Below are 72,089 nucleotides of genomic sequence, written 5' to 3'. Positions count from 1 at the left end.
ATTCATAGTGTGTACAAATGACTTTTCATGTGATTTGAACCTTCACCTGCACCTCTTGTTCCTTCACATTCTCATCCTTTTGAATTCAATATTTCTCGCTATGTTGTTTTGTCAAAATCCCTAAAATAGGAGTTATTTCTCCAACATACTACCACGCATAATCCTCAATTTTTCTATTTAAATTTTGTTATTGTAAATATGAAAGGTTTGTAATTCATATGCTGGCACAATTTCTTATAAATCTCAATCTCAATCTGGGCATAAATCCTACATAAGATATATTAACAAATGAAGATATATTGAAAAATGAAGCTTCTAATATGTTCTCTCTGTGACCAAAGGCACTCACCCTTATAAAACCTTCACCTTAAATTTAATCTATCTATTGATGAAAGGTATGTAATTCATATGCTGACACAATTGCTTATAAATCTCAATATCAATCTGGGCATAAATCCTACATAAGATATATTGACAAATGAAGATATATTGACAAATGAAGCTTCTAATATGTTCTCTCTATGACCAAAGGCACTCACCCTTATAAAACCTTCACCTGTGGGTCCAAACCCACTTCCTAGAGTTGTAACTATATGTGCTTTCTCAAGGATCTCAGTAAAAATATCCCATGAATTTTGACCAAGAAATTGAACCCATACATATGGCGCATTTTTTCCTCCAAAGACATCAAACCCAAGTGAAGTAAATGTTTCCACAATGATTCTAGTATTCTCTTTATATCATCTAACATATTTCAAACTTTTCATAGGTTGCAGGACACATCAAAGGCAACAAAGGCGAGGCTAGAAAAGGTTGGGCAGCACAAACTTGGCTCTGGGGGATATTCAAAAATCAAAGCACGTGTTGTAAGTAGCAATAAATGAATTGCAAAGAAAAATTATTTATAAATTCAAATAATTTTGTTAATTAATAAAAAAATGCAGGGCGTTGATTTTAATCTGGAGGCCACAGAAGAACACAAAAAAATTGCCTTCAAGCGAGGCTATGCAGCGGTGGTTGAATGCCTACGGCAAGCTTCCATTGCCCCAACCAAACAGTCTCCTACATCATGTGCACAGGTAAATATGCCAAAAAATATATTATAAATTGAATACTTGAGCAACAATTTATTTGATAATAATGTGCATGACATTGCAATGCATCCTGTTAATCCTGACACAGATCATACGCAGCATCATGAAGCCCCTGATGTGCATCGTATCATCGATGGAGGTGCTCATTTGTTATTTAAAACTAATTATGTCATTATTAATACAATTTAACATCTTTAATTGAACTTGGTGTAACCTTTTTGTGTTGAGGATATAGAATCATGTCATGTTGAACGAGTGCCAGAGGATGTTCAGACTGATCAGCAGGTAGATCATGTGGCACATTCAGGTAAAGAAAATCTATGTTTTGTTCTTTTAAATTAATTTTTTGATTTATAGTTCTTTTACTTAAATAAAAACTCGTAATTCACTAATATAAAATGGTGGGAATTTAACCTCATGAAGTACTTGTTATTGCAGCGGACCCCCCTTTGGTGCAGCGGCCTCATGGTGTTCCTGAACGGATGAGGAGGAGACATGTGTTAGAACCAGTAGAGGAGGGGGATCCTGTCGAGGACATTGATATTCCTCGTAGAAATTTTATGAAAAAAAGAAACGGCAAGAAAGCAAAAAAGACATGATTATTCATGAATGACTTACTCTTGAATATTGTTAATGAATATTGTGTTAATGAATTATTCATGAATGACTTACTCTTGAATGTTGTGTGTTAATGAATTTTGTGTTAATGAATTATTCGTAAATGTTGTGTGTTTATGAATTTTATGTGTTAATGAATGTTATCATGTGATTATAATGATTGAATGTTATTTCAAAAATGGATGAATTTGAATGTTATTAAATGTTAATGGGGATGACAAGGACATTGATATTCCTCTTAGAAATTTTATGGAAAAAAGAAACAGAAAGAAAGCAAAAAAGATATGATTATTCATGAATGACTTACTCTTGAATATTGTTAATGAATATTATGTTAATGAATATTGTGTTAATGAATTATTCATGAATGACTTACTTTTGAATGTTGCGTGTTAATGAATTATTCATGAATGTTGTGTGTTTATGAATTTTATGTGTTAATGAATGTTATCATGTGATTATAATGTTGAATGTCCTATTTCAAAAATGGATGAATTGAATGTTATTAAATGTTAATGGGGAATTTAGAGTTGTGTGTTTATGAATTTTATGTGTTAATGAATGTTATCATGTGATTATAATGATTGAATGTTATTTCAAAAATGGATGAATTGAATGTTATTAAATGTTAATGGGGATGACAAGGACATTGATATTCCTCTTAGAAATTTTATGGAAAAAAGAAACGGAAAGAAAGCAAAAAAGATATGATTATTCATGAATGACTTACTCTTGAATATTGTTAATGAATATTATGTTAATGAATATTGTGTTAATGAATTATTCATGAATGACTTACTTTTGAATGTTGTGTGTTAATGAATTATTCATGAATGTTGTGTGTTTATGAATTTTATGTGTTAATGAATGTTATCATGTGATTATAATGTTGAATGTTCTATTTCAAAAATGGATGAATTGAATGTTATTAAATGTTAATGGGGAATTTAGAGTGATGTCAGGGGGGAGGGGAGGGGCCAAATGAGCTTCCACCTTCACGTGGTTGGCCCTTTTAAGTAGAGAATATTTAACTATTCTCGAAACCAAGTGAAGCTCAAACTTTAAAGATAAGCTTATAGTTAATAGTGACAACCAATTAGCAAGTCGAAATGAAGTTCTTCGTTATAGGTACCTTTTTAGTTTTTAAAGCATGATATCATGTTTTAATATTGTATAGTTTTTTTCTCTTAAGTTAAAGTATTCTTTTACTATAACAACATAATTTATGACCATTTTAGTAACTATTCTAACATCGCTTTATGACAAATCCTGTTTCTCAAATGTTGAGCATGGTTGCAGTTGTGCAATTGGTGTTTCAGAGTATTGGTGTGGTTTATGGGGACATAGGAACATCACCACTTTATGTGTATGCGAGTACTTTTCCTGATGGCATCAAACATCTTGATGACGTTCTTGGGGCTTTGTCTTTGATCATATATTCTCTCACTCTTTTGCCCCTCATCAAATATGTCTTCATTGTATTGTGGGCCAATGATAATGGAGATGGTAAGATTATAATAGCTCTAGTTTCACTTTTTTTTTAGGTCAAAGTTTGATCTTTTTGATGTGAAAACATGGGTTCTAAGTTTAAAGGGACGGTTTCTTTTGCAGGTGGAATGTTTGCTCTTTATTCTTTGATTTTCCGCCATGCAAATGTCAGCATGATACCCAATCACTAGGAAGAAGACAGGAAACTCTCCTCATATACACTTGAAGTTGCAGGTAGACAGCCCAATAGAGCCATTAGGATAAAGGAAGCTCTTGAAAAAAGTAACTTTGCCAAGAGATTTTTGTTAATACTAGCCCTTGTGGGGACTTGTATGGTTATAGGAGATGGCGTCCTCACCCCTTGCATCTCTGGTACATATTATTGTTTTTACAATATGTAATGCTTTTTATTGTTATTTTTCAATATATTGTATGCTTGTTATATCAATGTTTCAATAGTGTGATCTATTATCATATGTTAGAAATCAAATGATCTCAAAGTCTACTTAATTCACAATAAATCTCTTAGATTGTACAAAATTTGTTAACTTTTCCCTTTCATTTGTTCAAGTAGTTTCACTAACACTTAATTTGTTGATATATTTTAGTTCTTTCAACAGTGGAGGGAATCAAAAGGGTGGACAAGTCGCTCAACCAAGGTGAGTTTTCGGCATTTGCTCACATTATAATATTTGAGATGGGTAGGAAGAGTGGGTCATTTATTGAAATAGGAAGCACCCAACGTATAAATTTGGTGTATAAAAGTTAATTGTATATTGGTGCATCCTAGACATTAGACAAATTGGATAACAATTGCTCATACCTTCCAAAAGTATCTGACTTTATTATGAGATAATTATCTCTTATTATGAAGTCTTGCAGCCCTTGAGTTACTCATGCAGTTGAGACTTATCTTTTCATCCACACATACATCCCTAACTGCTAGTTAACCTTTTCCACAAGATTTGTATAAGACTCCTCTAGCATTATTCTTTATATCAATAATCTTTTGGTATACGTTAAGGTATGCGACATTCAGAAGTGGGTGTCATTTTGAGATTTGATTCTAGGAATCCTCCATAAAACTATTATTGAGACTTAAACTCATTTCTTTGGCAATGATTTATTGCATTTAATTAAAGATTATTCAATTGCATTCGATAACTGCTCATGTCTAGTGTAAGATAAGATGGCCTGATTAACTGGTTGATCGGCTGTCATTTGGAGGATTAACCCTATCTCAAATTCGACTTAATCAAATATGAAGGGATCCCTATTTTTTTTTCTTTCCTCCACTTTTCTTGGAAGAGATTTCTTATTCTGTCTTAACTATTAGCGACGAGCAATTTGGAAGGGATGACCTCTAACAGGTCCTATAAACACGATTTTATATCCCTAATCATGGGATTTTTTATTCTTATGATTCTCAATTTATTCCTGGTCATTGGGAAATTTAGGTATTTGTAAAGCATTCAAAAATTGCATTTGGAGTCTTCTTTATCTGGTTTACACAGCTTGTGAGATTTGCATGCCCTACTTAAGGGGATGTCGTTTGTGCTTAAGTTTCAGCAGTTTTCTCTAATAAATCTTTGGGTGGGAAATATATGTTTTATCTGCATTAGTTGTCGTGATGGTCTAAAAGCTTAACATTTCATAAAGCTTGAGTGATTAACATTTCATAAATGATTTACGATTTAAGGCTTCTTGTCAACAAACAGGTGTTTAAAAGTCTTGTTTGTTTTCAAGCATGGTGCTTGTTTTGGGGATACCACTAAGTACTTGTTACCATTTTGGGAAGGTTATGGTGAGCAGAAAACATGAACACGAAATTAGATTGATAAACTAATGACATTTCATTCTTTGTCCTATTCCTCAATTTCATGCTTGGGTTTTATAACCCCAATTGATCTTCCTTAAAACATTATTCCATTTCTTTTATGAATTTTGAAGTCAGGAATCTCTGAAATTGTAATGACTTTGCAAGGTATCCCACCAAATCTCAAATTCACATTCTTTTTTTTCTATCTTAAATTCTTGCCTGTAGGAAATTACGATCTTGTGTTGAATACACATGTTAACCTGCGAATTTATCTTTCTCTTTGGACCTGCTTTTGGTGTAATCTTAGAACCCATATTCTTGTACTTGAATTTGGAAGGTGCGCTGGAGATGGAATAGCTGTGAAATGCCTGTGTTTGGAAAGTTGTTTGGTTTTTATCTTGATTGATGAATAGTTTGTTTTCATTATGTGGATAATGGCTTCAGTTACGGGCATCTTATCTTTCCAAAATTTGTCATACCTAATGACCTGAGAACATCCTAAAATTTTGATGTGTTATATCTGATTTGGAGGAGGAAGAAGTACAAACGATTCAAAAGGTTGTCTAGAATGAGAGAGTAGTGTGCTTCCATAGTTTTCATCTATCTTATTTTTGTATATTGGAATGACTTGAATATTTTTAAATGCAGGAGGAACTGCACCAAAAAGAACATAAAAATCGAGATGAATTTCAAAGATTGCTAGAGGATCATAAAGCAACTGGCCTGCTTACAGCAAAGACACACTTCATTTGAAGCAGGCTCTTTGCTTTATGATCCTCCAGTTCTTTGATAAAGCAAAGAACTAGAGAATCATAAAGCAAAGAGCCTGCTTCAAATACATCCGGTTCACCACCCAAGTATTTGTTTGAAGATGTTGCAGAAGGGATGAAAAAGCAGGGAAGAAAGTTGCATATATTTTAATGATTTGACTGTAGGATTTAATTACGCTTTCATAATCAGGCTTGCAATCATTATTACTCAAGGCAATGTATGTTTGATTCCTTTGATGTAACCATTTTTTGAATATGTATCTTTGGCAGTACCAGGAGGACAAATCAAACATAAAAGATGCTATGGAGTCAGGAAAGGTGTGCCTTTTGTGCTTTAAGATTTTCCATTGGACGTAAAATATATTGTAATCTTTTTGATGTAATGATTGTAGCTTGCAATAACATCAGCATGGACTCTTGACAAGTTCAAAGCCTCCATTGGGGAACTATATAATTTGGCTGCTGCATCTGAAACAAATCTTAAGGTTTGTTCTAGTTACATTTCTAGATTTTTTGTCTCAGCTACAAAAGACTTCACAATAAAAGTATTTGGTATTTTCCTTTGAACAATGTTGTCACATATTGTTATGTTCCTAGTAACTACTATTTATACAAACAAGGATCTTATCCTTATGTTCCATATGACTCTGGTTCCTAACTGATTCGATCATTGCATCAGCTATATTATGTTTTGACTCATTTGCACTGGTAAGTAGTTGCTGGAAGTGAATCGCTATCACAAATGCATTAGTCTATTCTCATTAGTGGATAATGGATTTTTATTAGGTTAAACTGGAACAATTGCAAAAGTTGAAAGTAATGCAAGTTGTTTTGGGATATATGATTTTGTTAGGTCTTACTAACATCATGTGTATTGCTTGCAGCTTGTGTTTGAAGAAGTGATTGAACAAGTAAAGGAAAAAGAAGAGAAAGAAGCAAAAAGGAGGGAAAGGCTGGCAGATGATTTCACGGCTTTGCTTTATTCTCTGAAGGTTTACATTATTCATTTTGGAAAAAATCCTTCTAATGCAGTCTCTTTTTCCTCTACTACTTTTACACCTGGAGTAAAATTTCACAAAGTTTTGTACATTAAAAATCCTGAATATGAATGATTTTTTATTCTTATCATAAACGAATTTCTATCTATGTAACGATAAATTAGTTATATATTGTTTTTCCATTTTAGGAAATTGTTGCTTCCTCAGAATGGGAGGATTGCATACCTTTTCTCAAAGATGTGGAAGCATACAAGTAAAAGAGCCACTATCAGGAATTAATCTTATTGTGAGTAATTAAAGGTAGTTATCAAGTACCTTACACTAGTAGTAGCTATAAATATATTGGATATGAATATTCAGGGCAATTAGTGATGAAAGCTTCTATCGAGAGATATTTGATAAGTACATTGCAAATCTTCACGAAAAGTTTAAGGAAAACAAGCGCAAACGAGATGAAGAAGAGGTACATGACCTGATTATCATTTCCAATTTCATATCTAATTTTGTCAAGATCTAATTGTTGTTTAAATACCTTTTGAAAGCATATTTGGGTGAGTGTTGTACTGAGAATGCAAATTAGACCTCCTTATGAAGATAATTGTATTACTAACAAGTTATTTTAACTACTTTTACAAACTAGCTATTAGAAGTTAAATTGTTGCAATCTAGCCTTTATCAAGATATGATATGACCTAGATGAGATGAGTTAGGGTTAGTAGACTAACCAACATGAAAGGTCATTCCATGTTGAACTAGAAAAAAAAAAAATTAAAATTTAATATGAGAGGCACCCACCAGATAGGATTTGGATGTTGTCTACAAGCACAACTCTTAACTATGAAATTGTTATAATATAGTGTGTTAAGATTTGGATGCCTTAGTTCAATTTCCTCTACCTCAAGGATTTGTCAGCATTCCTCAACCACCAGCATAGGACATGGCTATAATAATGGACAAAGGGTCAGTAGCCCCACCTCCTCCAACAATCTAAGTAGAAAGGGAAAGACAAAATACAAAGGAAGGAGAATATGAACAGTTGCATGTCGATGAAGTATCCAAAGAAGGACAAATAGAAGAAGAAAGGAACAAGCTCCTCCAAATGCAAAGGCTGGCTCCTTAGCACAACATGACACAGAAGCTCTCTCTGAAGATCTTTGCCATGAGAAGACTTTGGAGAGGAGTGATAAGGGAAAGGGGCCTATTTCAAGACCAACTTCTTTAGCACAATACATATCACCAATGGGACTACACCATCATGGTTGAAGAAGGAGGTCATGTTCCAACAAAAGAAGCAAATGGAACTCACTGAAGAGGAGGGAATGATGTAATTGATAAAAGCAATTAAGAAGCTTGAGCCACCTAAGGGTGATTCTAAAATACTTGCCTTCATAATGAAGAATCAAGATCAGGATCTTCTAGCACATATATTCATTCTGCCTCCTCATGCCAACCTCGAAGAACTAACTCTAATATATTATCAGATAAAGGAGGTCATATTGGGAAAGCCCACAATGGATACATCAAAGGTCTTGATTACTATAGGCCTCAAACACATTGATAGAGATGAGTCGGAGCTAATAATGTTGTGAAAGTAGAATGGACTATTGAGAGGTTACCTAAATGAAGTGTTGGGACCTATAGACCTAGATAATCCTAAGATCGCTCTTGGAGCCACACTAGAAAGGAAGAAAGCAATACCACATATGGATTCATTTTTGGATGCTTGTTAGCAATGGCATCATAGTTTTGAGAAGAGAGGAGTACAAATAATATAGGGCAATTTGAACCTGTTGCACAACATCTAGACTAACATTGACAAATTGATTTCCATTATAAACCAATATTTTGGGCTAATGGATGAAGTGTGTACCTGGGCTAATGACTTGCAGGTACTTAGATCTATCAAAGGGCAAAGGTAGTGGATGTTGATGGAGATGTACTCAGCAAAGGAGCTGGATAAATTAGATGATTGGACAGAAAAGATATCATCGAGGAATAAGGTTATGGAGGGATTACATGAAGGTTCCTGTCACCAAGGTGCACAGGTGCACTTTTCTCATAGGTGCACCAACAATTTTGAAGAGAAGTAGTGCGCCGATTGTTAACTGTCACTTGCTATTTTAGAGCATTCCATACATCTGAAACACATTTTGACGACAATTCAACTCTTAGAGACACCTAGAGAAGGTCGAGTTTCCATTTTTAGAGCTCCCAAAGACTCCCAGATGATCTCATGGCTTCTATCTTCTTATCTTCTCATTCTTTTATTCTTTAAAGTCATGTAAAGAATCACACACCCATTATTTGATATAAACAAAAGTGGAGACCTACTTAGTCCCATTTAGAGAGTCGGTTTGTATATAATTAGCTTTGTTTTATTAGTTTTTTTGCATGATTTTGCATTAAAAGAGCTCTCACTCCTAACACAAAGGGAGGAGACCCACTTAGCCCCATTTAGAGAGTCAATTTGTATATAATTAGCTTTGTTTTATTAGTTTTTAGCATGAGTTTGCATTAAAAAAGCTCTCACTCCTAATACAAAGGAAGGAGATGATTTATTTCAAATACATGGATGTAATATGTACTTTGGGTCGTTATTTTGATGCAATAATATATGTTATTAGTGCTCTCATTCTAAGTGTAGTAAATCTTGCTAGAGTGTGTTATTTTTGTGAATGCATGTTCATGAATAATAATGGAGTCAATGGTTTTATTGTGTTGTTATGATTGTGCGATCTTTTAGTTTTGGTGTTTGGCTTGTGTTAACGAATTTTGTTGTTATGACGAATTCGAGAAAGGATCATCTTTGTTCTTGCATAGTGTCTTGTCTTGTGTGAACGCACTTTTTGTGGCCTTGTGATTTGATAAAACGTGAAACATCTTTTGGTTATTATTGAAGTTCCCATCGATGATTGCATTAGTGGAGATGAGGAAGCATTGCTCCAAATTTCATTGGTTTCCTACCAAATCCTTTTGATAATTTAATTCACAGACGTCTTGTTACTTTGGCTTATGTCTATTAAGGATTTCCTTTTCAGTAATTTGCTTAAAATCTCTTGTTACTCTATCTTTGTTATTTATTTTTCAAACACTTGGTTAAAATAAGAATTCATATAGTTGCATTGATGAATTGCAGTCATTATAAAATAGAAAATACAAAAATATATCTTCCTTTGTGGTTACATTTTCAGGAGAGTTGTTCAAATTGGATAATACCAGCAAAGGCCTCCTTGTGAACATACACATTTATCTTCAATTGAGTTACCTAGTAGGTTGAAAAATAGCCATCTGGAACCTTGGAGTTGGTCATTGATCAACGTTTCAAGAGAGAGATCCGAAAGGATTTATTTCATTAAGCATTGTGCAAAATAATAGCTCAACACCAACCCAAAAAACTATTGACCCCAATGCCTAGTTATTGCTCATGAATTACATGCTAGGAGACCAAAGAAAGAAACGAAGAAAAGAGGAGTGGAAGAAACTATAAAGGAACCCCTAGTGAGGTCGATCAATGGCCCCAAAGATGCAAAGAAGAAAGGGAAAAGTTAAGTTCCATGTTGCCATTTTCTATCATGGCAATTTTGTTTTGGAATGTATAGTTCGTGATATATATAGATAGCTAACAATTGCATAGACTTTAAGATAGTAATATATGGGCATAGATATTATGTATAGGCAATAGTCAAGGATAGAAGAGGCTACAATTTTGCAATTGCACAGCTATGTAGGTGACTCTTTGTCATTTTAAGCATGACACTCTACGTAATTAGCAAAACAATGTAGGCTTTTTCATATTATGATTTATTTTTTAAAAATATATGCATATATGAAAATACATCATTATTATTATGTATTCATTAATCTTATTTATAATTAATTCTTAAATGTTAGTATAGAAAGTGGATGTGATATACAAATTGAGTTCCATTTAGATTATTTATTATCAAGAATATTTTCACCCTTTGGGACCTTCTATTTAAAGGGTCGTTGAGGTAAATATCAATCAATAACCAATGTATGCGTGGGGGTGGTAATGGTGGTAAAGTGTATAATTTTGTCTTAAATCCTATTTAGCCACTGATACATGCATATTACATCAAGATGACTAAATTAATTCCCCAAAGAACCTAGACATATCCTATTTTTGAATTCCAAAAGCTTTAAATATAATTTACTACAATTATAGTGGACAATGCTAACTACCACTATGATCTTTTCCTACTAGCTTCATTAAAGTAGTATTAAAATCTCCCTTCAAATAAAATTTGACATCATTATCTCAATTTCTAATCCTTTATGAGCATTCTATCATCGATTTGATTCCTATCAAATATTATCATGTTGAGGATGCTACTTGTGTATCACCCCCTCCTAAAGAACTAAATAAATCAATTGCAACCGACTCTTTTTCCAAACCATGTCAAAGTTATCGAATTGGGAAAGAAAGTATAGATTTATTGTACTTTAAAATATATTGAAAAAGGTAGGGCTTTCAAACTGCTTGCATTTCGTCCTCAAGTTTCACAGAGTCTCACATTGCCATCTCCAAGATCACTTGTATTTCATGTATACTTGAGAGCATAGTTCTCTTAGTGTAGTATTTTACTCCTTATTTGATGTTTCTTCCTCAATGTCATCTTTATCATGATTTTATATACAAGGAGCTTTTGACTCCAATGATGGATCTTCAATGTTTTTTGTATTGATCAACATTCTTGAGCCGACTTGAGTTATGTGCACTAACCCCCGATGTTTTTTCCCAAGAAAGAAAAAAAATACCTTTTTGACAAACCCTTAGGTCGATGGAGACTGTAAGTTAGCAAAGAGAAATTTGAGAATAAATAAACAAAACAAAAAAGAGTACGAGAAACTACTAAAAGGGAAAAAGGAATCCTATGTGAGAAACAGAAGGATGGAATTGATTGACCTAGGTAAACCCAAGAAGCTCAAGAAAGAGTTGCAGCAAAAGAGAATGCAAACAAAGAACAACATTACACGATCTCAATGGTTGGAGTATGCAAGGATGTTAGACGAGCGCAAGAAGGATAGATATAGACCTCTAGTAATTAAGACCACAAAATAACTTGTCACCATTAAAGACGTCTCCCAAGGCATAAAGAGATTGGCAGGGTGAAAGGCACAATATATAGATGGGTTGCAAGCAAATCATCTAAAATGGGGTTGTGACATGTTGGCACCTCATATATGTCGCATATTTAATGATGTCAACAAAGAGGGTTTTTCCTAAAAATTGGACAACTAACATGGAGCAAAGACAAGACATAAATAACCCATCAAACTATCTGACCATCATGATTAACCCCCTCTTCGGGAAACTCTTTGGCAACATAGTTGAACGCAAAATCAATAAATGGGCAAAATTAGAAGGTAAAACAGCTAATGGACTAGTGGGTTTCAAACCAAAGCACTCCATGGTTGATCGTGGTACTACACTCAAATTCTTAGTTGAAACAATAAGGGACAATGTGAAGGCCTATTGTTGCTTTGTTAACTTTAAAAAAGTCTTCGACACAATGCCACAAGACAAACTTTGGCTTAAAATGGAAGAGCTGAAAATTTCTAGTGACCTTAGAGTTGCAACACAAACTTTATGAGCAAGTCCTGGCCAAAATCAAAACTATAGAGGGGGTGTTAGATAGCTTAGGTAGCGATATAGGAGTTTAACAAGGATGCACTCTCTCACTTATCTTGTTTGTGTTATTTATTGATAAGTCAAAAGAATGACTAGACAAGAATAATGGTGATGGGGTTCAACTCGCTAACTATGTGATAAAGCTACTCCTATATGCAAATGATCTCATTTTGATTGTTAAAACTGCTAATAGCTTGAAAGACCACTTTAAGGCGCTTGATGCCTTCTGTCATAAGGTTGAGATGCAAGTGAACACTGTCAAAACAATAGTGATATTTTTTTCTTTAAAAAGAAACAAGCAGTTGCAAAACACCATTTTTTATTGTGGTCCTTTAGAGATCATTGATGAGTACAAGTATCTTGGAATCGACTTTCACAATAAGCTCAATTGGGAAACATGTAGAGCAAAAAGAACTCAAGGAAGTTGGAAAGCATTATATTCTTTACAAGATAGATGCAAGTATACATAATTATGAGACTGGAAAACCAAAAGATGTTCTTCGATTTGTTGGTCACTACAGTGACCCTTTATCGATGTGAGATTTGGGACATGTCAAATTAGAAATGGAGAAGGTAGAAGAATCCAAAAGCACCTAATCATTAGCAGTCTCAAAATTAAAACAATGATTCCCTATTCCCTATGAGATCTTATGGGCAGAAACAAGCATGCTCCCTCTAGAGGCTTGAGCTATGGTCTAGTTGTTATGCTATTTAAATAAAACTCAAAGTATGGACAAACATCATTGGCCTAAATTGATCATAGAGGAAAACCTTGAGAGTAGAAAGAACACGCAAATGAAACAAAATTTCAAATGGATGGAAAAATAGAATGTTAGTATGCATGAATGCCTAAATAACATTGATGGAATAAAAGTTTGTTAAAGAAAAATTCAAGAGTCTCCTATGGCGAAAGGAAAATGTACACAAAAGAGACTCTTGTTCAACAAGAGAACATGAAGAGAAAGCAAACATAGGTGCAAATATCAGCTAGAAAGCCAAGATTATCATAGCGCATCTAAGAACGAGTTCACCTCAATTGAGATGTGAAATTGGCAAATGGATGATACCAAAAGAAGACTGGGAAGAGAGAATATGTTTATTTTGTAATATAGGGGTGGTGAAGACATGGCAACATTTTATAATGGAATGCCCAACATACAATAACATCCACTTCAACTATGTGAATGTACTAGAAACAGACAACTTTGGTACTCTTTTTGAGGAAACACAGCTGGACAGATCAACATATTTAGTGGTCAGCATTCACTATCAAGGAGCAAACTTTAAGAAGCAATTTCAAAAGGCCTAATGTTTTGCCCCTTTTCCTAGGGATTGTGCTTTTCGAGGGGGTCATGTAGGCTAGTTTGGCCTCATGGATGTTATTAAAATATTCCATTCATTCATTCTCTCATTCTTTCAATTACTTGCAATGTAACACAAGGACTCATCCCCTCCACCGCCCTAAACCTCCACACAAACAAGCGAAGGACTTGGGAGCCGCCTTCATGCCACCATCTCCTCATTGGGGGTTTCTACAAGCAAAGCTTGCAACTACAACACTTGTGATAGAAAGGGGGTTTATTAGCAACCGTATAGGTCAGTGTTACACACACACAAACTACGTATGAATACTTATGAATGTGTACATGATTTTGTACTCCATTTGATATTGTGCTACTCATTGTCATTATCTTTATGATATTTTTGACATTCATGTTGTAATTTTGCTATGTTCAAACATTTGGTATTATAATTTATTAGCTCTTATACAAATATACATCATTTCATGACTAGCATTCAAGTACAAGCAAGAACATGGATGAGACAAATGACGTTAAATTAAATGTCAAAAAGAAAAATTAAAATAATATCAAATAACGTTAAATTAAATGTCAAAAGAAAAAATTAAAATAATATCAAATAACTCTAGTTGACTCTAAGGCCAACTTATAAATTCTAAAAGAAAGTGGTAAATACATGAAATTAATATCAAACAACTCTAGTCGACTCTAAGGCCAACTTATAAATTCTAAAAGAAAGTGGTAAATACATGAAATTAAGATGCTCAATGCATAATAGACATCTAATCACATTACTCCAGATCTTAAACCAAATCAGCTCTGATTTGAGAGGCTGATGAGTCCATATGTTCTACTCCACATATCCCTAATAAAGGAAATTAAATAAAGTGAACCACTTGTTAGATAAAAAGCTATATCAATTATCCCATTCAAATACCACCCTTATGAGTATCTATATCAAGGAATCATATAAAAGAAATGTACGCCAGACGCCTATCTGATGATGCATATATGTATCAAATGTTTTTGGATAAACAGACATAACAAGTGATATTACTTGCAAATTGAAATGCACGAACTCTCATATGCTGCTAAGTTAAAATATAAATAGGATATAGATTTAGGGGAGCTAGAGAGTTTCCCTTTAGATAAGATGATCAATAAATTTTGGGACCAGGGCCAAAGTTAAATAATTGTACCATCAAAAACATCACAACGATACCTGAGCTGTGAACAAGGAGATATATCACTCGGACCAAAATTTCCAAGTTAAATCGAGAAAAAGAAAGTGAATATCCTTCGACCCAACTTCGTTAAATATAAACAGCGATTATCACAATATAAAAAATGATACTAGAATTCGGTTTTCTTCCTCTACAAAACCTATCTGAATTCTAAAAGTTTGACAGTAAAGTCAAACTGTCTATTCTATGTTTCTCGAAATGGTAAAACTTTCGCTATTTTGCCAACTGTTAACAGCCTTTCAACTCTTAAAAAGAAACACACCAATATTTTAATCAAAATACAGAAGTGTGAAAGATTTTAAAAAATGTCCGAATTGCCAAAGCAAGCAGGCAGTAAGAAGATGCATCAATTCAAACAGTGTATGCCTGCTGAATTGTATCTATATCCAGGCCCTTAAGCCTTACAACAGACTCTACATGTCCTTTCAAAGTATGTAACTCTCTCAGCCTGCAAGAAATTATGCAAATATGTGAAGCGGCATTTAATGGTCTCTAGAAAAGTGAATTTGAAATTACTAAACAAAACCTAGCATATCATAAATCATCAAACATGAACCCTGGTGAAAATGTTTGTGAGAGAAACCTTGCAATCTCAGCACGTCTTTTAGCCTCTTCAGCCATTTGATTAAGATCGGTGAAGTTGCTTCTCTCGTTGAACATTTTTGTATCCGGAGGATGCAAACCATGCAATGTCCTCTGAGCATGTGCCCATTTAAGCTCTCGTGCCTCTTTTCCAAAGTCCTTTTGCCTCGTAAATGCAGTCTGAAATAAAAAAGAGTTGTATATGAACTCATTTTGCTTCCCTGAAAATGTCCTTATCCTACCCTTAATATCATACAGAAAATTATCCACGTGACGGTTATTCACAGCAAATTTAACATTTTTTCACAGACTAGCATTTCTCTTATCTATAATTTATCACATAATATTTCCAACAAGATGCATCAAATCAAGAGCAGTCTCAAGCAATCACAGGATTTGAATACATACCCTTTGCTCAATAACAAGATCCCAGGCCTTCCCACTCAATGCATATCGTATAAAGAATTTAATAATATCGAGGGGAAAGTAAAAGATTATATTGTAAAGCCAGACAACACCAGCCCAACCCCAGCCCATGCCTTTTATAGCAGCAAATCCCCAGTTTGCATAAACTGCAATTATGGTTGCAATCTGTAAAAAGCATTGCAATATAAAAATATTAGATTACCAGATTACCTACAACTCGATCCTCCAATCCAAGTAAATTGCACAAAAAGAAAGATTAAAAGGAATACCAATTGGGCAACACAAAATGCAAATACAAGTAAGAGACCAGGCCGCTCTACAAAAGACCAGCTTCGGGAACGAGTCACAAATATAAGTGCCTGACTGATCGTACTAACTTGTAGGTAAACTGCTGCACTTAGTTTTCTTGTGTCTTCTTGATCTCTAGCATGAAGGCTTTCAACACCAAACGTTCGCTGCAAAATGACAAACTTTTAATGCTCTGCCTCTATTACTATGCAAATAAACTTGCCATTGGAAACCATTGCATTAGTTATGAAACGAATTTGTAAACATATAACATGTTGTGACATTGCTATGATATTGTTGTGATATTGAAACAAATTATATAACATATAATTTGTAAATTATCTCCTACTTATCAATATAACATGTTACCAACCCTTTTAAGAAAATCCAAAAATAAAAGTCACTCAGAAAACCTATACCGGGAAGAAATCTGTCTTGTAAGCAGCCCAGAAAAATATTACAGTCATCAATGCAAGGTAAGTGCCAATGATGACCCCAGTTGCAAAAATCTCTGCAAGCTTCCAGCTGTCTGGTAGAGGTGATGGTTTGACCCTATCTTTGGAAATTGTCATTATAGTACCTGCAAAAATTAGCTCAATCCATTACCCATTTGAAAAATTAAAAATCACTGTATATGTACAAGAAGATTTGGACTTAAGACTTACCATCATTTAATATAGCAATTATAAGTACCATAAATGGTGGGAAGTCAAACCTCCAGATTAAAGCCAAAAGCATAAAGCCCAACTGCACACACATTCATCGAGGTAACAATAACATCAGTGCATCTATTAAGAATACGTATCTCCCAAGTCAACCTTATCTTATGACCAACACCATTATGTATTAGCAGAAATACACAAGCCAAAACAGAAATTATAGTATCAGACAGATAGTTACCAAAATGCCAACACCAAGAAATTTTTCTACAACTGAGATACTAATGTTGGCAGGTCAAACGCATGGTCAGCATGATCGAATGAAAAATCAGCAAACAGGCTGAATGGGAAGGTGAAAGGGCCAAGGGACAAGCAAGTTTCAGACCAAAGCATTCTGTTGGTGTCAATAAGTATTTACTATTTACACTTTACTTAAGTTTACTTAGGTTAATGCATTTTCAAATTAGTTGTCATGTAGACACCTAGGAGTTTACATATTCACATGAGTTGTCATGTAGACAACGCAATAGTTTGCAGTCCAATTGAGCACATGTTGTCTGCTACATCTCTTTATGAGATACAACTTTGTATTTTTATCCTCTCATTGTTGTGCGTACTTTCATGCACAATGGAGGATAATCCACCTTTGGTGAACATGTGCTTAGTTGTTATACCTATCTCTTTGCATGACTCCTAGTCATCTTGATTGTCTTTATATTCAGGCACTTCTACATGTATTGTATATGAATATCTAATAGTAATTACCCATTATCATTTGATTAATATTGAATCATTCATTTCATCATTTCATTTTCTCTCATGTGCTATCAATTGAGCTTCTAGATCTTGGCATTTTCATTTTTTGCCTCAAGCAAATTCTCACATGCTATCAAAGCTTGAGGAAGATTCTTACACATTCCACTATTGATCATGGGGTTACACTTCGATTCTTGGCTAACAAAATATGGAATACGGAGGGTGCAAAAGCTTTTTGCTGCTTTGTTGACTTTTAAAAAGCCTTTGATATGGTACCGCACAACAAACACCGACTTAGAATGAACGAACTGAAAATTCCTACTGAATTTAGAGCTGTGACACAGACTACAGAGCAGGTCATGGCAAAAACCAGAACTATGGATGGGATGTCAAAATGCTTTTAGGTGTCAAATAGAGATGTAACCTTTCCCCAACCTTGTTTTGGTTATATATCAATAAGTTAGAAGAATGTTCAGACAAGAACAATGGACATGGGATTCAACTAGCTAATTATGTGATAAAGCTACTCCTATATTCAGATGACCTCATTTTAATTGCTAAAACTGCTGAGGGTTTGAAGGAACACTTGAAGGCGCTTGATACCTTTTATCATTTGGCTGGGATGCAAGTGAACACTAGCAAAACCAAAGCGATGATTTTCTCTTTGAAAAGAAATAAGAAGCAACAAAACAATGTCTTTTCTTATGGCAGCCTATTGGAGATTGTGGAGTACAAGTATCTTGAAATTGACTTCCATAACAAACTCAACTGAGAAACATGTGGACCAAAAAGAGTTCAAGGGGGGTGGAAAGCACTTTATTCAATAAAAATGCAAGAATGAAGAATTATGGGATTGGAAAACCAAAAAGATGCTCTTCAGTTTGTTGATTACCCCGGTGAACCTTCATGGATGTGACATCTGGGGCAGCAGCATGTCAGATAAGAAATGGAGACAAATAGAAAGATTTCAAAAGCATTTAATCATCTACAATCTCAAAGTCAAAAGCATGGTTCCTTATGAGATCTTATTGGCAGAAACAGACATATTTCCTTCAGAGGCCGCATCATGGTCCAATTATTATGTTATTTAAAGAAAACTCAAAGAATGGAGAATCAGCATTGGTCTAAATTGATTATAGAGGAAAGGCTTGACAGAAGAAGGAAAATGTGGATGAAACAAAATGTCAAATGGATGGAAAAATGGAATATTAATATGCATGAATACTCAGATAATAATGAGGAAATAAAAAAGTTCATGAATGAAAATTCAGGAGTATCATATGGTTAAAACGAAAAGGGTACAAAAAAAATATTATATCAAAGAATTTAACTGAACGAGTGATCATGTGGAGAAAGCTTACATAGGAGCAAATACCAATTGGAAAGCTAAAAATGCTCATAGCGCAGCTTAGACCGGGTTCTCATCACTTAAGGTGTGAAACAGGTAGATGGACAATACCAAAGGAAGAATGGGGAGAGAGAATATGTTTATTTTGCAACATCGAAGTGGTGGAAACAGAGTGACATTTTATCATGGAATGCTCAACGTACATTGACATCCACTCCAGCTACACGGATATCCTAGCAACCGGCAATTTAAATACTCTTTTTGAGGAAGCAAAACTAGACGAGACAGTAAATTTAATGATTAACATCCATTGTTGAAGAGTGGAACTAAAGAAACAGTTTCAAAAGGCTTAGTGTGCTCTTGCCCTTTTCGAGGGGTATGCTTTTCTAAGTGGTCCCATAGACTGCTTTGGCCTCGTGGTCATTATTAAAATCTTTCATTCATTCAAGGGTTGACTTGTATGTTAGCCTCACCTTTGGCTTGAGTACTGAGGAGTGCTTGCAAGTGAAGTTGAGGCATACAGTTGAAACCCAGACAGGTCACATATAAGGTAGAGGACCTGACATACACTGGCATAGAATCACGATGAATCAATGTTCATCATTCAGAGGTGCTGTTATGGAATTATCTGTTTCTTGTCTACCTTGGTTAGACATTCCTTCCATTCAGACTTCCAAGGCAGATGCATGCGTGCAGAGCACATCAATTGATCACTTATTTCGGAACTGGCAAATGGTGTCCTATAAGTAGGGCTTCAAACTTATAAGTTTTCAACCCATTTTGAGAAATAGCCGGTTGATGATGTCAAATGGGAAGAACAAAAACATACATCATTGATCTGAGATGATGATATATATGACTCGAAAAACAAGAAGATCTTGTATACCATGGCTAATGATATACATGACAGAGAAAAAAAATTAGAATATCATTAAATTGGGCTGGTGACATTCAAGTTTTCAACAGACAAGAGGCTAACAATGGAGGGAAGGATGGATGGCACAGTGGACTGCTGGAATAAATGGGTGAACAAGGAGGTAAAATATGGGCATACTGGTACAATGACCATTAAAACAATTTGCAGCCATTTCTTGTTCGATTCCGAAAACAGTTCATCCCCATCCCAAATTAGGAGGCACCTACAGTCTTAAAAAAAATGTATTGAGTCATTATTTGGTGTATGTGCCCATTCATTCTTTTTGTGATTACTTTCCCAAAATCTTATTAATTTTATCTCAAGGCATCAAAAAATTTGGCATCCTTCTTCTGTTGTGATTGATGCTAGGAATTATTATTCCATTGTTTTCCAAAATTGTTTTTGCTGTGTCCCCTTATTGAAATGGTATTAATTAATAAACAATAATAATTAAATTAAAAAATAATTAAATATTAGTTTAGTTAAACAAAAAGTCAAAATGCATGAATGGAAAAGTTGTGGCTCCCTCATGAGTGAATAAAAGGGAGAGATGAAAACATCACTTGGAGAAAAAGGAAAAGAGAAAGATAAAGGGGAGCATGATAATTAAGGAGGTATTAATGGAAAGGCAAGGAAAGAAATTAAGTGACTTTCAAAGGGTGAAGGATTGTGACCATTTGTATGGGTTGACTCTTCAACAGGAATGTGTCTCTTTGAAAGGGTTGTACTAGTGGAGTTTGTAACTAATGATTTTTTGTTTCTGGATTTGATTGTGTATGTTTTTTTGACATCAACGTTTCGGATCACACTCTGTGACCCATCATCAGGGTGATGATGGGTCACAGAATGTGATCTGACTGTCAAAAAAAATACACGATGATGATGGATCACAGAGTGTGATCTGAAACGTTGATGTCAAAAAAACATACACAATCCAATCCAGAACAAAAAATCATTAGAAATGGATTGTGGAAATCTGATATTGTTAAGTCTGTAACTCTTCGAAAGGGTTGTGACACACTTGTTAAAAGGCATACATGATGAAAAGGTGTGACCTCTCCCTCACATAGGAAGATATAAAGGAGAAGGATCAAATTAGATGGGAGAAAAGGGGGTACAGAGGATCTAGTGAAGATTTAGAGCAGAAGTATAAGGATGGATCTAAAATAAGACTTGAGAAGGAAGATTAAAGTAAGATGGGGATATGCAGATCTTAAATGGGACATGCGCATAGTAGACAAGAAAGTGACTGGAACGGCAACTGCTAGAGACCGTCATCAGAGAGTAAATAGTCTCCAAAGATAATAAGGATAAAATCAGACCCAGTGGCATGTATTATTGTATCATGGGTTTATATGGTAGTAAACAGAATCTCATTCTACTTGCTGACTAGCATAATTATATAAAAATATATGGGGTGGCATATTCTGAGAACCGGATATAATAGTTATTATATATATAATAAATATTTTATTGTTCCCCAAATGCAGAATACTTCTTGTGCAATGTTTACATGCATACATACATACATCATATGTATATGTATATGGAAATGTAAATGTACATGTACATGTGTATGTACATGTATGTGTATATCTGCAAATGGTATATGGCTTGTTGATCATACTAACTGCGCAATAACTGTCATCAGTTTCAATTGTAAAAATATCCTTGTAGGATTAGGCATATTAATATGTCTGCCATAATTACTTTATACGAATGAATGATATAAATAAGATATTATATCTATTTGTACCCCAACTGTATTAAGATCGTCAACTCACACGATAAGGTAAGACCTGCGGTGGAATGGACTGTGCTACATCATACAAGGGCACTAGGTAAGGCTTGTGGTGGAATGGGCATGGGCTACATTCAGAGGCACTAGCTAAGGCCTACGGTGGAATAGTCTTTTTAGAGTTACATCGTACAAAGACACTATCTTGCAAGATATGATCCATGTGGGCAGATGAAATTACAATGAGGCGGAATTGTGAGGCCCACTAGGTACACCAACCCCACAAAGTGTAGGGCCAAGGAGGACAAGGTTCTGCCCTTGGGCCAAGGATTGGGCTAGGACCACCCCTTTGTAATATTTCCATTCACCTTTAAGAAAGCCAAATACTACACAGTGCATGCTTCAAATTGGAATCCTCCATGTAAATGTACAAGCTAAATTGTATCATGTTAACAATATATTTAATCTATGAATGTATATTTATGCTATTGCTTCCTTTTTGGTGTTGCAGGAATCAGGAATTATCCTGTAAAAAGGTATTTTAATTAGCAAGTTTTACTTTAACCATCTTATAATTCTTATTTGATTAAATTTGTGATTCTAGGGCAAAAATTAGGGAAATGCAAAAAGGGGACATTATAGATTTCCTCTTAATGCATTCTTCTATTGTGTTTGTTTCCTATAAGCTTACAATATACCAAGATATGTGGATAATTCATTCTTGATATCTATCTAGAATGAGGATTTCTCATAAATCTTTTTTCTTTCTTCACATATAGCATTTTATTTTTCTCTTTATTATAGAATGACAGGCATATTTTTTGGCATTTCATTATGCTACTTGGTACTCTTTTATTCTATGTTCCATGGTCTTCACCAAGAAATTTGGACAAAATTTTACAATTTTTTGCCTTGTTTTAGAAGAACAATTGTGGATTCTATTTGTTTTAATTAAGAGCGATTTTTTCTTTAAAATCGAGGGTAGTTTTTCCAAAACATGGCCATATAGTGAGAATTATAATCTATTTCAATTGAGGTGAGGGATTTTGAGAATCATCGAGTCAATAGATCTTTGCACGATGCATGGTCTTTTTTTACAGAAGTGTTTTGAGTTTTCCTACTCATGCAACCTACTGTGCAACTTAATTCAAGGTTTTTAATTGGTGCATTTTTCACTGTGTGCCACACTAGGATTTTTTGACATGTTTTTTTTTTGGCTAGAGTTTCACCATTTTGGAAGCATGACCAAGGTCTTTGTTCTACTAGCAAATTCTAGCAACCCACACAACTTCGGTCAAGGTTGTTTTCTCTACTTTGTGCCACATGTTCTACTTCTTTCAGGCTGCAAAATCTCTACAAACAACCCATGTCCTCTACTCATGAGAGGATTTCTTGACAACTTGTTCACCAAAAATCAAACCTTTGACCTATTTATTCCTTGGTTTTGGCAATTTAAAAAAACAAATCGTGGTTTTTTCTTGACTATTGAGGAACCTAAGTTTTTGTGCTTGTAGAGTTTCCAAGGCACACATGGTGTTCTTTTGTGGAAGATTTTGACATTTCTTACCAAAATCAAGGTTCTTTCTATGTGCCTAGCATTTTTCAAAGTCGGGCCTTGAGTTTCCAGGGCAACTAGTGTTTGCAAATTTTATGATTTTTTTATCAAACTTGGGTTTGCTTCCACAAGTTTTGTTTGCACAATTTTTAAAAAAACCAATATCAAGGTTTAGTTTTATTTCCAATTTTTATCAATACAAATATATTTTTTTAGAAGCTATTTTTTTCTCATTTTCAAAGTCTCCAAACGACGGGAAGGATGGCTTCATTACCTAGCATCATGTTGGAAGGCATTCAAATGTACCATGACAAGAATTACAATAGCTAGAAACAAAGGATGCTCATTAATTGTGGCGCCAATATCTTGATCAGCTTGTTCTTGGTAAATTTACTAGTATCACAACTACAAGTAAAGACCAAAACAAGTTTGACAAGCATAATCATGAAGTGGTTATACTGCCCAACATATTTGTCACTAATGAGATACTTTGAAAAGTATTGCCTAGGAAGACTGTGATAGAAGTCTATTAAAGGAAATGCACGAAACATCAAATAAAGGCAAAGCTTTCTTCCTTATGATGAATGACAAGATGTCTTTGCAAGATCAACTAATGAAGATTAGAGACATTACCAATCAATTGGAGGCCATTGGTCACAAAATGGGAAGAGGGGGCATGGGGGTTATCGCACTAAAAAGCTTACCACAATCCTATGAGCACTTCATTAAAACTCTCAACATCACCTGTACCAATGTTGATTTGAAATTTGATGATTTGTGCAACAAGCTCTTACAATAGGACTAGTGGAAACAGCGGTTTGGTCGCAAAAACGAGACAGCTAGTGTGTAATAGCCTTTTATAAACAAGGACAATGTCAAAGCTAAGTCCACTCGGCCAAAAGGATGAAGAAAAACTAATGATTCTTCACATTGTCCAAAATCTATCACATGTCACTATTTTGGTAAACTTGATCATGTGAGGTTCATATGAAGAACTTCATCTATAGAGGTTCATGTCGCAAAGAATTCAGAAGAGACAACCTTCTATACATTCATGTCCAAAAGACCAACTAATCATGTCAAGTCTTTTGCATGGCAATGTTGATGGGCATTTTATGACCACGCCAACATAGAATAAAGCACAGTTACACCATCCTGGGGGACGGGGGGACAATGGCACATGGCGACAAGTTTCCGGGATGGGGGGACAGAGGGGCCTTAATTTGGGGATGGTGGGGGGATGGCAGGGGGACAGTGGTGGGGATGGGGGGTGTGCATATATATACATAAGGTACTTTAAATGCTAGTTATGAAAAGAGGTATTGCAATATAAGATATAAAGATGTAAAATAGTAAATACTTGAACATTGGATTGAATTGGAACATCGAACATTGAACATAAATAGTCAAATCAGCAAATAGTCAACATCGGGACGTCCCCCATCCTCGACGGAGGTGGCAGACTCTGGTTGCACCATTGGGGACGAGGGGACAGAGTCCCCAAGTCCCCGATGCATCCAAGACTCCGAGACGTGGGACAAAAAGGGGGGGAACATGTCCCCGCGTTACTATGGAATAAAGTACCAACGGACACCCTATCCTCTCTAGACCAAAGACCCCTCTAATACTAAGATGCAAAGATTATAGAGATGACTCCAAGGTTCATCTGAGGACAATAATACCTACAAAACCAATGTTACAATTTATACAATAATAAATATATTTTTCTATTCTACCCTCTATCCCAACCCAACCTTAAAGACGTCTCTAGATCAAGTTTCCTAGCCCTTAGTTATTCAACCGTCTTTTCTAGAGTGCACCCCTTAAGGCTCACATATGCATATGTTGACACCATCAGAATATTCTTACCATTATATTTCCTCAGGCATGTTGGTCAAATGTACATAAAATTTCTCGCATACAAACATTATAGAGGTCATATCGTTTTAGGTAGTGTTTGGCCAAATGGGCATTTCACCCATCTCTGATACCAACACTATATGTCCATCTCTATTGTGTCAGCCAAATGGGTAGTTATACCCATCTTTGATAGTGACACTAAGACTTTGTGATCTAATTCATCATGTCAGCCAAATGGGAGGTTATGCCCATCTCTGATACTGCCACTATAGAAATTATGATCAAATCTTCTACCCATAAGAGATTTCATTGATCAAGTAACCTCTAATGAACATTAAGATTACTTATTAATCTAGAAAGGGACTATCTTGATCTTAAACCATTAACCATTAAGTCATGTGTGTTATCCATTTCGAATTCCACCTTTAAATATACAAATGTATATGTATAAATTATCCACAAGTATGATTCATTAATATAAATAAATTCATAAACATAATTAAACAAATATAATCCACAAACATACCTTTCTTACCTTCCTCTTTGCTTGGTCCATGTGGCTCTATCCTTAGTTGGCCCACCAATGAATTATTCCTTCTAGATTATCTCAACTCCATATTTACTTTCTAAAATTCTTCCTTTTCTAATTATAAGGAAACGATAAAATGTACTTTTTTTTGTTTCTTCTTTTCCAAGAGTCACAACCTTTCATAATACAAATCCTTTGAAAAGTCACAACATAACTAAAATCATTTGGAAAAGTCCCAATACTTTAAAATTACAATATTTTTAAAGAGTCGCAACTATTCATAATTATGATCCTTTCAAAGGTTCACATCCTTTCGATATCATCGATACCTTTTTAGAAAGTCAATTCCCTATTTTCTTCATATTACTTTCCTCTTCCAATTTTCCTTTTTGGACTCCTACTTCTCTTCTTTTTCCCCTCCAAAATGAACTCCCCTCCCTTTTATAACTTAATTTTAAGCAGTTATGTCTATTTGTTAAATATTTCTTGACTTTTCATTAGATTTAGTTAATTTATATTATTCTATGTTATATTATTTATTTACTTACATATTTGTGTTTATTATTATTTATTATTAAATTCTATTTAGAAAGTTAACTTACTTTCTACAGTATTATCTCTTGTATTTAATTTTATTTGTTTATTTATTCATTGCAATATTATTATTTTTTATTTTAAATACTAAATATTATTTCATTGATAATGTAGATTTCTAAATTATTTCTTATTTTGATATTTTAGTATTAGTTTTAATTTTATTTTATTATCATTATTTATTTAATAACATTGTATTATCAAATTATCATTAAAATTCTATCTTAAAATGGGGATATGACATCATCCTTCGAATATGCAACTTCTTGATGGATTTGAGCTCGTTTGGCTTGATGTATGCTCGTAATCCAAGGGGACTTATGTGATTTTCATACAAGGTGACTTGGACAATACTAGTTTTGGGAGATATTCAAATGATTTAGCAATGAAGAGATTTCAAGATGTTTTCATGAGATTGTTGAAAGTAAATGGCATAAGATTGAGATGTCTTATTCTATTCCTTAGGATTTTAAGGACATTGCCTGCTTAAGTGAAATCTATCATGCTTTACTTCCTCGAATCAACAATGCATGGAGATGCAATCTTCAAAAGTTGTGCAAACAATTTTCATATCACCAATGAACACCATCATAAGAACAATGCACATTCAGTGATCTAAGTTAAGCACCCACATAAAAGGCTAGGACCAACCTTACATTGGACATAGAAAAAGTATCTAATAGAAAAATTGTTTGAGCAAACAATGTCATCGTAACAATACTCTCAATCTTATTCGTTTAACAACTTGAAAAGCAAATCTAATATGAGGAGCAAGAAACCATACAAACTCCCAAAACAATACAAGTAACCACCAAACTTCAATGAGTACTCTTTTATTCTAGTAGCTTATAGCAACAATCTCCACGATTCCATCTAGTACAAATGAGGAGTGAGCCCCTTTTATAGGTCTCAAATTACAATGAACAACCCAAATCAAAACAAAAACCAAGAACCCAGATTTTGCCACCTTGGCACTAATTAGGGTTAGGCCATGTAGAGATTCTTTGTCATAAATGGTGTTAGGTCCACATGAGCCAATGAAAAGAGAGGTCACCCACTTTATAGAGTGGGTCAAATCAACCCATGGTGAGGCAAGATACCCACCAAGCCATTAATGGTTTGTCATCCAAAATAAAATATGCTTGATTCCTTCCCTTTTATGTGGAGAATTTGGACACGACTATTTCCAAGGCAATATGGTCTACGATAGAGCAATCATCAAAGAAAACCAAATACAATATATGTCCAAATCTCCATCAAATGATGTAATCCTCATAATATATGTGCACAATGAAAGGAAGCAGCACATATGAAGAGTTGCCCTCTAATTCTAAATGGTTATCCTAATAATCATACAATGATTATTATGGTATTCAAATATTATTAATTACCATATTAATCATGCCTCAATGTTTAGTTATGTTGTGTAAAGATAATCTCAAGTATTATGTGATCAATGAGAGTATGGCAAATATAGTAACAATGCAATACTAATATGATGTGATGAAATTCTGATGCAATACTAGTATGTTGCAATGTGATTTTGATGCCAAACTAATATGACGTTATGTGATTATGATGCAATATTAGTATGATGTGGTCATATGCAAGGTCTTCTTAGTATGTATGCGGTGGCATAATTGTATGACAAAGTATGGTATTTGGTCGAATGATGAATGCAATTAAATTAGCTTGGATGCATGCATGCATGATATCATTATACTATTGTTGTATATATAGGCATGACAATGATGAGTGAGGTGCATATGTATATGCCAAAATGTTGAAGGTTGACAAATCATGGATGGATGTATGCAGGGTGATGGCATTTGCATATGCAACTTGATTACTAATTAAGTGAAATGCATAATAAGATGGTGATTACACAATAATGGTTGCTACAACCGATCATCAAGTCACCAGTCCATCATATAGCCAATGTGCTATAGCGAGATTTAGAAACGATTGTTTATGGTCACTTATAATCACATCATATGCATATTGTCTACATGGTGGATGGATGTCATGGTGATTGCCAAGCTCCATCAATCATCACAAGTTCATTTCTTTGTTACAAAAATATAGATTATGTCATTGCAAGAGCTATAGGGAACAAATGCTTGATCTTCTAGTCTAATAGGATTTGTCAAACACTAATACATATATAGAGCCTTGTTCTCAAATTTCCATTTCCTGTATTTCTCCTCCATCTTCATTTGCCCCTTTAGTGCCTGCACAGAATAATCAAATTCCTCCATCACATGTGCCTTGGTAGCATATCATATGTCAATTGTTGTTACATTGTACTCTTGTAGCATAATCTTATCTTTCGCACTGCTATATGTAGGGTTATGGATCCTAACTCATCCCTATTGACTTTGGAGAACTTCTTTGCCTTGCAATTCTTTATTGGTTTGTTGATTCAACTAAAAAATTCTTGCAATTCAAGTGCAAGATCAGTCTCTTCCTTATTATCCTTCAGCATCCTTTCCTTCAACCATCCTGGAGTAGCTAAATGATCAAACAATTGTATATGTTCCTATTCTTGCATTGTCTCTTTATGGAACTCCTCTAGGATGAGAATCTTTGGCTCTACTACTCCAACTAACATTGTCTTGAGAGATTCTCTAAAAGTGGAGATATGTTCCTGCAAGAGGCCCTTGCTCTTCATTGCTCTAGTGGTTAGCCTCTTGAACGCATTAACACTTTACCTATCATGCACAACTATAGTTATTTGGTCATGTGAACATCATCTTTTGCTAGTTTCAATCCTTTCACCTGTAAGAATGTCAAATGCATGTATACTTGAGTAGCTAGAGAGTGGTGATGATACTAACTCTGACCTTGACCTTTTTCATAAAGGTCTTTCACTAGGCTACTCTAAACTTTTCTTTGGTCACTCATCTTGGATGATGCTTTTCCCTTTCCATAGTTCTTCCTTTTCTAGCAGATCTTCTCCTTCTTCTAACCCAACTTCTGATGATTGCTCAACTCTAGTCTACAACAATTCTTGTCTCCCATCAAGTCATAAGTTAGAAGAACATTCTTTGCTTGTAATTTGCTAACCTAACATTCAATCCACCACCTTGTGAAATTTATGATTAGCTTGAAAACATGTTGAGGTTTACTTATTCGGGCCCAGTCAAATTGTGTGGTTGGATGGTCTTATTTCTCTCCTCGAACTCAAGTTGAATCACAGTTATCTGATGTTGGATGAATCATACATAGTGGTAACCTAGAATACATTCTTTTCCTAACCATATTCAACTCTGGAATTGGCCCAATGGCCCCCAAGATGCATTTTATGCCTATATTTCTTGCCAATGACCACACTTATCCTATTACATTGATCAAAACTCGTCCTCCTTTACAAAATGAGAGGTGAAGAATTGCAATTCCTCTGCTGACTTCTCTATTGCTAGCAGAGATGGTCATACTTCATTTGAATTCCCCATGATGATTGTAAATTCAATTCCACCTTTCCTCTTCTTCTAGATTTCATCATTTGTTGTGATGCCTTATGACTTCAGGCAACAACATTTTATCAACTAGGTATATTGAAAGTTTATAGGGCTAAGAAGAGAATCCTTGAAGCTGGATGTAGGAGAATGATGGGAATCAAATGAACCAAGGGTCATACTTTTCCATCATCTTCATTGCTTCCTTTGATAATCTCATGTGAAAGGTCGTCCTCAAGAGCTCTGACAATATGCATAGTGGAGGTGTCATTGGACCTCAAAATAGGAGTATTATATAACTGCAACCAAAGATAAAATTCGTGCACCTTTAATTAATTTGGACCACATCCTATAGATCCTCTGTATCGCAATCCTTCACATATGGTTAACCTTGTCGGCAGTAGACAACAAAAAAGCTCATATAAAAGTCTTGAACTACTTTGAATTCCTAAATTGCTCATCCAAATAGTCATTAAGCATTCTTGACTAATCCACAACCTTGACTTCATTTGTCACTTCTTCAATAAAATACAACATCCATAGCTCGAAAATGCAAGATCGTGGGCATCCCATTATTCTACTCAACAACATTACCAAATCACTAAACTCATGGTTGAGATCCAACCAAACAACCTACTTAGGCTTCTACAACCACTTACGGTTGATAATTCCATCACAATGATGAACTCCAACATTTTAAAAAGTGCCCCCACTTTCGTTTTTTGTGCACCATTGACTAATGCATAGGAATTCCATAGGCTTTTACAATTGCTAGTGGAATGAGATTCACCAACAACTTACCATCTAGGGCTCAAATTACCCTCTAATCTGAATTGCAATGCCTTGTACATCCTACGATTAGGTTTGGACAGTAGATGGAAGGGAGAAAGCCAACTACCACCACAATTCCACTTCTGACTATTTTCTTAGCTAGAAATATTGGAGAATATTCCTTTTGGCCAAACATCCTTTTATTGAACTCATTCATGTTGAGGCATTCCAAGGATATGTCGCTAACCTCTTTCCATTTCGACACAATCTTGGATTCAAGAAGAAATCCCTTCAACTCGTTCTTATTCAAAGCTTTCCAAGGGTAATCCTAATCCTTTGGATCGTGCCATCTTCTTCTTACTAGACAAGAATAAATAACATAGCCATGGTGCCTAGGAAAAGAAATAATTAAAAAGCATTTCTACAACTCATTCTAGACTTGGAATAATTTAAAACTTGAAAAAGATAATCTTTTGAAATTTAAAAAGAAAACTACAATCTTGCTTCTTTCTTCTCAAAACTTATGCTTGTCGTCTTTGATTCTTCAAGTTGATGTGTGAAAATGAAAAGAAAACCCTATCTTATACAGGAATTTCACCCACCAACTTGCTAAGTTGGCAACAACTTAATGTTCACAACTGCATTTAATTTTCTCCAAAAGCCTTTTGTGTCTCTATTCCAAGAGAGATTATCTCTTGTCAACTTACAAATTGCCAAAAAATCTCTAATTTGGCACCATGTATCATGTCACTTTAATAATATTCTTGGAAATATACTTATCTGTGGAGCTTAACTTCATCATTCCACCTCTTTAATCATGGGTGCACATTAGACATGAAAATGGATTTTTTTAACACAGGCAAAATTTTAATATTTTCAATGTTTTACAATAAAAAACTTGGGTGTCAATTCAGAGCATGAGAGGACTCCATCCTTAACCAAATTTTACCCATTCTTTGCAACTCTTTCCTTGGGTGCAATTTAGACAAGGTGACGGATATTTAACAGTTAAGCAAATCTCATAATTTACAACCTTGATCTTGGATGTACTTGAGATATAGAGCTTAGGCAAATCATATCCAACCCTCTTCAACCTCTTCCTTGAGCGTATACTCAACAAATTTTCCAATGTTTTGCAATATTACCTTGGGTGAAAATAAGATACATAGGTGGATTTCGAACACTTTGGAGAATTCCTTGTCATAGGCAAGCTAGCACTCTATAGCGCATATGAGACATGACCAAGGATTTTTGCACCTTCTAAAAATTCCATGCACTTAGGCATTTAGTACTCATGAATGCATCCTAGACATGGTGGCAAATTTTGCAAGTTCAAAAAAATTCCTTAGCAAGTGTGAATTGGCACTCTAGGGCGTTATTTAGCATAGGAAATGGATTTTGGACACTGAGAAATTTCAAGCCTATGTAATTGTTAGAAATAGGGAATACTGAGAGGGGGGGGTGAATCAGTATTCTCCAAACTTAACCCAAAACTGGATATTATTAATTACCTTATAACTTGCATATGAAAGTAAACTAGCAATGTTGAATAGTAAACATAACCATGCAATAAAAGAACTCATAACACCACATTTGTTAACTAGGGAAACCTTGGCCAAGGGAAAACCCTAGTGCGGATGGTACCCACAAAATGATCCACTAGTCAAAAGTATTTGGTTAACATATTGACCCTGTTAGGAGTCTATTACATGCATTATAGTGTCTCAGTCCTTATTAGAGGACTAGGCCCTGTTAAAAGCCTCAACCCTGTTAGGAGTTGTTATATGCAATTACAAAATGTATGCAAGATGAGCCCACTACCCAAACATGCAATATACAATATAGTTCCTTGATACAAAAAGTTAGACACAAAGACCTCTTACTTGTTGCTGATATCTTCAATATCTACAATAACTTTGACTACTCTTTGCATACCTCTGATCAAATTTCAGAATTCGCATCAGATATGGTTCACATACCATATATACAGCTTCCACATAAGTTTGCATATCACTGAAAACTTTCACACAACTTCACATATCATCATCTTTCCTTTGTACCTTTACAATTTACACAAATTGTCCAGTTAGCCTTCAAACTTTCAAATGCTTGGCAAAATACAAAACTAATTAACATCTAGAATGTCATCCCTAATTAGTCAAACAATTAACTCATAATTACCCATTCTCTATTATGTTTTGTTCCTATTTGTATATTGTCGTAACTAGTAAAACTGTCATAACTTCTTTCATATTGTTCATACTACCTCGTGCTCTGACATACGTCATCCTGACACTCTTATTGTCTATATCCAACTGCGCACATGCCAATAATGACTCTGTCAACTGCACATACCAAAACTCTCTCTATTCTATCAGATAAACTATCTCATACATAGACAAATTTCCATGTCTAACTGTACAATCTTCATTTGTGCACAATGTCTTCTTTATACAAAGATGTATGTTGCCATAAATGACAACTCTAACTCTATCCCAACTTATCCTACTTAGCCAAATTGCCAAAATCTCCCCCTTTGGTATTGATGGCAACATATAGGAAAATTGGCTAAATCGCAAAATGTTAATCAAAAACTTTTACAAAACTTGGCCTTCACAAAATTTACAAAACTTCAAAAATTTGTGGATCATTATATAACCATCTTTCCTTATATCTCCTATTACATTATAATTAATACTTTGCAAAATTACTGCTCCCCCTTTCTATATACATCATACTCTTATACATTTATTCTGTTACTCCCCCTTACATTATATTGTACACAATTTTCCTATATTACTCCCCCTTTGACATCAATGACAAAGGTGTCAAAATCTATGTACAAGACAAAATTTGGAATCTTTTGCCTATGTATCAGGCTGATAGGCGTGTGATACAGTCATCAAAACGTGTCTTCAAACTTTTAAAGTTCTTCTCCCATGTGTATACTAAGTAGAGCACACAATCCATAGGATGTTATTTCAACTACATTTAAGTCTGAATAAACAAACTTGTCAAAAGATGTCTTCACTTTTAGACATTCTTCCACTTGCTGCTCAAGTGTACTGATCTTTAAAGACAAAAGTTCTCTCAAAAGTGACAACCTCTTTGTTGTCCTTTCTTTGTTCATCTCTATAAGACTTATCATTAATCTTCACTATTTGTGCCTCAATGTCTTCAATCTTCATACTTGGTTGTTGAAGCTGTTGGGAATAAAGGATCTCTGATAGATAAACAATTACAAATATTTGTAGATAAATTCTGATTCAAATAAGCAGAATGAATGCACTTGTCTTTCACTATATTTGCAGCAAGGTCTTTGATATTCTTCCTTCTTTAGCAACGATCACTGTACTGGATCAATGTAAGACAAATGACGTAAATAATAGCAATGATATTCAATAATATTGATCTGATACTACAAGTACTTGGATGCTTGTTATTGATGCTTTCACTGCAGTCGAATGAGCACACACACACACACACACACACACATATATATATATATAAAAGAAGGAGACATGACTCCGAAGAGTCATGTCTCTACGTGGCCTTTAGGCCACGTAGGGACATGCCTCTTCAGAGGCATGTTTTAGTTAGCATGAAACTATTTCAACATTAGTTTATGTATGCTGCCCGATAACAACACAGTATTAATAACAAAGTCAAGGCACGGGTTAGAATACCCAACACAGGCACTGTAACCTTGACTCGGGTAATATGAAACCCGATAATAGCATCAGTCGTGAGTAATATAAAACCCGACAATAGCATCAGTCGGCAGATAATATGAAACCCAACAATAGCATCAATCGCAGGTAATATGAAATCCGATAAGGCAATAATATTTGTTACAAGTAATATGATACTCGACCAATTAAGTTGGTCAATCATCATGCACATTTTTTGTCAATATTCTATATGCATAACAGAGATATATGCATACGTATATGTATGCATAAATCAGTATGAATATATGTACATATACATATGTCTTTGTGATGCATATCAAACAGTGATGGCATTATATCTTAGTAATGTATAACAAATATCAGTGACAAAATACAAATGCTTATATCTCTTAAATGTATTTGCAAATAATAACATCATAGAAGATTCAAGTTTTGCTTCTCCTGACGCTAAACATCAACAGAAGCTGATCTGCTAGTGCTTGTACCTCATCACGCTTCCTCTTCAGCTCATCTTCACTGTCCTTGGTGAATTTGAATGACATTGCACACTTGGCATATAATGCCTTACCTTCTTGTTCGCATCTTCTTAGCTCCCTGATGCATGCATCAAGAGCGCCCAAGTCATTTCTAATGTTTTGATAGATGGTTTCAAACATCTACGCATCATGTTTAGCTTGGGTTTGTACCGCTGCCACATCAGATAGACTTGTGAATTCAAAATCAAAAGCTTGAATCACAACTTTTGCTCTATCTTCTGGATCAAGCTCTGTTAATTGTACAAGGGTGCTTTGCAACTTCTCTGTCACGTCTATTAGAGATCTCTGCAGGCTCTTTACCTTTCTATTCTTGTCAATTATTTTGCTCAAAGATGAGATCAACTCAGTCTGATCGTCATCATCAAATCCTATTAGGGTTGCAAGAGTCATGGGTGTCCTAGATGAGTTAGGTACACTTAACGTTCTTCTCTTCTTCCTCCTTTTTCTTCTTCTCTTCTCTTCTTTTCTTCTCTTGCTCTTCCTTTCTTTTCTTCTCTTCTTCTTTCTTTTTCTTTTCTTCTTCTTCCTCTCTTCTTCTTCCTTCTTTCTCTTTTCCTCTTCTTTCTTCTTCTCCTCATCTTCTTTCTTCCTTTTCTCCTCATCCTCTTTTCTCTTCCTTTCTTCTTCCTTTTTCTTTGCTTATTTTTCCTTTCTACTTTTTGTCATTATCATATTGAATTTGATCTCCACTATCAGATAGTTTGAAAGTTTTACCTTCTCGTTGGAGGGTTTCTGGGTAACCAAATATCTTGTGTCATACATGTGTTGAATGTTTATTTTACTTTCAAGCTATGGATGTATATGCTTAATTTGGTATTTCAATTTACATGCATAGATTGTGAGATGGATGTGTGGTGAATGATTTTAAGGTTGAAGTTTTAAGTGTTGATTCACCTCCCCCCCCCCTCAGAGTTTACTTTTCTCATTGTATTTCCAACAATTCGTATCAGAGCCTTGTTCTCTGGAAAGTAAAGCTTTGCAACTTTGAGGAAAGATCTTGGAAATGGAAGTCTACAAGTTGGGAAAGACTTTTGAGAACCAAAAGATTCTTTCTTCTTTTTCTCCTTGTCCTATTTTCTCTCCCTTTCTTCTTCCTTCTTTCTTTTCTCCTCTTCTTCCTCCTTTTTCTTTTTCTCTTTTCCTTGCTTCTTCTCCTCCACTTCCTTTTTCTCTTCTTTCTCTTCCTCAAAGCTGGTATAACTAGTTAAATTGCCAATAATATTTGTACCATAATCCTTCAAAGGATCCTTAGCTAAATCAACTATCACTTTAGTGCTATCAATCTACATAGTATCTATAGAGATTGTTACCTGCGGAGTTGACTCTGTCATCACGGTGTCCTTAGCTGTCTATGGGATACTAGATGTAGAGGTCATGAATTTCACGATTGCCAATTCAATCTATTTATTTACTTCTTCATAGTTGCCTCCCATCAACAAAATTGCTCTTCTTCTGTTTCTAAGCAAGGGTTCAATACCCTTCATTAACCTCTCCATATCATCATTAGAATTAATCTCACAAAGTTTTTTTATTTAATTCTCTTTGATTCCTCTGTCCTCATCTACCACTCTTCTTTTTCTATTTACCAACTTATTGTACAAATCTTGTGGTATGTCCTTCTCAATATCCTCAAATTTCTTATTTGTCAAAATCATATGCCTAACTACGACATTTTCTAATTACATTCTGTCCATATTACTATACAAATGGTAAAACTTATTTAACTGTACAAATCTTTTATTATCAATGATTTGAACATTCAAGTTTTCCACTTTTGGTGTCCAAGACTTTTTACCCGAAGTCTTCTTTGCTTCTGCTTCAACCTTTCCAACTAGTCTGTCCTCTGACTTATCTAATTCTTCCTCTAATTCATCAAACTCTATCATTTACAGTGTTTTTCTCCTCTTGCATGGTCCATTTGATGGAGACTCTGCTACTTCTTGTTTCATCTTTGTAAGTCTTTCTGACTTCCTTGTGATGGGAGGGGTGACTATTTGTTCTCCTGTTATCCTCACCTCCTCTTCATCTTTCTCCTTTGGTGCAAGTTGTACAACAGTAGGTTGTACCTGGGATATTGAGGCATATGGTGCACTAAGGATTTGGGTGCATGGACATGCTACTGTTACTCCCTCTATTGCTCTTGCAACTGCAATTGGTGTAGCAACTAAGACCTCTGTCTGTACACTAGCCTTCATCTCCATAGCTATGCCCATTGCCTCTTTGTATTCTTCTCTTGTCATGCTTGATTCCTTTAAGATTGCATCAATTTTCTTCTCAACTTTCTTCTTTATATCCTTACTATGAAGTTCATTGTGAACTTTCTTAACTTTCTCTTCATATGTCCCCATCTAGGACATTCCATATCTCTGTCAGATTCCAAGATGATCTTCGCATATCCTTCAATCAATTCTTCACTCATCTCATAACCCACAGGGTCTATGAACTTCACTCTTGGTTCTACTGCTTCCATAGAAGTTACATTTGTCTTTACAATGAAGCAAATGTCATTCTTATACTTTTTAACCAAAGTAGGTGGTATCCTGAATCTTTGTTTCATAATTGATTGAAAACTCTTCATCATTTTTTAAATATCCTTTGTTATTTTCTCCTCAGCTTGCTTCCTATAATGATGAGTTATTAAACTCATTGTACACTAATCACTATCCCATTCCCGGTCTGTCATACCAAGGAACTTTCTAACCACTTGGAAGAATTGGTGTGTCAACAAAGATTCAAACCTAAATACCACATTCTTGGTTTTCTTAAGTCTTAATATTTTCAAGTAATTGTTGCTTCACAATCTCACACATGTTGACTTTCTCTCTTTTCACTGTTGTTAGTGAACAGTTTTTCCCTTCTTTTAAAATGAAGCACAAAAGGTAATGAACAAGAAAAACTTCCACAACAATTGAGTTCCTTTAACTGAACCCTCTCCATTTTGAGGCACAACTCCCTCCTTTAATTATAAACAATAATTTCTTTTATTTCAAAAGAATTTATCAAGTAAGATCTTTAACCAAAAAGAACTAAGGCTTTTTAGAAATACTTTTCCATCTCTTATGGTATTGCAAGGATAGTGTTGTTTCAAAAATAAGCCCAAAGACTTAATAAAATAAGTACCAGAGAATAACTGAAAATAAGGATGATTGATTCCATTGAATAATATAATTAAAAACTATTCACAAAACAGAGCATATCATCATTGATCACGATCAAGAAAAACATTCCATGTGAAACGAATACAGATCACTAAAACCATACAATCACAAATGACCAACAACATATAACCAGTTTCAAAAGACTTATGTTTCTATTTCTTGTCCACGTAAATAGCATAACCAAAATGGTTCAGTCTAAACCTGCTTTAAAAACTTAAGTTACTATCGTAGAATTACCAAAGTATCAATACCAAAAACATTTAAAAGTCTTACAATATAAAGTCGTACAAGGCTTACCAAACAGTTAAAAAAACTAAATCCAGTTGGAGTTAATAATACTAAGCTTAGAACCATAAAACAACTAACTTAGGAACTAAAAGACTAAATGGTTGAAGCCCTAGTTCTAAGCTATGCAATTGAAATATTCACTGGATTTCCTGGCTGTCCTTGCTCAAAAGTCGCATTGTCACCTGCAGTTTTCCAATCCTTGTAGGCGACTTCGAAAGCCACGATCTCTTTCTACTGCGAGACTCCCAGTTGTTCTATTCTCAACTGTCAAATGGTGATGACCCGACGAGCGTACTCCATCTTCTTAATCTACATCGTCGGAGGATCATCACTAATTATGATCATGGAATCTGTTCGAGCAACGACCGCTAAACTCATAGCAAACACCTCCTTAGCATCCTTGAGAGCTCGTAGCTTGTCCTGGCACATAGTTTCTATCTCCTCCAAATCCTTATTGGATTGGTCTTTATTACCTAAGGTCTCAACATTGATACTTTCACGTTATTGTGTAGGATCTCTTTTAGGCAATTGAGTTCTTTTACTAGCTCTGAACACTCCTCCAAGCATTGTTCAATGACCATATTTCTCCATTCTAGGTTAGTTCTAGAGACATATAAGAAATCCGCATCAATCTCGGAATTTTGCTTTTCAACCATAAATTTGTCTGCTCCATACTCCTGAACTTCTGTGATGTAAGCCACGACATCCTCCCATCTCTCCTTTTCCTCAGCCACACATTTAACTCTACTTCCAGAGCAGCCATCATCTATTCAGCTTTCACTTTCGTTTCAACTAAGCGAGCTATGTAGCTGACTTCACGAGAAACTACTGACTCAAGTCATTGATCAAAAGCTTTAGAGACTGACCTATCCCTTTTTACCTGGTCTATGAATTGTTGATTTGTCGGGGAAGTCACGTCAATCATGGAAATAGCCTAGGGCTGGCATTCAAATTCTGCATTTTGTAGATTAAGAATGTATTCTACCAACATGCGGATGGATTGTTTTAGTTCTTTCTTCTCTTTCCAATCATTCCAAATACGACTAGTGACCCTGGCGTGTCCTACATCTAGGATGTCATATCTACGACTCTGGAGGTTGGTCCGAGAACTCTTTTCTCCACAATGTAGTCTTGAGGGGTGATGTCCTCAAGAGTTTTGTCTTCGGACAATTTGAACACATCGGCCACCCAATCCCCTATTTGTTCAACCCCGAGTATAGATTCTATCTTCGGCCTTTTGATTTTTGTTGTCTTTCCCAGACATTTCCCAACCATGTCCTCCACCGAAATGCTTACAGGCACCAAGCTCCTTTTCTTGTTCACAAACACATCGAACCAATTTGGCACTAAAGAGGTACCTTTGGATAGAGGGGTTTGGAAGGCAGGGGAGGCATAATTAGTGATCATTGAACCTAAGGCATTAGCATCACCTACCGCTAACTGATCATTCTAATCCATGGCCTCCTAAGTTCTTCCTTTTGAAGGTTCTATCACAGCTTCTACCTCAATTGGATCTATACAAGTATCCTTCACGATAACCTTTTGGGCTTTCTCCTTTTTGGAGTAAGAACGAGCCTGCCTTGCTGGCCTTGTGTGTTGAACTGAATTTTGAACCCCAAGTGCAACTTCAACTTCAAGGTTCAAAATACCTGCAGAGGAAAAGGTGACATCCTTATAAATATCAGTATCATGAATAGGCGGAAGTGAGCTAGAGCTAATGAGGGCTTCTTGAAAGGCTTGCTCTGCATTTTTCATTTTTGATTGCCTTTTCTTCTTTAACCAATTTTTAGTTCTCACTATGATTGGGTCAGTCCTAGAATGCAAGTCATCCTCCTTAGGTAAATCTCAATCTATTTCTAGCAGAGGAAAAGCTTCAACCTGTGTTCTATAATAAGGATCAACAACTTCTTCATCTTTCTTCTCCCTTACCCCTTTTACATTCATCTAAAGTTTAAATTATTTTATCTGCTTCAAGGTCAATCTAGATCACCACCTCTTCTTGACTTCATAATCATCATCACAATCAGCCCAAAAGTCTTCTAAGTGAGGGACATGTGAGAACTCTAATCGTAGTTCAAACAGGGGTTGAGCAAAGTCTTTGTCATCAAAGTCAGGGCAAATAGTATGAGCCTCTAGGTTCATCAAATTCAGTTCATGTTTGAGCTCAAAGGCATCTTGTATAGTTTTGCATTTGTAATCGCCAAGTTCTATAGGGAATGTAGAACTAGAACCTCTCTGAACCTTGCAGCTTCTATCAACTTCAGCTACCTGCCTACAGACTTCCATTAAAACATATTTGTCTAGGCAATGCCTTGGCAGTTTTAGTGGTTTTCCTTCATACCCACCGACCCAGATGTATGTGAACTTAGAGAGCTGGGTGAAGAAACTGTCATAGATTGATATGAATTGTGTTGCCTCTTCTTTCAACCTCTTATGTTCCTTCCCTTGTAGCTCAAAAACTAGTTTAGCAAGGAATGTATCTTGCACTCTCTTGAATTCATCTCTATTCTTTTCTCTTTGCAAACAAGGGAAATATTCATAAATAGGCATGTTGTTTACCCATTTGACGAGGAAGTCCGACCCATTCTTTACAACATACCAAGATATAAAACAAATATAAACTCATATAGAAGCCAGACACTCCAGACGCTTGGGAAAGCTCTTCATGCAACCCATCAGCTATGATTTACACCCAGTCAATGCATTTGTTTTTATCACTCATGATGGTTTGGACAAAGAAATACATCCAATTCTCTCAATGAAAGGCATGCTGATTTCCCTTGACCCTGTTCAGGAGAGTAATCACATCTTTGATATCAAGAATCATGTGTTCTATTGTCAACGGGTGAGGAAGACGAGAACACCCTTTCTTTGGCTTGAGTAACCAGTTCTTGGCAATAGCATTATTGAACATGTTGGGGTCTGCTGAAAATTTAATGTCTGAGAGACCAATCGTCCAGGCTTCATATTCTTCATGTGGCGGAATCCTCAGAGCACCCATAATTGTAACCCTGTTTATATAGACTCAAACTTCTCCAAGATGTCTTAATGCATCTCTAGGTAACATCATATCTATTTCTGCATTCTAAAACTAGTTATGGGCAAAGGAACTGACTCTAGGAAACCAGCAGCTTGCAGCAATCCACTATTAGCTATCTTTTTAGTAACAAAATCGGGTTTTGGTTTAGAGAACCTAAACAACAGCTTGTTTATGTCTTCATCAATAAGGAAGGTATCCTTTAGTGCGGGCAAGAAACAAGTTTAGGGCGAGAACCAACCATGGAAACAAAACTCAACAATCTTTAGTGCGGGTATCCTTTAGGGCGAGAACCAACCATGGAAACAAAACTCAACAATCTTTTTCAAAAAAAATTACTTGAACAAATGGAAATGGAGGAGGCTAATAGAGTTACTCATTTCAGTGAAAGAAGTAGCAATAACCATTGAGGAGGATAAAAGAAACTCACCATGTGGGAGAAACAACAATGTACTTCCACGAACAATTTTGTTGCAGACCACCTACGACTCTATAGAAGGGTGAGTATTTACCTTATTGCTGGTATCATAATGAAAAGGAAAACAGCCTAGAAAAGCCATTAAACGGATACTCGCATCATGACTTGATGTGGAAAGTACCGATTTGATTGGAGCACTAAATTCATTGATGAGAGTATTTGCCTTCGCACGTAACAAATCTTGCCACCACACTTCGTACCAATCATTTATCACAAGGCGTCACTTCAACCTTTTTAGAAAGATTCGAACACATCTCTATAGTGCCACTTGCTAGTCTCCTTGAATGTTCTGGGTTCATGAATTGAAACCTTGAACTATTTAGAAGTTCAAATTTCAAGTTCAAAGCCAATGAATATAGAAATTCAAGCGTATGAAACCATCGTTAACTTCATCAGAAGGATATGAATGACGAACAATGAAGTTTGAAAGAAATGGATGTTCGAAGTTCAGTTTCAAAAAGCGCTCGATATTCAACAGATTTTATGCCAATATCGAGCCCGACTACCATTTGAACAAGCTGGTTGAACTTTGAACTTAATTAGTTCAAGGTTCAAGTTCAAGGGCACGAAAAAGATTTACATTTATAGGCCCAGCAGAAAAATAACTAGTGAACTTGACTATTGAACTCAATTGAGTTCAAAGTTTGAAGTTCAAAACTTGGACTAAAACGGGAGTCATTGAAAATCATTGAGCAAAATTACATGGGGCTTTTACACGGGTAATAATTGTCATAAGGTATGCTGCATGGATGAATCCAGCAGGCACGAAGTTCACTCTAGAACAGTAGTTCATCTTGTAACCAATAATTTTGCTAATAACCCTAACATATGTTTCCGTTATTAGGTCAATTCTCATATTTCTGTCATCAAACTTTGTTCTCAAATTGGTTTCAACTATCTTCTTCATGTTCTTCTCATTGACGGGATTGATTCCTTCATTGCTCAAACCAGTAAGTTTTTGAATCATGTCATTATCAATCATAACAGGGATGTCTCCTACCCAAAACATACCTTCATGAATTATGCTCAAAATGATTCTGCTGCATTCATGATTGTCAAAATCCGTGTAAAGCATATGCTTAAAAATGTTTAAGTCACTCAAATGTGCAAACTCTTGTTTCAGTGCTAGGTCATAGTTGCATACAAGGCCTAAGTCTTTATGAATGTCACTATCTCCAATGCTTTCAAACTTATAATGTATGTAGGCTCTTACGTCTTCTACATGCAATACGTTATGCAAAACTTGTGAAAATGCTCCTAGGGGATCATCCTCTAATGATACATAAGGATGCTTCTTGAACTTATACCTAGGTCTCTCACTCACATCACAAACCTATAGGATTCTCCATTGTTATTAGTTCAAAACTTCGAAACACAACGTAATTTTGGAAAATACTTGGACTACGCGTAACTAGGGCTTCTTTCAATTCGCACTTGAAACCACTTCAATTGTCCAATTCGTTGTCAATTCGCTCTTGATTGCTCTTAAACTCTTTACGCAATCAAATGGTACACTAAATCTTGTTTGCATCCTTTAAATCTCATCAAATCAATCTCTACATTAATTGCACAACTACCCAATCCGCAAAAAGTTGTCTCTGATTACCACTAAACTTGTTTTCATTTGCGCGCACACGTGCGATCTTCAAATGACATTCACTCTTAACCATAGCTTCCTCATGTCTTGTTCTACCTCATATTAACTTTGTAACTCTTAACTCGATCTCTAACCTTAGTTTTATCTTTCTGGTACCTAATCTTCAATAGAAAAGTGCTTAATTCAAATAGAATGAATCACATACAATGGCTGACTTCAATCTTTCATCGAGTGCATCAAAATACTGTTCTTTCAATACTACATGTGAGCTTGATGGATCTTTTGCTTTCACAAATACCTCTTTGAATTTTTTCCACATGTTCTCTCAACTCATCTTTCTAACTATTGTTGCTACTATCATTCCTTCTGACACTTCTATTGTTGTTCCTTCTAAAATTTGGATTCCTATTGATGTTCCTTATGTCCATTCTGCAAAATCTTGCTATATGACCAAAGTTGTTGCATAGCTGACATATTTTTGTATTGCTTCGCTAATTAGGTCCAAAATAATTAACTGGTGCTCTGCAATTTCTGGCAATATGTCCAAAGTTATTACATTTGTAACACACAATGTTGCTTCTTATTCCATTTGTTCTTTCATTTCATATCCTTTCATTAGATGTCCTTTCACTAGATCTTCTTCTTTCACTACCTGCAAGGTTAGTATCCGTAAACATTCTACTATTGCTATTCTCATAACTATCAAATTTAGGTTTCTTACACTCAGTTTCTTTATGACCATAACCATGACAATTATAACATTAACAATTAGTAATAGGTTTGAATGACTTACCTGTACAATTTCTCTTATATGACCAACTTCATTACATATAAAGCATCTACCTTTAAATTCATATCTTACCTCTTTAGGTGATTCCACTTGCTCAATTGCCTTTGGTTCATTTACTTTCTCAAGATGACTTGCTTGCTCAACTTCTTTTGGTGCATCTTTAGATTGATTTGATTCAATCTTATTATGGGTACCCTTCTTATGTTCAAGGTGCTCAACAACTGGATCAGATTCCTTTCTTGTTTCAGATTTCTTTGCTGACTTTTCTCCAATAAAATATCCAAGACCAGTCTCATCATAGGAAGGTCTCTAAAAATATAGTAGCTCATCAATTTTTTCACAACTCGAATATAACTTTTCCAATTGTTGCTTGGTCTGGGTTAACTCTCCTTTCACAATAGTATTGTACTTCTCAAGTTTTGTATGTTCTATCCTGAAGGATTCAAGTTCAAATGTCACTTTTGTAAGATGGAATCTGAGAATGTAAATATTATTCTAGGTACCCTTCTTATGTACAAGGTGCTCAACAACTGGATCAGATTCCTTTCTTGTTTCAGATTTCTTTGCTGACTTTTCTCCAATAAAATATCCAAGACCAATCTCATCATAGGAAGGTCTCTAAAAATATAGTTGCTCATCAATTTTTTCACTACTGGAATATAACTTTTCTAATTGTTGTTTGGTTCGGGTTAACTCTCCTTTCACAATAGTATTGTACTTCTCAAATTTTGTATGTTCTATCCTGATGGATTCAAGTTCAGATGTCACTTTTGTAAGATGGGATCTTAGAACTACATTCTCAGATTCTAGATCTAATTCAACTTTGCTATCATCTTTCTTCAAACTTAGCTTTAGTTCAGTGATCTTCAACTTATTTTTCAGAATCTAATTTTCTTTCTTCAATTTTGATACTTCGTCACTATCTTTTGTCTAATCTTTAGGTTCCTTTCTGGATTTGAGATGATCAATCTTATCCTTTGATTTCCAATGTAGTCTTTTGCATCTTCATATCTTTCTTTCAGATTCTCTTTCTTTGGTAAGAATATCAATCTGCTCAAGTGCGAGATTCTTCTGTAACTGTTCCATATCCATAGGGATCTTGCTCAAGTTGTTAAGTCTCTTCTGAATAACTGGGCTCTGATACCAACTGTTAGAAATAGGGAATAATGAGAGGGGGGGGTGGGGGTGTGAATCAATATTCTACAAACGTTAACCCAAAATTGGATATTATTAATTGTCGTATAACTTGCATATGAAAGTAAACTAACAATGTTGAACAATAAACATAACCATGCAATAAAAGAACTCATAACACCATATTTGTTAACTAGGGAAACCTTGGCCAAGGGAAAACCCTGATGGGATGGTACCCACAAAATGATCCACTAATCAAAAGTATCTGGTTAAAATATTGACCCTGTTAGGAGTCTATTACATGCAAATAGTGTATCAGTCCTTGTTAGAGGACTAGGCCCTGTTAAAAGTCTCAACCCTATTAGGAGTTGTTATATGCAATTACAAAATGTATGCAAAAGAAGCCCACTGCCCAAACATGCAATATACAATATAGTTCCTTGATACAAAAAGTTAGATACAAAAACCTCTTGCTTGCTGCTAATATCTTCAATATCTAATATAACTTTGATTGCTCTTCGCATACCTCTGATCATACATCAAAATTCGCATCACATATGGTTTGCATACCATATATACAACTTTCACATAAGTTCGCATATCACTTACAACTTTCACACTTCACATATCATCATCTTTCCTTTATACCTTTTACAATTTACACAAATTGTCCAATCGGCCTTCAAGCTTTCACATGCTTGGCAAAATACAAAACTAACTCTTGCCTTCTTAGGGTTAACATCTAGGATGTCGTCCCTAATTAGTAAAGCAATTATTTTGTAAACAAAATAATTTCTTAACTCAAAATTACCCATTTTCTATTATGCTTTGTTCCTGTTTGTATGTTGTCGTTACTAGTAAAACTGCCATAACTTCTCCCATACTGTTTGTACTACCTTGCGCTTTGACATACGTCATCCTGACACTTTGTACTATACGTACCCAACTGCAAATGTGCCAATAATGCCTCTGTCAACTACACATACCAAAATTGTCTCTGTTCTATCAGATAAACTATCTCATACTTCGACAATTTTCAATGTCTAACTATACAATCTTCATCTGTGCACGATGCCTTCTTTATACAAAGACATATGTTGTCATAAATGACAACTCTAACTCTATCCCAACTTATCCTACTTAGCCAAATTGCCAACAATAACATCCACACCCCTACGCACTAATGAGACAAAGTGAAGGAATTTTGGACATTGAGGAAAACCCTTAGCATTAGAGGATTAGCATCCTAGAGCACTCTTTAGGCATAGTGAGTAATTTTCACACTTTTGAAGGACTCCTTGGCTATGTAGGAATAGCACTCTTGGACGAATATGATGGTTAGTCAAAGAAATTTTACATACTTAGTCACTTTGCATCTGCACTTCTCTTCTTCGATCAACACTTAGCCATTTTGATTGTTTCATGTCTTCTCAGTCTTGGGCACATTTTATACAAGGTGGAGGATTTTGAAGTTTTGAAAGAATTCCTTGCAAGCCATGAATTCCCTCCCTTGAGCGCAACTGTGCAGCAAAGGAGGATTTTTAAATAAAGAAGGAAACCGTTGACAACCAAGAATTAGCACTCATGGGCACTCTTTAGGCTTGGATGAATACATTTGATACTTAGCCATTTCTTGCGTTCTCATTCAATTTCAGCATTTTTTTTTTTGGGGGGGTGGGGGGTGGGGAGGGGTAGGGTAGGATTTTTTTCATACTTACACCAATTTCAATGTTTTTCCATGTCCTTTCCATTTTCAAGGGTGTTCTCAAACATGGTAAAATTTGAAGCAGCTATCTTATTTGATCATTCTTCTAGATTTAAACAGGATACTTCTCTGCTTATCTGCTTATTCCATTGTCTGTGCTCATCAGTTCTGGAAATAGACCTACAAAAAATAGACTTACTATAAATAGTAAGTTTGTCTTAAATGGAAAAAAATAGGACCAAACTAAGAAACAATGAAACTTACTAAAAGTTGACAGAAATGAAAAAGTGTGCTGTTCCAAATTCAAAATTAGACCAATTTGCAACAGCAAAACTTACTAAAAATGGAAATTTCCAAAAACAGTGAGCTCATAAAATGCTTAATATTTCGTAGGTAATACAACTCCATTTTGTACTTGACCAGATTCACTGTTTCTCACAAACTTTCCCTTTCCAAAACCAAAGGCAGGTGATATGTCAATCCAGACTTATCATAAATCATTCAATAGTCAAAGCTCATTCAAAACACAAGGAAATTCACACAAAAACAAACAACCAAGTGGGCAAAAATGCAAGGTGTTCCCATCTGCAATGGGTTGTTGGGTATAAAGGTCACAACAAGTAGTAGTAGTAGCATACAAACAGATTCAGGATAAGAGCAAGATTTCAGTCTCAGATAAAATTAGATTTCCAAACAGAGGTAAGAGAAGTTTGAAAATATTCACAAAAATATCTCATTTGAAACATATATCAGTTTTTCACAATCTAAAAGAAAGCCTAGAGTTAAAAGGTGAATTTTCAGTCCTCGTCTTCAATCACCCAGTCAATTGCTACATCCATCCAGAACTGGATAGGCTTAATCACTGTTAGCAGGTATTGATCAACCAGAAAACAAGATATCAGCAACATAACATCATCATATTGGCATATGTTTAAAAAGATATTTTTGTCTGCTCTCGGGTTTCAGAGATCCAAGGTTGCATATTCCATGTAGAGTTTGCTGTAGATATCAGCACAAGAAAGGGAATTTTGAATTCAAGACATAGAAGTTGAATTTTAGATTTTTTAGACAGAACAAAAGAGGCTCATCAAAATCATTGTCACCAGTGTTGGATGGCTATTTTTTATTTAAGCTATTATGGCCCATGCTATTTTAACCCTTCAAAATATCACATATCCTGATAAGTGTACTTTTCAATGTAAATTTATAGATTGGTCACTTTTAGATAATTTTATTAAAGATGTATATTCTAAGTCAATAGTTACCAAAAATCTATTTGAAATTTTCCTAATATAGGTTGTTTTGTAACTTTCTGTATCAACAATTCAAAACTCGTCTTCTCCTATAGTCCACTAAACTCTTTCCTATCTGTGAAGCCTCACTCTGATCCATCATAGCACATCTAATACATTTTATTTTGACACATTATGACTCGATATGTTCAGACATTATCTAATGGACTAAACATATTATATTATTTTATGCCGTGTGATGCTTTACTCTTAAAATGCTTAAATAGGTTATTTGATGTTTATGTTTAGACATGCATTATGATGAGGTAATTCAGTTAATGATTCAAAACTTTGAATATGTTAAATGCTTTAATTCTTCATCTAATAATAATAAAATATGTGTGCAGAAATGAGAAAAAGGTTATTTAAATGAAAGTTTGATGTTTTGATCAATGTGATTATGCAAATTGATTTAAATATATGAATGTGATGTTATCAAACTACTGATATTCGAATTGACTGTGCAGGATGATTAACCATGGAATCTATCGAAAAATCGGTAATTGACCCTATGTACAACCTGTGAAACCAAGGTCGAGTCTAATGAAGAGACTCAGAACTCGTTGTCTCGTATTTAATTTGTGTCGTAATCTTTAACATGTATCATTTTGTATTTTGTAAGGTGTTGAATGTTATGTAACAGTGAATCTTATGGTGTCACTTGACACTTGTAATACGTATGCGTGTATCAGCACGCTAATTAGGATTAGCATTATAACTCGTTACCCGAAGATTGATCAAGTTAGTAATCTAAATTAATTACCCTAATTAGGGATTAGTGGAAAGGATTCATCCTTAGGATTTTTGGAGATCAAATAATTCAAGCCACTTGTCTAGGTCATAAAATGATCCTAGAGGCCAAATTTAATGTAATCCAAGTGCCTAAGGGGTATGTGTATGGGTTAGGAACATTTTTCACCCTTCTAGAAATTCCAATTTATGGCCCCTAAAATATCCAATTTTCCCTTTAGTGCAAAAATTGACCATCTCCATGAGGTTTGTCAAGTTTACACTTCTCCTAAAAGGTTGTATTGATGGTAGGATCAAGTGGGAAGACCATAGAAGGCTTAAGTCAAGTCTGGAGTTATTGTCATTTTGGGTGAGTGAGTTTAGAAGCTTATTTAATAGCAATTTTGAGAGTTGAAGATTGTTCACCCATTCTCTACATTTAAAGAGAGTCAAGCTTGGAATTGAGGAAAAAGGATTTAGTTTATCTCAAAACTCCATTAGCATAACCTTTGTGAAGGTAGGATTCTTCATGACCATGTTCTTCATGCATTGTTCATTGCTTGCTTACGTAAATCTCTTACATGTGTGTATTTCGTGTTTGCATTGTAACATGTGAAGGACGGGTCATTTGTGGGTTTTCTATTTGTGTTCCTTTCATGTTTTCCTTTTGGTTTAGTTGGGAAATCTGTGAAGAATGTGTTGGCATTACTCACCCTCAGATAGGGCAGAAGTCGCCATGTACGAGAGGAGAGCTTTAGTTGAACTCCGGGTCAGTGCAGAGTATCTCCTAATGTTCAGGAGAGGGAGAAAGTAAGGTGTTATGAGCCCTTACGTGTCAGTACGAACTGATTTTTGTTTTGGGGAGATGAGAGAAAGAATGGAAGTTCATTGTGATTTGATAGCCTCGGAAGAGTCATATGATTGTGTTCGTGATTGACATCTCCTACCTGGAAAAATCCAACTTCTCCCTAGTCTTGGTTCAATATGGAACCTGTTGTGCATTCCTTGGATGGGATTTGTATATTGAGTGTGTCATTGTGATTGTTCTAATTGTCACCCGATCAATTACTAGTTCTCCTAAACTCAGGGTGTGACCTCACATCGAGGCCTTGGTTGGGAGGTGAGTTCTCCATGGTTGCCTTTGTTTATATGCAGATTGTTTGGATAGTACCTTGAAAAGGAGCAAAATTGGATTTAGAATTGTCATGGTGTTCTTAAGTTCTTTGTCATGGAGACTTCTCCTTGTGGTGATTCCATTGAATCTTGTTCATGTTATAAAAAGAAAGTTGGGTGTCTATTGGATCTATTGGATTTCAATCTTCCTAATGTACTTGTTATTGTAATAAGGGGAAATATGATCTTGATGTATAAAATTTGATAGTAAACATGAAAACATGTTAAATGGAATTCATTGTAAATCTATTGTAATTGATTGGTATAGGATGAATGCAAAAATATAGTGTTTCACAATTTATTTCTTGTAAGACTTCTTGTACCCTTGAAAATTTAATTCTAAATGCAAAATGATCAATTGTGTTATAGATATTGATGTTATAAAAAGCTATTCAATTAGATTATGACTATATTCTATAGGAAGTTGGATTCAAATGAATATTACTTTATATTGCATTGTTATAAACTATTTAAGATATTTCCTAATTTAAATGCAAAAATTTAACATCAATACTATTCCTACAAATTCATTCTAGAAAATGAACTAACAATTATTGCACTAGGCAACTATTAATAATTCTATGGGAAACCTAGCACCTTGAAGAGAAAAGAAATCTCATAATTTTCCACTATTTGAGAGCCAAAATGCTCTCTGGATTTTGTATGGGAAACTTTAATTCCCAATTTTAGAACAAGGAATATTCCCTATAAGATTCCCCTAAAAATCCTATTGACACCATTTCAAATAATAATTATATAATTATAAAATGAAATAAAAATAAAAATCAATTAAAATAAAACCTATTCTATCCTACCTTACCTTATCCTAAGTTCACCTATAAAACTTTAACTCGTAACTATTTCCCCTCCATAAGTTCAGACATGATGACGTCACCTCCACCTTTTCTCTTCCCAAAGGTGGGTGCTACATGTCCTTTTTGAAAGTGGAATTTCGAATTGGGGGGGGGTGGATTCATTTTCAAATCTTTAAACTTTAAAAAAAAACTCTCCAAATACGTTGGCATGGCTTAAAGGCCTGAAAATTTCAACCTTACACATCCTCCCATGTCAGACCTGGCATGTCTCCTAGGAGTGTACGCATGGGAAATGGAGGTGATGTTTGTTTTGAAGTAAAAATCTAATATTCCATGCTCTTACCTTTTCTTCCCCTTGGGCAACGAACTATATCCCTTGGGCAACATGACCCCATTTTGGGAGTGCTCATGTGAGCCTAGGGGGACGTGGGGGAAAAGGGAGTTAGTGGGGTTAGTTAAGGGGTGCAGTTAGTTAAGTGTTTAAAAAGTGTAGGGGTTAGTAGGTAAGGGTTGGTTAGGAGTTAGATGTTAGATGTTAGTTTAATGAGTTTATTCTATTTTTTATAAAGATTAGTTGTTGGCTAATTAAGGTTAGTGAGTAATAAAGTTATGTTTAGATAGTTAAAGTAAGTTAGTTCTATTTAATAAAATCGAAAATGTTGTTTCATTTTGAATATTTGATTATATTAAAATGAGGTGTTAAGGTTTAGATGTTTTCAAAGGTTAAAGGGGTTTAGTTAAGATTAGGATATTATTTAGCATCTAGATTTAATTATTATTGTTTTAGTTTAATTCAATTTTGTTAAATTGTATTTATGTCATGTCTTTTAAAGGGTTATTATAGGTGTATTTTCCTAAGGGATAGACTTAGTAGTTTAAGAGATAGTTAGAAGTTATATGTTTGAGATTTAGTTTTAGGATTTCAATATTTTCAATAGAATTTTAGAAATTGAATTTCATCATTACAATTGGAAATAATAAATTTAATGAAGTTGATGGAATGTTTATGAACATTATACTATTAGGTAGTATTAGGGCTAAATCCGAATATGGTTACAAGTAAGAAGTTATGTTAGATAACTATTTTAATGGTTGGATTGATATTATACATTGAATTAACATATGGAACTATAATATATTATTCAAATAGTAGTTAAATATTATATTTTAATGTTTGTATACATTTACTTAAAAGTTTTTTTAATTCGAATTCCAAGGGTTATCGAAGGGTCATTGAAAGAACATTGCGTTGATAACTTGACAATGGTTAGAAATATGATGTAAAGATGAAACTAGTTCACCTAGGAGTTTGAACTAACTTACTGAAACAAATAGAAAATGAAATAATAACCTAATGTATCTTATGAATTTAATGGACATAATATTTTGAGATGCTAAGAAGTCGAGAAAGCTTGACCTGATCAACAATTAGGGTTTAGTCAAACCGAAACTCACTTTTAATCCTTTGTCAACTTTTCATAACCTATTTAGTTTACCGTGTATTAACATAGTGGATTAATTAACTTTTTAAAAAATTATAAAAAAATCTGTGTTTTTGCCCCAATAATTTGGGCATGACACTATCCACTCTCATTGTTTCAGTCAAGGGTCCACAGACATAGCTAAAACTCCTGATAAACTTTCTATAAAAGCTAGCCAAACCATGAAAACATCCTACCTCACTCACACTTCTTCAAGTAGGTCATTTGAGGATAGCCTTCAACTTCTCTATGTCTATTTGTAAACCTTCTACTGAAACTAAAATCCCAAATATAATAACTCGTTTACAAAACTACACTTTTTCCGATTAATCAACAATTTCTCTTCCCTTAGCCTCTCAAAGACCCTTATGAATATGCATTATATTATCCTCTAATGTTTCACTGGATATCAAAATATCATCCAAATAAACAATGACAGATTACCTAGAAATTCTTCCACTGTCTCGTTCATCAGTTGTATGAATGTACTCGATGCATTGGTTAGCCCAAAAGGCATGACTAACCACTCATACAAGCCCTCCTTTGTCTTGAAGGTTGTCTTTCATTCATTTCCTTCTCTAATCTAGATTTGATGATATCTTCTCTTCAAATCTATCTTGGTGAAATACACAAATCCACTTAAACAGTCCATAATATCATCCATCCTTAGCAAGATAGTTATCTTGTTGATGGCTTGAGAATCTATACACATCCTCCATTCTCCATTTTTCTTTGGTGGTAATAATGCTAGAACACATGGACTCAAACTCTCACCAAATCAACCCCTTCTACAACAACTCTTGTACTTGTCTATTCAATTCTTCACTTTTTGTTGGAATCATTTTGTGGGCTACCTTATTTGGAAAACTGGCTCCTAAAATCAAATCCATCTAATGACTAATATTTCTCACAGGTAATAATCTATCTAGCACATCATCTTATATAATGTCTTTAAACTCATCCAACAAATCCGCAACTTCTGTAGATGCACCTTTTACTTCCTCTTTACCAGATTTTGGAATTAAAGAAAAACACATACGCTTATACCTCATACCTTCCAGAAACTTTCTTCCGTAAACTAAACAAATTTCGGCATTACTACATACCTTTTCTTCTATTTCCTTCAATGGCTTCAGCTTATGTCTCACTCTATCCTTTGTTAGGGAATAGGTATTTACACGGCCATCGTGTATAGCACGCTTGTCAAACTTCATAGCCTTCCCGATAACAGATGACATGCATCCATGGGTATGATGTCATATGGTGCCTCATTATGATAGCAACCAATTTTGAACTTCACCAAGCACCGTTCATTGACCATTACCTTATGGTCTTCCTGTACCAATGCAATTTGGTATGGAAGTGGGTGACTCTCTCTCTCTCTCTCTCTCTCTCTCTCTTCCACTTTAATTGTGACCATCTCCTCTCACTCCAAATTGTTAGTGCCTCCACTATCCATAATGACATCACAACACTTATCCGCATACTCGCACCTTAGTACGAAACAAACTCTTCCTTTGACCCAACTCATTCTCTTCATTTATCAAGGTTTTCCTAACAATGAGGATTTCACCCCTCTCAGCATCATCTTCGTGCTCAAACTGGGCTTCTTCTTCTGCATGTGAAACTCTTGCCTAGCTTTTAGCTCTCCTATCTATCCTTCCTTGGCATCAGGGACATTCATAGGCTTGATGCCCTTCTTCACCACAATGGAAATAAGTTCCACAAAAACCTCCTCTTCCTGTTACTTGTCCTCTTCCTCTTCCTCTCTGAACCCAATTATTTTGATCATGTAAATGATTGAAATTATCTCCCCTTGATTCTAATTGTTGCTTGCCTCATCATTTCATTTATGATCCTCATTTCAGCCTCCATAGGACCGTCTGTTGGATCTTCCACCACGGCCTCTTCCAACTTGCCTAATTTCAATCTTCTTGTTCAATTTTTCTTCCATCTTAAGGAAAACTAGTATGCCTCTTCAATATTGGTCATTCTAACCAGACTCAACTCCTCCTAAATACTTGGCCTCAACCCGTAACGGACAACTTTCTCCTTGTCAACTTCTGCATGGCATGTTCTGATGAGGACTCGATAGAACTCTTTTGTTTACTCTTGACTAGACCTTCCAACTTGCTTTAACACTTGCATTTTCTTCAACAAATCGAGCTCATGATCAACGAGAATGAACTCTCTTTTCAATTTCTCCACCATTCAATCACATCTTATGATTTTATCTTTTCCTCTTCTATTTTGCTCCAACTAAATCTCCTACTACAAATTTTTTGCATGCCCTTTAAGTTGGGTCTTCGCAAATTTGATCCTCTCGAGATCTTTGATTTCTTCATACTCAAAATATTCTTCTAAATGATTTATCCAATCAATCATTTCCTCTGGGTTACGGTTTCTCAAAAATGTGCGGACTTCAATCTTGGGTCGTTTCTAAATCTTGGAAATGGATCTAAAAAACCTATCCTCCTTAGGATTCTTAGCCGCTTTTGCTCCTTGTTCAAAATTCCCTTCTTTGAATTCATTCTCACTTTCATCTCTTGCCACAATATTCATTCCTCTACAAATCTCCTCTTTCAATGATTACACTTTCCTCTAGATGGCGCTCTAAAACCTTGTTCTGTCACACCTCCAACTCTTCTGCCATGGTTCCTTCATGGAGATATTTTCGCGTTTATTGCTCAAACCCACAACCACTGTCCTAATGCCAACTTCCTCACAGTTCACGATCTATCCACACACAACTCCTGCTCTAATACCACTTGATGAAGGGTAGTCCCCTTAATAACACAAAGACATAATAGAAATAGGGAAATAACAGCAAGTCGCAAGAACAAAAAGTTGGTTTTTTTTCTTTTATTTAGATTTTGTGGAAAAGACTGTAGATTGAGTTTGCTTTGTGTGCAAGCAAATTATTCTCAGCTTACGTATCTTTGTTAATTTTGGTTAAATTCTCAATGGAATTTTGTGCTTGCTGCTAAAATTGTTTCTCAAATGTTGTATCGCTTAGGCTGTAGAAGACTTCTTCAATCCAAGAATTTAGAATGCCAAGTTTCTTTCGCATGAGAGATCTTGTGGATATGTGCTCAAATAGATATAACTTCAAGGAATTTGCACACTTTTTATTGCATGTTTCTATAAAGTTGGTGATTGCGGCTTTGTACACAATTCCTTGTTAAATTTTACCAAATTGTGTTTCATTTCTTCAAACAAATTCAATCCTTGTGTTGTTGTCACAGCTTTTGATCTCTACTTTTAACCGTGAAATATGAGCATTCTTTAGCTGCTATAGGCTGTTTGCTTTAAATAAAAACAAGTAGAAATCTCTCATTTTGAGCAGAAGTGCTGAATCCCCTTATGACCTTACCTAAGAACAAAAAGTAATTTCTATAAGTTCCTTCCAGTGCATAATCAAAATTCCATGATTTAAGTTTTACGTATTGTAGAAAGCTAGAGGTTGTGTCATCAGGTTCTACCACTTTTGTTTTGGTTATACAGAGAGAACTTCCTCACCTAATAAGGAGACAGGTTCACCTAACATACTGTTCCATTTTGTGCCACTGAAACATGAAAATTTAAACACAAAAAGCTAGGAGTTAAATAAAGAATATTCCTGTATATGAAAAAGCAGACTCTTACATTTGATTGTTGAATTCCTTTCAGATTTTTGTTTTTGTACTTTGGTTAGCAAAGACCAACAAGTAGTTGACATATCAACCAACAGTTTAAACAGGTGACATTAACAAGGGGGGAAAACTGCTCAGAAACAAATCAAGTTGCCAAAGACATTATGTATTTTTATATCCAATAAAGTAATGGAAAAGCATATGCATATTTATATACACCCAATGTTACATGCAGACACACAGGAAAATATCACAAAATTTAAGGCATACTAGTTTTGCAGTCTTATCCTCCTAGCAGTTAAGTGAAAAGAAAACACTCCAGCATTTAAAATTCTGACCGATGTCATCGATTTTCTAAATAGTCCGATTGCTTACCACAATACGTATTGTGATTGACACTGCATATATCTGCATCAAAACATAATCTCAAATATTAGATAAATTGGCATAAAATATTCCATGAAATTTTATTAAGAATTTGAGATCAAACCATATCCTATGGCTTTCATGCATGCACAATGATTTGCAGGTGCTTACAGTATAATTTTTCATTCTCTGAAAGATTGCACGACTTGTCAACACTGCACTGATGATAACGCTGAGACCTGGCTCTGTAAGAACTATGTCAGAAGCACTTCTTGCTGCATCAGTTGCATCTGCAACAGCAATTCCTATATCTGCCTTTTTCAATGCAGGTGCATCATTAACACCATCACCAGTCATTCCACATATATGTTTTCTGGCCTGCAATCGCTTCACAATCTCATACTTATGCTCTGCATCCATAATAACAAGCCAGTACATCAAGCCTCTTATAATGAGCTTAATGAAAGTGTAAAGCATTTCAAATGTTCACGCCCATCTAAGAAAGAAAAATAGGAAAATGACATGCCTTCCCATGGAAACTTGAAAGAATGTAAGATTCTGCTCACCTGGGAAAACACCAGCAAAGCCATCAGCCTTTTCTATTAAATCATCAACTGGTAAAGCTGCAATTGCTTCATCCTTATCCTGCCCCAGCAATGATGATGATGGATACATGTTTGTACCCATACCCAACCGCCGGCCTGTCTCTTTACCAATAGCCAATTGATCACCTGGTATACATTTGCAAACAGTTAAAAACTATTGGTTGCTGCTCGCACAACATAGCATGGATGTAAACCATAACCTTCTTGATAAGATGAGCAAAAGGCAGCAAAAAAAACAAATACCACTGTAGCTTCACCATACCTGTAATCATTTTCACATTCACACCAAGATTAAGGGCCCTCCGAATAGTTTCGGCACTATCATGACGTGGTGGATCAAAAAGAGGCATCAGTCCAACAAACTGCCAGGGCCCTCCAGGACTATCCTTCTTGCCCTCTGGAACCTCCTGTAAATAGATCCGATAATCCACATAGAGACTTCATTATGGAGTAATTCAGAGCACTGAATCAAGCAAAAAGAACATAAATTAAGGAACATGTTACTAACCTGATAGGCAACTGCAAGAGATCGAAGCCCACGTTCAGCAAACTTGTCAATAACTGTATGAACACGGCGCTCAATTTCTGACTTGTTACGTGCAAGGTTAAGAATCTGGAAAAGTTACCAAACCATAACACATTTATTGAGGAGTAGATATGAGTTCTTGTCTTGTTGATATGTCAACATCATCTGAAAATCTGAAATGTAAAACCACACCTGCTCTGGTGCACCTTTACTGACACGATGCATTTTCCCATCAGCATCAATATAAGTAAGAGCAGTCCTCTTGTCAGTGGGATTAAAGGGAAGGAAATGAACTTCTTGAATGCCTGCCCGAGCCTTGTGTTGCAACATATCAATATACAGAACTGCAGGAATCAGAATAATGAAATAATCAACAAGCATATAGCAGCATAAAATTAATCCTTTTACCTCCTTGGGGTCAGCAAGCATTCCAACAATCGCAGCATCAATGGCATCTTGGTTTTCTGTTCTCGATGCTCTTGCAGCCATCAAGACAACTGTATCCTTGTCAACCCCTTTGGCAAACACCTACATGTGAAAAGAATTAATAATATAAACTTGTTAGGGAAATAATGGATACAACTATAGAAATAGCAACTAAAAGCTTAAATTTACCTCAATTAGGTTTTTATCCACAGTAAGCTTGTTCAGAGTTAATGTTCCAGTCTTGTCACTGCAGAGCACATCCATTCCAGCCATTTCTTCAATAGCTGTCATCCGTTTTGTAATTGCACCCTGGATCAGAATATACTTGATCAAAGTTGAGTTTTCAAAATGAAATTGTGCATTCTTTCTTAGAATCCTTTATCCAAGAAAGAATTGTCAGAGAGAACTACATTCAAACTCAAAACTGATGATAATTTCCACAGCCATCTTTCCAAGAAAGCACAGCACATGATTAGCCCCAAGCATCACTATTTTAACTAACCTGTTGAGCTAGCCGATGAGATCCAATAGCCATTGTCACAGAAAGAACTGTGGGCATTGCTATTGGAATCCCACCAATTAGGAGGACCAGAAGATTGTCAATTCCAGGGCGATATTTGCGATCTTGAATAGGGTACATGACAATAATCTCAATTATCATGCCAATGGCAATCGAGCAAATGCAAAAATTTCCAATTGCTGTCAGAACCTGTAACCCGTGTCATGTAAAATAATTGCATTAACATGAGAAAGATAGGTCAGATAGTTTACCATGTAAATCATCAACCATGACCTTCAAATCCGACAACAATAATCAAGTCACAAACTGTTACAGTTACAAAAGCAAAAGGAATGAAAAAATGACAGCAAACATAGGCATACATGGGAAACATAGTTTTCACATTTGCCAACACAACCATCCACTATGACCCTAAAATTCTTAGAACAATAATCAAGTTACAAACTGCTACTTTTGCAACAGAACTGGGGCATAAATTATGTGCAAATGACTGAAAACAGAGGCATACGCTAACAAATTAATAAAATTATATCTGCTCTAATACAAACCTTTTGGAAATGACCAACTTGGTTTGTAGAGTCCACGAGATGGGCTGCTTTTCCAAAAAAGGTATGAACTCCTGTGGCAATAACAACAGCTTCAATTTCACCTTGCTTGCAAGTGGATCCAGAGTAAACCCCATCACCGGGACCCTTTGTTACGGGCAAAGACTCGCCAGTAAGAGCAGACTGCAAAAATGTTCAGTCTGAAAAAAGTCAAAATGACTTGACAAACAATACCAAGCAGTTTCATTTTTATTCCCACAAACCATAGAATACACCATAAAATGTGTACTGGTGCCAAGATGGATGGGTTTCTCAGATTTCAAATCAGATAACCTATAAATCTTCCCGCATATGCATTTGGTGAAAAAAGAAAAGAGGGCATTTGCACCAAACCTGGTCAATTTTTAATGGGTCTCCCTCCAGAAGACGAGCATCTGCAGGAACAATGTCTCCAAGTTTAATGCTGATTATATCACCAGGAACAAGTATGGCTGCATCCTCTTCACGCCACTGTCCATCTCTGAGGACCTGTTAAATACAAGGTGCAATAATTGCATGATAAAGCAGATAACTGAGACAGATGCACATGCAACTATAAAACTAAAACAATCATATAAAAACAATTCATCTGCATGCTTGACTGAAGAATCAATGGTACAAACAGACAATATCAGGACTTCTCATCTCAGCAAAGGAGTATGAACATACTTTGGCCTTCGGAGCCAACCGAGCCATCAGTGCCGCAGCAGCATTGCCAGCATTGTTTTCTTCAATGAAACTTATTGTGGAATTAATAACAAGCAATGTTATTATACCTACAAAATCCTGCCAGTCAGGAGGCTTGCCCTGCAAAAACATGCAATCAGGATCCTAAACCAAAGTAAAGAAACTTAAAAGTCTCATTGATGCTGGATACAGGAGGCATAGAAATAAAAAAGCGTGTTGATAGTAATGTTATAAATAGTCAGCTCCTTTACATGTATGTGGCAGGTACAGATGCTTAACAATAAAGCAAAATGGTTACAAAATAAACTTACAAAAGAGACTTGAGAGTATTCACTCCTTTAAAAAGTAAGTTTAGTTGATTGAAGAGCAGAATTTAATACCCAAGCAAGTACATGATTTGTTCGTAACATTCATCCCTAAGACTCTAGAAAAAGCATGTCTCAAAACAAACACCCTTGTAAAACTACCAGCAAAAAGTTCACTGTTTAAATTTATGACAAATATATTTATTATTGACTGATAAAAGCATTTAAGAAATACATGATGCGTGCTGTACAAATTAACTAGATATTTATTTACAACAAAATCCAAAAGATGATGTGTGTGCTAACTAGGTTTACAAAGATATAATGCTAGTTCAAATAGCAGATCTCATAAAACAAAGACACAAGACACAAGAGACCACAAAACACCAAATGTAAAAACTATCACAAGATCTCTTGCCCTAAAAAGCACCAAAACAATATCATAACTATGCACAGCGATGATTGCGTTTAAGGAACTTAGAAAACACAAGGAGACTAAATGCTTAAACCAAGAAGTACCGAATCAATTACATAACCGCACACAGCAACAACTATCTTTACTTTGAAATGAATATACTGTTTTCAAATTGAAATGACAGAGCCATCTACTTTTAGCTAGAAATAGAAAGAGCAGAGTGGAAGGACAGTCACTTACTCCTCCATTTGCCAAGGCAATAGCCATGATGGCCGCTGCTTCCATGACCCATGATAAAGGGTTCCACATAAACCCCAAGAACTTTAGGAATTTGCTTTCCTGTGTATCCATACAAATACAATAGATGTTTAATCATACAAATCCACCAGCCAGTTAAGTTAGTCACTCAAAAAATATATATAAGAAGATTCCCCGTAAACCCAAACAACTTCAGGAAAACCCACCCATTACAATGAAAACATCCTGTAAAAACCCAGATAGCCCCAAGAAGTCCTTCAATCAAACCTCAAAAAAAATATACTAAATTCAATCTGAGCACAACGCCAGATCACCCAGAGAAAGCTTCAGTCCCAGAATACAATACAGGAGAATGTTTGGATTCAACAACTTTAAATACCTTTTTCTCTTCTAGCTTGTTGTAACCAAATATAACAAGCCTCTCCTGAGCAGCTTCGGTGCTCAAACCCTCCTTGCTGCATCTTAGATTCTCGAATACTTCCTCGATAGGAATGTTTTCCTGCATTTACAGAAACTCGGTGTAACCAAAAGAAGCCCAAAGAGCTCGCCAAATCTAAATCCATGCTTACCAAATCTAAAGCTTCTTTGTTGATGGCCTCCAGAGAGCCCGCCTTGTCCCCCATTGCTACTTCTATGTTTTACCACCACACAGGCTCAATCATACCACAACTTCTTTTCTCGGATCTACTACTTTGGACTGGAGCAACATGGAATTTGGTAAATTATGAGCAACAACACTCCCAACTATTGCTATTTTTATTAGGAAAAAGCTTACAGGTGTCCTAACTCATTTGTTCAGCCTTGACATCTTTTTGTTTTTAACCAGGGGCAAAAGAAGAGAAATACTCGATTGGTTCGTTTTGACACTGGACATACATTTCCATCAGCAAAACAGAAAGGAAGATTAGAATAAGTGCTGCAGAGTAATTAAACCATGGATTTTGTACGGCAAAGGAGAAAAGATATTTCTTCAATCTTGTCACCTTCCCTAGGGGCCTACCTATCTCCCACTGAACGCCCCTACCTATCTGTTATTGCTAAGCAATTCTTCCTCCATGCCCCCCACGCCTCTACTTACTAGGCAGTTGCATCCCCCGTAGAATGTTTTGGCCGTTTTTTGTTTATGAAGCATGTGGGTATGTAATGCTCTGAATTTTTATAGAAATGGGTATGTGACACTCTGAATTTTTAAACAATGGGCATACGTGGGTATCCTCAGATGATATAAAAAAATTATTAAATGTTTCGAGTGAAGTATATCACGCAAAAAAAAATAGTGTTTTAAGTATATGTAGTGCGTTTTATGTCTGTGATTGTTTGGATGGATTCACTTTGATTCAGATTATTGTATAATATGATACGATCTGATGTTGAATAGAATAGTAGGAGGTAGTTTCTTAAAAGAGTAATGTGGGTATTAGTTCATCAACTTTATTTTCATATTATTATATTATTATTGTCTTAAGCAAATATGTATGTTATAATTATTAATATATATTTTATATCTATTCATTTCAACCATGTTGAAATATATGTCGAAGTATTTGAATTATATTTGTTATTTAGTTATTTGACATAGATAAATACATCATCATGTTTAAAATCTTATTCTAATGATTAACACATAGAATTGTAATAAACAAAAAAATCATTATTTTTTATTTATTTAAAGAAATATTTTATTTTATTTTTAAAATATTCTTTAATAAAAAGTTATTATAGAAGTATCATGGAGCAATTTATAAGATTTTTTTTCCTAATAAGATATGAAAGTAGTAGTTGTTAGTCAAACTCATACTAACAACAATTATTTTTGTTGGCTTTTTAAATAAAAGTAAATTGAGAAATTCTTTCAAAAGAGATAAAAATGTGATAATTATTAGTCAAGCTTACACTACTAATAAAGATGCTTTTAATATCTATATCTGCAATATAGCTTGTATATGGTTTGATTGGCGTTCAGTTTTTTTAGGATATATCTAGATTGCTAACCTTGGGCGTAGGTGATAATCAGTTGAAGAAGCTTCATATTATAGGTTTTGGTTCTTTATCTCTATTTTTTTTCTGGCCTGCCGGGACCTGGAGTTGTTGTTAAGACACCTATAGTATTGGGTTCTTTCTGATATTATTTCAGTTTGTATGTCTTAAGGTTAGTATTATTTAGTAGAAGTTTGGTTAGATCATTGGATTATCTTTAATTTGAAATTCAAAGTATATGCGGGTTTAGTTTAATTCTTAGACAAATACATGATTGCTCTATGGCTTTGTCCTATTCTCAAACTCTGTAGAGTATTTTTAGGATGGTACGCTTCTCGTAATGGAAACTTTCTATTTAGTAGTTTTTATTTATCTTTAGTAGGTCTCTTAAATTGCCAATCTCAAAATAGTATTCTTTTATTAACACTTTTGGGATTAGATTATCAGCATCATAGATCCAGATTTAGTATTATCCTCGGCTAAGTTGTTATCCTGTTTTAGTTATAATTTGTCCTAATGGATTAAAATCTGATTTTCAGAGATTCAGGTTGTGATTTAACTCTTAAGGTTAATTTTTTATCCTTATTAATATTTATAGTTCCTAGTATTGAAGCTAATCAGTCTAACAATCCTTTGCTTCTTTAGTGCTCTGGCTAGTTTGTACGTTTTGTTTTTCAAGTCAAAGATTAAAGACTTTTAGCCAGATTCTTCTCAAGAATTTTGATCAAATCATTTGTAATATGTAAAAATTATTGTAAAATTTTGAATGTAACGCCCTTTAAGCAGATGGATATCGTGTCAGGGGTATGCCCCTTGGAATTTTTGTATTTTAGGTCCTAGAATTTCCTTGAGAAGACCCATTAAGTCACTATGTAATTTGTAAAATCCATTGTAAATCTCGATTGCAATATCCATTAAGCAGTTGGATATGGAATCAGGGGTATACCCCTTTGAATTTTTGTATTTTAGGACATCTGTCCTAGGCAAAACTGGAGGTTTTCTTCCCCGTTCTTTCCTACCAGTGCTCATTTGAATGGAGGACATGTAAATTTTATTTTATAATAAAATATATTAAAAGGCTTCGGCCGTTTACTGATCAAAAAATAATAATAATAATAAATAAATAAATAAATAAAGATGCTTTTAATTTTTAATTGTTCATTACTTCCATGTATATATTAAATAATTAAATATCTGTATTGAAGTTTTAAATTATTTTAAATTCAGATGCACTCTTCTTCTTTTTAAATATATCACACTAAAGAATAATTTCATAATCATGGTAAGTTTTTTTTCATTTTGATTGGTAGATTCACTTTATTAAAAATAGGTGAAATAAGATTAAGGTGTGTGATATGTAATTGCTAGACAAATAAATATTGAGAGGGAGTGGATCAATATTTATTTATTTTTAACTTAAACCATTACATTCATAATATCATTAAAACAATGTCAATAGCAATGCTCACACAAGAGGACACCAAATTTATGTAAAAATCCAAAAGGAAAAAATCATAATGGGAATAGTTACCAAGGATAACTTTAGTGGCTAATATTCACCAAATGGCTAATCTGGGACCCCAAATTTGGCTTTTTTTTGGTACTTTTGGGATGGCCATGTCACCTGCACTTTACAAAAATTTGGTCTCGTGCTCAGCCCAATCGCCGATAATAATATAGAAGTATTTGTATTTTAGTGATGACTTCGCCAGTGCAATCTATTTTTTCCACATGGTAAATTATATATATTCGCCTACAATTTCCTATTCTTATCTTAATGGATGTCATAGTAGCCAATATTTGGTAAAAATTGAAGTTAGGTTACACATTAAGTATGTAGATTTGACATGTGTCTCTATTCTAGAGAATTTTCATGAAACTTCTTATCCTTTCTCACTGTGGCCCAAAATAGATTTGATTGAGAACATGTGCCTTTACTTTTGGAAATTTCTTTAAACTTGGTATATTTTTAAATGTTTGGCCTAAAATAAGATTTAGGCCATTGATTTAGGATCCTCCAATGATCATAAATAATAGGGATGTTGCCTCCATAACACCATTCAATCATTTTGAGGGAAACTATAATGATAAAAGTGGGATAAATTTAATCTTCAAGTTTGATGATCAATTAGGATCCATATAATAACAAGGTTGCAAAGCAACTAAGTTCCTGGCCATTTGTGGTAGGTATGTTTAAGCGTATAGAACAAAAATGATATTCTAAAATAATAGATGAACTTTAAAATGTGAATTTGATTTCATAATTTGATAGTTTGAATGTACTTGGTTTTTTGTTTAATTTAATGATTTATTATTAAAGGTAATTTAATTAGTTAATAAATATTAATAAATTTCTGAAAAGTAAATTTAAATTAATCATTTACATAAGTTTCTTATGGTTCTTCACTTTTGAAAATCTGAGAAGCATTTAGTAACTTTTATATTTAGAAATATTAAACCCTAAACTTATTTATTGTTATTTTAAATTACTTTAATATTAGTTTGCTTGAAATATTTAATGATTTTTTAAAGACAAGCTTCTACTAATCTAATTGCATTTTTATTATAAAGCGAAGGAGTTTTTTAGCATACAAAGAAAAATCATGTGAGATAATATTAGTTAAAAACTAAATTTGGAGATTCAAACTACAATAATTCCAAGGGCTTATTGACGAGAAGACTTTTAATCATGATAGCTTATTGTGTAATGGTAAGTTTATCATTATATGCATTTATGTTGGTTGTATTCATAAATTCTTACATTGTATTTAACATTTTATTTGCTAATGATTTATACTCGCTTGTTATTATTATTATTATTAGGGCATGTATTTTTTGGGTTACCTAAGCTGTTTCATTTTTTCCTAGTGAGTATAATTCCTCTTTGACTTTCATACAAATATGCACGAAACTTTGGGATGGTTCTTTGTATTTGGATTTATGTTGTCTGTTCTCATTTAGATTGCCAGAAATCTCAATGGTGGCCAGAAAATTTCTGAAAATAGCAAATGGGATTCGGTAGTTCATAAATCATTTTTAGAGTAATGTTCTCTATCTAGACACATCATTTGTGAGTTCAAAACTATTGGCTACCTAGCAACAATACCAGATTCTAAAAGCATAAGCTCATCTAGCCTATGTCGCTTGTCAAGAACGATCAGTACCTTTCAAGACTATTGAATGTTCAAATCTAGTCAATATTATTTATTTTTGCATCCCTGGTATGGACTTGATAATTGAAAATAATCCAATCATAGTTGATCATCATTAAGATATAATTGTCTATAAGAAAATCGCAACCATAGTCAATATCTTAATTTGGAAAAATGATGATGATTTCTAAGTTGGTACTAAAACTACAAGGTATGATGCATTGTTATTAAGAGCTATGATTAAACATTATTATGGGATGTGACTTTTATGGAAAGACTCCTCATTCCAAATATAAGTACTAATAGCATTCAACATAGTGGGAATAAGGAGGGAAGTAGGAAAATAACATGTTATGTGGTAAGTGTCCAATCAATGGGATATAACACAGTCAGGAATGAAGAATACCATCAACAACCAACAATTAGCAACTCGTACAATTACTAGGAACGTCACAAGGGAATAGAGTAGAACAAGTTCGCAGTCATGTTCTCTTTCTTCATCCTGATGATGGATCATATAGTGTGATCTGAAATGTTGATGCAAAAATAACAAGACAATCAATTCAAGAAAAAACTCTAAGCATTCTATGGATTGTGGAAATCTGCTCTCTACTAAAGGGATCTAAGTTTAAAGAAATAGAAAACAACAGATATAACAACTGAAAAGAATAGTAATAGTGATAAATCAGTTCCATTACCAAATTGATAAGAGGGTCATTGCACATTCAAAGAGACAAACCTAGAAACAACAATAATCATCTTTAATTTACTCTAGTAGTAATTGCAATTGTAATGATTTCATCTATCAAGATTAATTTAGCATTATAATCAAACTACTTTATCAATGAATATTAATTTCATCATTGAACACTATAAATTTGACTTGGTATGGAAGTTTTTCTAATCCAAGAATTCAAAATAGCGAATTATAACAATTCAACTGAATTAATTTATCAGACATCTTCCTTTCTCTTATATGAAACTTAAGATAGATTGTCTAAAAATTTGCATTCATTAGCAACTTGGTAGTATGAACCATTATAATATCTAAAGGCTTCACAATGTCAAACATCTAAATTAGTGTAGGCAACAAGCAACTTTTCATAAGCAAACTAAATTACTTTTTAGAATTATACATGTTTACCTTAACATCAAAAAACATGATATATTTGTTACTGTACAGTTATGCGCACCATTTAAAAAATTCTTTTTTTTGTCCTCAGAGCGAACATATTGATAATGCCAATGGGAATGATACAGAGCGAACATATTATAGAATAAAATAACAAATTTTAGATTGCATATTTGGCAAGAAATGATAGTTTTGCATAAAAAATAAGGGCAACACTGTCAATAAGCAGACATTTGTATATATAATAAATACAGATTGATATAAAAGGTAGATAAGAAGTACAAGTTTCTATAGCACAATAGACAAAAAAAAAATTATTATGTATCTTAGTGTTTATATATTTACATTTGGCACAATGTAAGGATGATTGATATTAAGATTTATTTAACTTTAGTTTGATATCTAAGATGAGCTATTGGTAGAGAAGTTTGATTGTGCTAGTAACTCATGTACAACTTTTTAAATTTTGTTTACTGCTTTCATGTCACTATTTAGAAGACTCAATTGTTGTGATATGTGCTTGAGTTCAGCTATTCTTCTTTAGCCTGCAGAATTGCCATATAATTAGTGTTAGAAAACTTTGACTGAGATATTAGTGTTAGGAAACTTTGAGTAAGATATTCACTATTATTGAAGTAGTTCTATTTTGAAATGCTTGTTTCATTCGATTGTTCGACATACCTTTTCACCTGACTGAGTGGTCTACATTAGACTAACATGGACAATTGCATTTGATTGAGTAAGTGTAAAATGGCCTTCAATGGACAGTTGTCTAAGTGTGAAGACAACCTTGGATTTGTTCTGCATGTAATCTTCATACTTGAGGCTATGGATTGTTGGGATTAATTTGTCAATCATTGAGTCATCAATGGAGCAGTAGATTTGCTATTTTTTTTTTGTAATAAGCATTGTTTTTAAATGTAACTTGTTGACATAAATGATGTTCTGATTACACTTGGTATAGTGAGCTGTTTCATTGTCAGGAAGTTTGTGTCCTTCAAATCTATGTTGACAGTTTGGAAAAAAGGCGCTAAATGGAACAGAGAATGGATTTGCAACTTTCAATACACCATTTACATGTTGCACAATACACTCTGTAAGTAGCAATTGTAGCAAAATCTATGAGATTTTTATGTTTGAAAAGTGCACATATATTACCTTGGTAGTTTTTTGCATTATTTCATGTAACATTCTCAGGGTAATTTTATCATTGAGCTTGCAGATGAATGTTGACTAGCCTGTACGGAGTGTTTGCTTTTTGTTAGTTCTTGTAACAATGTTCTTGAATAGTAATGTTGGCATCTCATTTTGAGCAAGTTGATCTTTGGTTTCGATGTAATGGTGAAGAAAATTGGGATGGATCTCTAGCTACATAGACAACAATGAAAGAGACATATGTAAGTCTTGAATGAAAAATATTTAGTTTTATGTCCTATTGACTATATTAATTGTATTTGTATTTTTTTTTGTTATTCCATGTTACATGTGCGTAATCTTCATCTGATTGGCCATCCTTTATTTCTAATAAATTGATATTCCCTTGTTCCAGTGTGCCAACCACCAATGCACCAACAGTTCCAATAGGATAATTGCTAGTGTTGTTTAGGAGAGTTCGAATTGTGTTGTTTGGAATGAAGTTGTATTGAATGCATATGCTATTGATTTTTTCCACTGTACTTGAATCTTCCAGTACAAGTATATAGTCACAATCACCTTTGTCATACTCTAATTTTGGTGCAATGTCAAAATCTTCTATAAAAACACCCATGCTTGGTACTATTTTGTCTTCAAATTGTTGTACTAAATATGTGTTGACAGCTAACGTTATTGTCATTTCTGCTTTTTGGTCTGTTAGATCTGCACGTAGCACTTCATGGGTTCTATTCACCTTGTCAAGAGTGGCTTTGTACACAACCAAAACATCTCCTTCAAATGTGTTTCCTAGCTTGCATGAGTTGAGCTCTTCAATGGAGATGTGAGCACTACTTTTAACTTTTGTCCTAAAAAGGTTGTTGTATTAGTCTATTATGCATGCAAAAGTGGAAAAAGAAATGATATATGTAATGAGGAATAGAGAATACCTTTTTATAGATTGTTCTTGCCTTGTTTCTGTAGACTTTCCTATTCTTTTATTTGCATCCATTGTTCTTGTAATTTTTGAAGAGGCTAGTTATCAAACTTTTTAAGAAGTCAACTTTTTGGTGCAATATTAGCTTTGTTTCAAGTATAATGTTGTGAGCAAGAGGAGAATGAGGGAATCTTTTTTTGGGTGTTTGCTAATTAGGTAAAGTAGATGCCATTGTTGAAGTAACTAGCCTAGGGTGTTAAATGCAATTGCAGTACTATTGGAAAATGGTCTGACCAATATGCCTATGTTCTATGGATGGAGCATATATTGGATGTTATAGTTGACCAAATGTAATCGACGAGTGGTTTATTCATGGCATGTGCGTGGTTGAGAAGAAAGTTTAGGTGAAGATGTTGCATATGTGTTGTTAAGGCTTTTGTGCTTTTGCTAGTAGATGTCATGTCAATGTTGAAATCTCCAACAATGTAAGTGTTTATATTTTGATATATTGCATTTGTAATATTGTCCAATGCTTTTTTAATATCTATTATGGGAGAATTTGGCCTTGCATAGATGTTTGAAATGTTTAATGTATTGTTTAACTTTGAAATGGTCAATGTTATTGCTTCTATATATTGGGATGTGTAATTTGTTTTTCTTATTGTTGTGATTAGATTTCATACCATTGTCATGACATCATGTATTGCATTGTTGCAATGAGTAGTGAACAATCCATATAAACTATGATTTTGGGGGAGGGAAATGTGTGCTTCTTGTAAGCATAGTACATCAGATGACATGATTTCAAAGTCATTTAGTAAATCAAGTTCATGGGCATTTAAACTGTGTGTATTTAATGTGCACAAGAGAAAATATGGAGTTGATTGTGGACATGTAGGATCAATGTCAAGGTGACAAAATTCATTTGATTGTAAGCACTCCATTTCTATATTTATTTTGTTTTTCATTCAAAAATGTTTAGGGCTTGGAGGTTTTACAAGGAACAAGTTTTCGATTGTTTTTGTTTGTGATAATGTTGTATATGTAATTCCATGTTGTCGTATTGTTGTAGGATCAAAAGCTAATGTGTTCATTGTCAAGCCTTGTGATCTATGAATTGTGTGTGCACATGCTAGTTGTATAGGGAATTGTTTTCTAATAGTTATTTACTTGCTAGTTGATATTTTTTGAATCAGTCTTGAAATGCATAGAATAGGGATCCAATCTTTTTGAATTGAGTGGTTATAGTATGTTGTATATTTCGTTCGTTGTTGATGCCCCACATTAGGATCATTAAACTTAACCCAGATAATGTCAAAAGTATCATGTTTGGTTTATTCTTTGAAAATACCATTAGAATCATTTACTAAGCCATCATTGGTGTTGTAATTTCCTAAATGTAACTCCATGAGCATGTTACGTTTTAGTTGTATTTCAGTTGGTAGAGTAGTTGTATAGGAGAAGAGTCGTATGCCATCAATGGACTTTAGAACAATAATTTGTTTGGCCATAATTGTAAGCATTTTACTGTTATGGGCATCTACATCAATTTTTCTATAAAAGAGAAAAGGGAGTGTTGGGTCAATCGGTATTGGTCTAAGACAGTGGTGGTTAAGGTACTCTATATCTTCCAAAGTTTGTTTCGCTTTGCAGGTCCTATTTGATATTTGAATAAAAAATTTATCTTTCTGTCGCATGGTAACATGTAAAGTGTAACATTTAATGTTGCCTTTCCAAAATTTATATGACAACAAGTCTTTGTCTGCAGGCTTACTTTCAAATACATTGGAGTCTAGTACTGGTTGTGCTTGGTACAGGTTGCCACAAAAAAATGAGTCCAGGTTTCCAAAATAAGTTGTAGGTGTGTACATAATTTCTCATAGTCGTTTGTCTATGAAACGTAGGAAGGATGAACCTACTAAGAAGATTTCATCAATCAAAATAAGTCTTAGTTGACTGTAATGTTTTGACATTTTGTCAAGTGTGTCACTGTTTAGTGGTAAGAATTCTGATTTTTTTAAAGGAATATGTAATGTTGAATGTATTGTTGCATCACCAATGTTGTATGATGTTTTTCCTGTATAAGTTGTAACGAGGCCTTTTAGTTTATTGAGATCATTGTCTATATTGTTATAGATGCACAAAAGTGCTTGGTATATGGCCTTTGCTATAAATGTTTTCCCTGTCCCAGCACCTCCTATAAGGAACAGGTTAATTGGAGTTTTATCATTTTTCATTTTCTTCATAACAATGTCTTTGACTATTTTTTGTTGCTCTTTGTTGATGTCATGCCCAAAATACAAGGGCAAAAACACACCAAAAAAAAAATTTAAAGATAAAAATAACTAGGTTCACTAGGGTACAAGAGTTTGATATGCAAGTTAAAATAACAACTCACTCAAAACATAATTTGAGTAAAATATTAATGAACGATAAATTGTAATTATTCTAATATTGATTGGGTGGAGTATAAGTCCGATTGTTTCATAACAGAGACATCAAAGAACTAATTACTCTGATAACATGAAATAATTTTCTATACTACAATCAAACTCAATTTTAAAATTAAATATAATTGAATTTATGAACTATTTCTCAAATGATAATAACGATAAAAATAGTATAGTTAACGTTAAATTTAACTAGAACCCAAACTAAATTAAGGTAATTTATATTGGCAACACAACCATTAACTTCCTTTAACAAGGTAACTAGATTTACCCAAATTAACTTTCACTAACCATTCCCTAAATTAATAAATTTGAAACATATTAAAACAAATATAATTAAAACAATACAATAAATGAACTCTTTTCTAATCACCACTTAATAATACTTAAGTACACTAATGCTAATACTAATCTAGATCTACCTCTAATTACATTCATCACCTTCTAAAACTAAACCTAAACTAAATACTAACAACATAAATTTAAACTAATCAAAAATTTCAACTAACTTAACAATGACATTACTCAAAACAACTAACAGAACAAATAAACTAACCTAGAACTAATTCATTTAACAACTAATTCTAATCCCAACTTCAGCACTTCCCAGGCATGA

At 34.5% G+C, this 72,089-nt stretch overlaps 1 protein-coding gene across 1 annotated transcript; it reads right to left on the bottom strand.

Annotated features, from left to right (window-relative positions):
- Window positions 1-15,025: 15,025 nt before the first annotated feature.
- Window positions 15,026-61,424, bottom strand: LOC149540068 (ATPase 11, plasma membrane-type). The gene is made up of 21 exons (XM_089801259.1): window positions 61,264-61,424; window positions 61,074-61,193; window positions 60,677-60,775; window positions 59,699-59,836; window positions 59,384-59,518; window positions 58,994-59,173; window positions 58,428-58,634; window positions 58,115-58,234; window positions 57,908-58,027; window positions 57,692-57,814; window positions 57,482-57,586; window positions 57,236-57,380; window positions 56,935-57,099; window positions 56,540-56,778; window positions 56,378-56,410; window positions 16,947-17,028; window positions 16,701-16,861; window positions 16,263-16,448; window positions 15,976-16,158; window positions 15,569-15,747; window positions 15,026-15,433 (listed from the first exon to the last, which is right to left on the bottom strand). Exons 1-21 carry the CDS (start codon window positions 61,315-61,317, stop codon window positions 15,337-15,339), a joined length of 2,871 nt encoding a protein of 956 aa, XP_089657385.1. The 5' UTR covers window positions 61,318-61,424; the 3' UTR covers window positions 15,026-15,336.
- Between the last annotated feature and the right edge of the window lie 10,665 nt (window positions 61,425-72,089).

The sequence above is a fragment of the Cupressus sempervirens genome, chromosome 9 (genome assembly GCF_028749045.1).
Source record: "Cupressus sempervirens isolate cs-2001-9-10 chromosome 9, ASM2874904v1, whole genome shotgun sequence".
In the NCBI taxonomy this organism is placed as follows: Eukaryota; Viridiplantae; Streptophyta; class Pinopsida; order Cupressales; family Cupressaceae; genus Cupressus; species Cupressus sempervirens.
Note: the sequence above shows the minus strand (reverse complement) of the source record. Positions and strands in the feature narration are given on the sequence as shown.

Bases quoted from the DNA above. Each gene is read 5' to 3' on its own strand.
- LOC149540068 (XM_089801259.1), bottom strand. From the start codon at position 61,317: ATGGGGGACAAGGCGGGCTCTCTGGAGGCCATCAACAAAGAAGCTTTA. The intron at 61,194-61,263 runs GTAAGCATGGAT...CTGTAAATGCAG, and splicing joins ACAAAGAAGCTTTAGATTTG to GAAAACATTCCTATCGAGGA. The intron at 56,779-56,934 runs GTGAGCAGAATC...TTATGGATGCAG, and splicing joins CTTTGCTGGTGTTTTCCCAG to AGCATAAGTATGAGATTGTG.